The 72,089-nt window shown below is 42.9% G+C and overlaps 1 protein-coding gene and 1 pseudogene across 1 annotated transcript; both read right to left on the reverse strand.

Moving 5' to 3' along the window:
* Positions 1-8,188: 8,188 nt before the first annotated feature.
* On the reverse strand, positions 8,189-9,139 carry LOC127670358 (heterogeneous nuclear ribonucleoproteins A2/B1-like). The gene has a single exon (XM_052164669.1). It carries the CDS (start codon positions 9,116-9,118, stop codon positions 8,204-8,206), a length of 915 nt encoding a protein of 304 aa, XP_052020629.1. The 5' UTR covers positions 9,119-9,139; the 3' UTR covers positions 8,189-8,203.
* Positions 9,140-10,358: 1,219 nt separating this feature from the next.
* LOC127670360 (solute carrier family 35 member E3-like) lies at positions 10,359-31,171 on the reverse strand (annotated as a pseudogene).
* Between the last annotated feature and the right edge of the window lie 40,918 nt (positions 31,172-72,089).

Genomic DNA, 72,089 nt, shown 5'->3' on the forward strand with positions numbered 1-72,089 from the left:
TGGCATCCATGACAACAAGCAGGGCTCTGATGAGTAGAGTCCTCTCCTGATTGCCTCGAAGAAGCTGAATCCGGAAAGCAAGGCCTCTACCACGTTTCCAGCAATAAAGATGGACAGGGGCTGAAGCAGGATAACAGCAGTACTGCCTATAGCAGCTGCCAAGCACTGCAAAGGAGCAGAAGACAGGAGGTTTACCATAATGCCTGCTACATTGGTTATGATGACGCATACAGGAAACTCCAAAGACCAAGAAAACACCTTAACGCTGCAAACACCAGGGATAACTGTGTCCTCTGCAAGCAATCTTGACCAACAAAGTCAATAACAAGAAGAAATAACAAGAGGAGAGTGATAGAATGCCTTTTGATAAACTCCTGCAATAAGAGAAAATCTATGACATAGTAGTTAAGACTATGAACTCTAGTTACACATTCTAATCTGAAAGTTCCATTACTTACTTCCCAGGCCGTAGTGAGTCAGGTTCACTGCCAACTTTTCAAACCCAGCATGCATTGCGAGTCTTGAATGCAGTGACTTTCCCCCTCTGCCACTGTGTACCTCCTCTCTGGCCCCGAACAACGCTGTAGTCTCCCTCCCTTCCTAATTCCACTCTGAGCCTCTCGAGGGAACGGGGAGTTTCCTGTTTCAGTTGATTGAATTCTAGCTCTTTCTACCGCCAGGAGAAGAATGTTACATTCAAGGACATTATGCAGCGTCATGAATCATGTCACTTTTCAGGAGATTTGGATGCATGCTAAACTCAGTGCCAGCACACAGGAATAACCACCTTCCATTAAAATGTGCACTGGGAATCCAGCAAGATATCGAGAGATTTGATCACCTGTTAGACTGATCGGAACTGTCACGTGCCAGGGCGGAGGCTTTGCTTTGTTCATGTTTAGCTTCTAGATAAAGAAGAGCCTGCACTCAAGCATCTGTTACATAAGTCACTGATGCCAGGTGCCCCGCATTATCCTCCTCATCACAAAGTTCTACCACGGGCCCTGTAAGTCTCTCTTTCACCTAGTGCTCACTCATTACAACTTCTCTAGGTTTGCAACCTCGAGGCGGAGGACCTACACTTTGATGGTGAGATCCAGTGAGCAGCCGAACTCAAGTTACTAAGAGTAGAGTGCCAGCAAGGTGGACACCCTCTCTCAGTGTGCACAGCCAACATCTTGTGCAAGTTCAAAGACATTGACTGTGAAACTCACTCCAGCCCTCCACCAGCTCTCAGAAGCATCTTGGGAATCACCCCGAACTACTGTGTTCTAACCTCGCGGCTCTTTAAAGAGATGGGAGACTCTTACCCATCGCTACTGGGAACCAGTTCTGTGACACACGCAACAAAGCAAGAATTACAAAGAATTTATAATGTGGGTGAGGCACAAGGGGTAAAAGTGATGATGCTGGCCTTACAGAAGAGACATCCACTCAATGTAGGCACTCACGATGTTTACTGCTCTGATATCTGCTATATTTTAATGAGTAATAAGAGGAATAGGGCTTTCTAAATGAAAATGTTATCTTATGCATATGACCTCCGATGCATTTGGTGGATAGGCTGTTGGCCATGGTGCCACCTCCTGGTCAAACATGAGAGTGTGATTGAGGAGGTCTGTGTTAGGGAAACAAGGATCCCCAGGCTTTGCTCAAACAAGAGGCCCCAGTGACAGCAAAGAAAGGGATTACAATCCCTCTAGGGGACAATGTCACAAAACCAAGAGTTGTGAGTTATTCTAGACAATTTTTTCATATTTCCTCTTCCATTATATAAATATCGGTTTAACATTTTACTGTAAGAATACGAATGTTTTAAGAGGATCTTTGTTATCATTTATACAAATTCACAAACAGTACAATTGATAGATAAAGGTCTCTGGATTTCTCCATGGTCTTTCGTGTTGCTTTGGAGGACTCTAAAAAATTAAACAAAATATCTCACAAAAATATATACATCCTACTCAAAAGCGAATTGTTTTAAAGCCACAGTCCCAACTCCCCCACCAAAACAAAGCCACCTATTCCTCCATATAGAAACAAAAGTTGTTCAAACCCACAAGCTCCCATTTCATGCACAGAACACAGATAAGACATGAAGTTCAGTCTCCTCTCTTTCACATAGCCTCAGGCTCTTTGCCGACTCTGAGCTCCTACACAGGACAGAGAGCCTCACTATATAACCTCTAGGTGGAAAAACTTGGAAGAGGGTTGGGGTGGGGCATAATTTGCATATGTAATACTATATATATATATATATATATATATATACATATACATATACATATATACATATATATATGATTCAGTCTGCATCTCAGACAAACAAACAAAAAGGAAGTTCTGCTCTCATTTCTCCCATCTATTTGTGCTATAAATTAAATCAATATTTAGAAACATGGTTGGGTCATCAAAGCCCAATAGATGAGAGGGAAAAGTCATAGTGAGGATGTGGAAGTGGAGCACCCTGAGTAGAAGGAGGTTTCTAGACAAATTCTTATTTCATGATGTTTCTGAGATTTTATCGACAGCTATGTTCTGTTCGTCTAATCCAGTGGCTCTCAAAATACGTTCCTGAGACCGACCAGATTATTCAGAAGTTCATTAGGAATTCACAGATATCTATTGTTTTCTATGCCTGAGGTTGTCAACTTTCAGTAACAATTTTAGCCACTCTAATCAACAATTCCTATTATCATCTAGATTTTATTTGGGTCTGTATAATCTGATAGCCCCCGAGAGTAATCACTTACAAAGTTAGTATTTTCCCTTACACGGTGATATTTCTCCCTATTTATTAGTGATGCAGATGATGTAAAAAATCACATTTCCAGGCCATTAAGTATGAAGTTAACAATCAGACTAGCCAACCTTAAACAGCCTCCTCAAATAGGAAGGTGTGGATCTGATGGGAAATGTACCAAGCTTGGCATTTACAAAGAACTGGTTTCATCACACGACTGTGGTAGCTCGATTTTGCTTGGATTCCCGCTGTGACCATCCAGCCCCAGAGTCCTCCCAGGCAAACTTCCAGAAGAACACTGCGGAAAGATCGGCCATTCCTTCTCAGAATGCTTCTGCCTTACCCTGATTCTACTAAGCTCTGTGTGTGTGTGCGTGTGTGTGTGTGTGTGTGTGTGTGTGTGTGTGTGTGAACTTGACACAGGCTGGAGTTATCACAGAGAAAGGAGCCTCCCTTGAGTAAATGCCTCCCCATGAGATCCAGCTGTAAGGCATTTCCTCAATTACTGATAAAATGGGGAAGCCACTTGTGGGTGGTGCCATCCCTGGGCTCGTAGTCTTGGGTTCTATAAGAAAGAAAACTGAGTAAGCCAGGGGAAGCAAGCCAGTAAGGAACATCCCTCCATGACCTCTGCATCAGCTCCTGCTTCCTGACCTGCTTGAGTTCCAGTCCTGACTTCCTTTGGTGATGAACAGCAGTATGGAAGTGTAAGCTGAAGAAACCCTTTCCTCCCCAGCTTGCTTTTTGGTCATGATGTTTGTGCAGGAATAGAAACCCTGACTAAGACAGTATACTAATCCCTATGGTCATTTATAGAACTAATATATCATTTCTAGTGTAACATTGAGATCCAAATACATTTGTTCTTTGTCACATCCCTTGCTCTGCAGAAACACCCACCTCCTCTCCCATGTCTTCACCTCTTGGGACCTTCACCATTCCCTTTTCTCAGAGCCAGGACACTTGTACATAGTTAGGTCCATCTCTCCTAAGTCCTGTCTGATCTTGCCTAAAGTTCTCATTTTGGAAGGCCAACATTCTGAACGGGACACAGTCTTCATGGACTTCAAAACTCACCATTCTTTTAAAGATGAGTACGATGCATTCTAGATAGTGGGAATGCAGGAAGAACGTCACTAGGTTGAGACAGCATGGCAAGTTCTTGGAGCCATCGGCATTGGCTGTGTAACCCTCCTCATTCACTGCTTCACCTCCCAGAGAAGCAACCTCTGAAGATGGCACTGCTCTCACGCACGGAGTGATGACAACTGTTTATTACTTTAGTGTGTTTTATAACATCAAGTGTGAGTCTTCATGAACCCTTCTGCTGCCTCATGCTGTCTCAAGATGGCAGCTGCCTATCTTGAGCTTACAAACCTTTATGAGCAGAGTTGGTCCAAGAGATAGCTATGAAATCTTCATTTCTCAGCTCTCCACTTCATTCTTACGATTACTTTTTCAGACCCTTGAGAGCTGACCCTTGCAGAAGTGGAGATTACTCGGCCTCCATATTCACATGTGACCCCTTCATATGAATTTGAGGCTGTCCTTAAAATCTCCACAGGCATCTATGAGTCATGTAATACAAGTTCCATCATATTGTGACTTTTCAGAAAGTTTGAGACTGGTAATAACTTCCCAATACCCCAGGCAATACTCCTTTGGTATTCTGAGCCTCCCTTGAGAAGATTAAATTTTCCCCAAATCTCTATGATCCTGGGCGTCTATTAATAGGTTAATCTCTGAGCTGGATCTGGCAGATATAAATGTGAGAGTTCCCAAGGAACTGTGAGTGACTGCATGCGTAGTCCAATGTCTGTCTCATAGCTAGAAGGAAAGAACCAAACTTCCCAATATTGTGGGCTGTTGATTCTACTGAAATATCAGATTCTTCAAATGACTTAATCAATAAGATAAATGCACAGGAAGGTCATATGCATCTCAACATTGTTGTGGTTCAGCATTGTGGCTTCAAGGGTATTCTGGGAGTAGACTGTAGAAGCAAACGCTCTCAATTTTCTGATGCTTAAAATAGACCCGTCAATGACATGATGTTTTCTTTCTGTATTGTTGCAGCAGAAATGAAACTGGTTCTAAAGGATTTCTTCCCCATAGGTTAAAGAAAAATAATTTGACTCTTTTTGCCCCCAATGGAGTCTGTCTTCATTAGACAGAAGGCAATGATAAATCACTTTTGGCAAGTTATACAAAAATGAAAGGAAATAGATATAAGTTATACCCTTCAGAAAGATTATATCTGAACCTTTAGTATCAAATATCCTGGAAACAGTACAAATCTCTATAGACCTCAAAAATGGAATACTAATCAAGTGAATTATATAGTTTCAGTTCTAGTAATAAAATTGTGCCCTTTATTTGTGGAAAGGATAAGCCTGTGAAACATAATAAAATATTCCTGGAAAAATGATTAAATTATCCAGACCTCAAAACTCAAATAAAGTAGTAATTGAACCATCATTACTTTTGGGGATATTATGAAAAAATTAAGATACAGAAAATAATTAATCAAAAACCATGAAAATCAACAAAGGCTATTCATACTTTGATATTTCTGTAGTAATTTCTAATTTTCTCTTCATTCTTAGAGACATTTCACACACTGGTGATTTGGAAATATGTGTCTTTAGACTCAGTACATTTATATGATTTTGTTTGTTTGTTTGTTTCTAGTTTACATAAATATTGCCCATTATGGTTAACTTTAGATGTCACCTAAATGGATTCTAAGAAGCAGCTACTTCTATTAGGCCATGGACTTTTTATTCATAATCAGGTTGGTGTCCTAAGGTAAAGAGAGAATTATGGCTTCTGAAGGAGGTGATATATAAGGTCTCAAAACTTGAAAACATTTCCAATATGTAGTAAGGTGAGTCAGCTAAATGGGTTAAGAAATGTCTGCACACCTAAGAAAGCATCATTTGGGGTATGTCTTATAAGGGCTTTTCTACCAAAGTTTAGCATGTGAATCCGAATAGACTAGCTGATCTAGACCACAAGCACTCTGCAACCACTTGGATTCCTGCAGAGACAAAATACAGAGCCTCACTGACCTCTCCTCTTCCATCCCCCAATCTGCACTAGTCAATGTTCTTTAATGCAGTGGTTCTCAACCTGTGGGACATGACCATTTTGGGGATCGAATGACCTTTTCACAGATGTCATCTAAGACTATCAGAAAGCACAGATGGCGCTGGAGAGTTGGCTCAGCGGTTAAGAGCACTGACTGCTCTTCTGAAGGAAGGTTCTGGGTTCAATTCCCACCAACATGGTGACTCACAACCACCCATAATGAGATCTGATGCCCTCTTCTGGTCCACCTCTTGACCTGTGGTTGACTTTATTTAATCCTGTTTACAGTATTCAACCAGAAAGCTCCTGGATTAAAGGTGTGTGCCAAGGCTGAGCCGCACCACAACTAAAAACAGGGTTTCCCAGGTAATAGCACAGTCTCAGGTTCCCAGTGGGATCAAATATCCTGCAACAGAGCAGTTCCCATTCCTGGAGTAGGGTGAAGTCAAAGTGTGGTAAGGCATGAAGAAAGAGAAATGAAAACCAAAGGTGTGGTATCTTCAAAGTATTCAGCCCAATTACCAGAGATGAAGATGAATGATTGTCACGTGAAATGTTCACATTAATTGAATAAACAGTTTATGAAACTGCAATAGAGCCGGGGCAGTGGTGGCACACGCCTTTAATCCCAGGACTTGGGAGGCAGAGGCAGGCGGATTTCTGAGTTCGAGACCAGCCTGGTCTACAGAGTGAGTTCCAGGACAGCCAGGGCTATACAGAGAAACCCTGTCTCGAAAAACCAAAAAAATAAAAAAACAAAACAAAACAAACAAAAAAACCATGGATATAATCTCTACTTTTATTTTTTCACTACGTAAAAAGCCAACACAAAATGTGCTGGCATGAACAATAACTATTTCTGTCAATGAGCGGCCTCCAAGTGGCTGGCTTTTGTTGGGGCCTAGGAATCACTTCACAAACCACACAAACACCGATTTCAGTCAGACAGGAATAGTTTAACGAACATATGCCCCAGGACTGGTTGACCAGGGCCATGATCCAGATTGGGGAACTGAACTATGACCCTGAGTTAAGATCCTACAGGGTTTTAAGCCCCAAACCCACAAATATCTGTGCCAAGTTTTTCCACCAATCAGGATTTAGGTATAGGGGTTTCCTTCGGGAACATGTCTTTGTTGTACAGTAATCCTGTTCCCATTGGCTGGGATAATCAACTGTGGCAGGGGGCTTGCCTTGGCTACTATTTATGTTCTAACTTGTCTACCAAGATGGGACTTGTCTAACATTCATGTATTAACTTGCAAACCAGGATGTCAGTTATCCATCCATGTACATGTCTCTTTCTGCCAAGCAGGATGTCAGTTCCCAGGGAGGTATGGGAACTTAAAAGATATAAAACAGTACTCAAAATAGAAGTCTTAGTCCAAATAGTGTCTTATATAGGTGCATGCGTCTCTCTTATGCTGGGGTGCATCCCAGGGGCAGCTTATACCATAAAGGCTTATACACAGGCACAGGAAGTCCTGTTGGGTGCTTTGGTTCAGGTCCAAGTTTATTGTGGGTAATTATACTGCTACTGACTTCTATTGCATTTGGTATCCAAGGACATAGAACATAATAACCAATCATGCAATTGTATGTATGAAATCCATCTTGGCATTAGACAGTTTCCTAGTAATAGCACAAAATCATATGAGAAAGTTTCTTTAGAATGGCAGGCTAGGCAGGTAACTGTTACCTAGGCCTGAACATTCCATTAGGCCTTAATATTTTACCCACATCCCAACAGCTTTTGTTTTATTTATATTTGAGACAGGGTCTCCCTAAGTAGCAGAAGGTGCCCAGTCATTAGAACTCTATAGACCAGACTTGCCTCTAACTCAGATATCTGCCTGCCTCTGCCTCCCATGTTCTGGGATTAAAGGCCTGTGCCATTAAATGTGCCTGACCCATTAGAATCTTCTTGACTCTCCCTCCTAAATGCTGGGATTACAGTGCACCCTATCACACAGAGTGCTAAATGAATTGTGGGAATCCTCTCATTAGCTCTCTCCTTCTGCTCCTGTATATCTCCTTACTTTTCTGACAGACATGTATTCATCTTTTTGCTTTAGAATTATTTTATTAAATCATAAACATACAACAACTTCTTAACTCTACACACGCAGTTAAATTTTTAGAGGAAAAACATTTTATCTTATTACACCATTGACTCTAATAGCTTTTCAACATTTTGGACAAAAATCTTATAATAGGTTTCACATATCACCTGAAACTTACAAAACTTACAAAGAAGGAAAGCCTCTCTACTCTTAAGAGACCACTAGGAAGAAACAACAATTAAAAAGCTAAGAAACTGTCTCAAAGGCATTTTTTTTTTTGCAATCCTTCCTCCACAGTAAGGTAATCTTATGGTCCTCCCATGTTCCTGCTACCAAAGTTTCCACTCTTCCTTGGACCATAGCTGGAAGGTTGCTGGTTATAATTCCCAAAATCATTGTAATTTCCACTTCCATAATACCCCCTAGGTCTACCTCCATACCCATTATAGCCACCCCTAAATCCACGTCCACTTTTGTATCCATCAGATCCCCCTCTAAAGTTGCTTCCCGGTCCTGGTCTAAAATTGCCACGGCCACGAAAATCCCCAAAACCAAAGTTTCCTCCTCTTCCGCTCCTACAACTTTGGACTACCTGCATTTCTTGTCTAGACAATGCCTTTCTAACTTCTGCATTGTGACCATTTATGGTGTGATATTTTTGCAAGACAATTTTATCCACGGGATCATGGTCCTCAAAAGTAACAAAGCCAAAGCCTCTTTTCTTTCCAGACTGCCTATCGGTAATTATTTCAATAGTCTCAATGTTTCCATATTTTTCAAAGTAATCTCTAAGGTGGTGTTCCTCAGTATCGTCCTTAATTCTACCAACAAACAGCTTCCTCACAGTCACGTGGGCTCCTGGGTTTCCAGAATCCTCCCTGGCTACAGCACGTTTTGCCTCAACTGCCCTGCCATCGACGGAGTGAGGCCTTGCAGCCATGGCAGCATCCGCCTCGGCCGTGGATGAGAACGTTACAAACCCAAATCCTCTTGGTCTTTGGCTTGCGGGATCCTTCATAACCACGCAGTCTGTGAGCTTTCCCCATTGCTCGTAGTACTTTCTCAAACTTTCTTCTGTGGTTTCAAAGCTCAAGCCACCAATAAAGAGCTTACGGAACTGTTCCTTTTCTCTCTCCATCGCGGACTCCGTGGATTCAGCCTGATTTCCCTCAGCTGAGCCAGATGAGGAAGAACTTCTCTGATGGCCACGCCCGGGATTCATCCTGATGCTGTGGTGAGAGCAGGCGACAGCCAAGAAACTGCACCCCACCACAAGGGAGGACCTGCACACAGGACCAGTGCCGCTGGTAATCACATGAATTCACCTTAGGAAAACCATGTGGTGACTGGAGGAATGGCTCAACGGTTAAGAACTTAATACAGTTCTTCCAGAGGACCCCACTTGGTCTCCCAGCACCCACATGGGTTAGTCAGGGTTCTCTAGAGTCACAGAACTTATGGGTAGTCTCTATATAGGAAGGGAATTTGTTAATGACTTACAGTCTGTAGTCCAATTCTCTAACAATGGTCCACAGCAGTTGTGAATGGAAGTCCAAGAATCTAGCAGTCGCTCAGTCACACAAGGCAAGCAGGCAAAGAAGAGAATGAGTAAATCTTCCTTCTTGCAGTGTCCTTATGTAGGTCTCCAGCAAAAGGTGTGACCCAGATTAGAGGTGTGTAGCACCATGCCTGGATCTGGGACTTGCTTTGTCCCAGATGACCTTGAACTCAGAGATCTGTCTTAATCTTCTGAGATTCATAGCCACTGTGCTTCAAGATCTCTATGCCGTGATCCAGATATAGTCAAGTTGACAAGCAGGAACAGCCACTACACCGCATCAGATGTCTCACAACCTCCTGTAACTCCAGCTGCCGGGGATTGGAGGCCCCTTGGCCTCCACACCTGTGGTAAACACAGACTCACACAGGTAATGAGCAGTGGCGCACGTTTTTACTCTCAGTACTCAGGAGGCAGAGGTAGACAGATCTCTGTGAATTTGAGGCCAGCCTGATCTACATAGCAAGTTCCAGGACAGACAGAGCTACATAGACTCAAAATAAAAACAACACATAACAAAAGTACATAAATATATAAATTCATATGTATAAATAAACTCACTCTGGCATATATACATATGCATCAATAAAAATAAATGAATCATTTAAATGGAAAACCAGACCGGGCTGTGGTGGCACACACCTTTAATCCCAACACTTGGGAGGCAGAGGCAGCCAGATTTCTGAGTTCGAGGCCAGCCTGGTCTACAGAGTGAGTTCCAGGATAGCCAGGGCTACACAGAGAAACCCTGTCTTGAAAAAACCAAATCCAAAAAGCCAAAAAAAACTTTCTGTTGTTTTCCAATAATTATTTCGGAAGATGTCCCAGAACATTGACTGATTGGATGTAAGCATACAGATGTCAGACCAGATGATGCGGATGCCAAGGCTTCAAGGGGCTTTGGAATTCACGACAGGTGTGACCCGAAGTCTCCGGACTGCACTGTCTGCCCCAAGATCTGTGGTGTGAGCCTGGCTTGAGAGAGAGAAAGGCCTGGGAGGAAGAATTGATAAAGCTTTTATCACAACATTATAGAAAAGTCAAATGAATGAATGGAGATGGATCAGTGAATCACTGAATGAGTGAGTGGGATTAATAGATATGGAATTGGAAGCACAGATCAACGGGAGAGGGTGTATCTACTGCCTGTGAGGCTCTGGGTTCCAGCGTTGTACTGAAAAAAAAAATCAGAGATTCATAAACATGAGCTGATATGGTGACAGGAGCCTGTAATCCCAACACTTGGGAGGCAGATGCAGGAGGATGGATGTATTAATTACTTTGTTTTCGGATTTTTTCTGGGATAAAATAACTCAACCAAAAGCAATGTAAAGACCAGTATATTTTAGCTTAACATTTCCAGAGGGCTGAGTGTCCAGAGCGGTGGGCTTCCCCCAGCAAGGCTGCACCTCCTAAAGGTCCCATCATTTCCCATGGGGATGTGAGCCAACGAGGGACGTTTCTCATTTCAATCGCTGCTTCCGATTCTCATTGCTGAAGGTTCGAGGCTAGCCTGCTCTGTGTAGGAGGGTCTACAGTGCGACCCTACCTATAAATAAATATGTGATTAAGGGTTGCGAAGAGCCACAGAGAGGCACCAAAAGGCATCGGAGTCACTTCTCCTGCTGCGCTTTCTAATGTAGGTGCCTGGACATCCGACTGTGCTAGTTATCATTTATTTTGCCTAGTTAATCTTTTTATTTGAATTTGTTCTTGTTCAAGGCCAACAAAATGGCTCAGGAGGTAAAGGGACTTGTTGCCAAACCTGATGACCCAAGTTTGACCCCTAGAACTTGCATTGTGGAAGGGCGACTGACTCTTGCAAGTTTTCCTCTGACCAACACATGTTTGCTTTGAGCATGCACATACACACAGATGTATATATACACAAACACATACACACATACATACACATACACATACAAACACATATAGACATATACATACATACACATACACATACATACAAAAACACATACACACATACATACACACACACATATATACAGAGACATATATACACATACACATACAAACACATATAGACATATACATACATACACATACATACAAAAACACATACACACATATATACACACACACATATATACAGACACATACATACACATACATACACATATACATACAGAAATATACATACACACAAACACATATACATATATACAGAAATACATATAGACACACATACATAAACACACATATACAAACACATACAGACATATACATACATACATGCACATACATATTCATACACATATACATACAAAAATATATACATACATATACACATATGCACACATACACATACACATGCAAAATAAAAGTAAATAAAAAATTGTCCTAATTTTTAAAAAGACATGTAATTTTTAGCCTTATGGTTATATTAAAGATTTAGCAAAGTTCTATATGTTATTTTGAAAGCCTTACTTCTTTCCTAACTTGAGTAATTTCCTCCACTACATTCCTAAGGCTACAGGAATGTAGTTTGTTAGCCTGTGAAAAGAAGGCTTGTCTTCTCCAACATCTGCTTCTTAACAGAGCACTGATTCACAGGGCCAGGACTTGGCTGGTGTGGTGTGAAGACAGAGGGAGGAGACACTGTGGGTACAGTGAAAGTCATTAGGGAAAGTTTGCCTTGAATTTTTTATTTTTTGGATTTATTTATTTTATGTTATGTAAGCACACTGTTGCTCTCCTCAGACACACCAGAAGGGGGCATCAGATCCCACTACAGATCTGTGAGCCACCATGTGGTTGCTGGGAATTGAACCCAGGTCCTCTGGAAGAGCAGCCAGTGCTCTTAACCACTGAGCCATCTCTCCAGCCCTATCATTAGGCTCTTCTTTCATGTTTTCTAGGTAGGTTCTGGAAGTTTAGAAGAGTTGGCTAACTTTCCTGCCAGATTAGAAAAGGCAAGAGAAAGCGGTGTCAATAATGACTCCATGAGACCCTTCCCGTGAGCACGTGGAAACGCCGTGTGGGGCCGGGCGTCTGGGGGAAGGTCGGTTGGTTGTTGGACATGGGGAGCTCACAGTATCCTCTGATGAGTGAGCTATATGTAGTGACCCAGTCTTTTTTGTTCTCTTGACTCTGTGTTCTTTCAGTGAACTCCGAGGTAGCTAAGAAGCCCAGGGATTCAAATCCCCCAAGGTAAAGACCCAATTCAAACCGAGCAAATGAGGCCAGGCCTCGTCAGTGAAGAGGCCCCTGCACCCACTCAGCTTGTGCTCAGATCTTAGGCTGTCCCTCCACGTGGGTGGCCCAGGCCCCCTGAAGTGTGGGAGAAGGACCAGTGTTTCCACTTCTAACCTTTTTGTATACTTGTAAAAAGAAGACTCCTTTACATCAGATGTGGCCTATGTCTGGAATCCCAACAACTCAGGAAACCAGAGAAGGATTCTAACATGGCTAGTCCAGCGATCTTGGGTAGACCCTGTGTCAAACAAAAATCACAAAAAGGAGGGACTAAGGATATAGCTTAATGGTAAAGAAAGCACTGACGCCCCTTTCCCTTCCCCTTCCTCTCAAAAAACTTTTGTAAAATATGAAATCAGGGATTGCGACTTGGCTTGATTCACCAACTCCTTGGGTAGGAAAATCACCATAGAGAGAGGTTTGGCGATGCAGATGGCCATGTACATTTCCAGCCAGGGAAGTCAGTGTAGGGCAGGGATGGAGGGTATGATGACACTGGAGGACCTCATGGTGGCGACCTTGTAGGGCTTCTCCAGAGCCACACAGGCAGAGGCAGGGGAGGAGTGGAGCCAGGCTCAGGGAGGCCTGGGCCAGTTTCAGTGCAGGAAGCAAAGGAAGCCCTGAGTGTGTAAACCCTGAGTGTGTGAACCCTGAGTGTGAGATCCGATCCGTGATAGTGAGAGGCCCTGAGTGTGTGAACTCTGAGTGTGTGAACCCTGAGTGTGTGAACACTCAGTGTGTGAACCCTGAGTGTGAGAACCCCGAGTGTGTGAACCCTGAGTGTGAGAACCCTGAGAGTGAGAACCCTGAGTGTATGAATCCTCAGTGTGTGAACCCCGAGTATATGAACCCTGAGTATGGGAACCCCGAGTGTTAGAACCCTGAGCGTGTGAACTCACTGTGTGAACTGTGATTGTGAGAGGCCCCGAGTGTGAGAACCTTGAGTGTGAGAACCCTGAGTGTATGAACCCTGAGTGTGTGAACCCCGAGTGTGAGCCCCCTCAGTGTGTGAACCCTGAGTGTGTGAACTGTGATTGTGAGAGGCTCTGAGTGTATGAACACTGAGTGTATGAACCCTGAGTATGTGAACCCTAAGTATGTGAACCCTGAGTATGTGAACCCTGAGTGTGTGAACCCTGAGTGTATGAGCCCTGAGTGTGTGAACCCTGAGTGTGTGAACCCTGAGTGTATGAACCCTGAGTGTGTGAACCCTGAGTGTATGAACCCTGAGAGAGGTCCAGCATGAACTCTGTTGTTGACTTGGTCACGACAAACTCAAGACTCTAAGGCTCAGTTCCAAGCCCTTTCCTACGTGGTCCACACTCAAGGGAGCGCACAAAGCTTTTCTCAGGAGTCCTTGAGTGCTTACGAATGATTGACCACTGTGTGTAAAGACCAGCAGCAACTATGGCTCCCTCCTCCTGGATGTTCGCGGTCTGAGACTGCACACCTAGAGATGTAATAAACATGCAGGGTCTGAGTTGTGCAGTTTTAGAAAACTTCTACCTGATTCTGCCTTTACTGTATGGCGTTGGCCTTTCTCCAGGCCCTAGGGACCCAAGCTGCTGGGGCCTCAGCATTCCAGGAAGCTACCACACTGCTGCTGAAGAGTCTCAGGGTTCAGTCCCTGAGAGGAGTACTAGGCACAAGCACTGGATGTCCTCCTCATGATGTTCTTTATGAATTCAAAGAATGGCTTTGAATGTGGCTGAAGCATTCTCTATTCGGTCACCCTGTGATGAAATAGGACCGCAGGAATCCAGTCCCTTAAAGTTCCTGACCCAGGCCCGCAGATGTGTGGTGTGCATGTGGATTCTCAAAGAACACGGGCCTTATGCCTGAGGACAGGTCCCAAGGCACCATGGGAGGTGAGGGGCAGATGGAGACATGATCGCACAGATTGTATTGTATGTATTTGACCAGAAGTATGGTCAAAACCAGTCTCTGTGAATCTGGTTAGAGGAAGGGGCCTCTGTATTAGTCAGGACAAGTTGATTTTTATCAAAGCAGAGTATACACAGCTTATCTGGAGTCAACATCAAAGAGGCCACACACATTCCTGGTGCTGACTGAACTTGGGTCTGCTCATGAAGATCCACATTCCAGTCTGATGGCGGTCTGTGTACAGTATGCTAGGAATCGTGGAGTGGGAGGGGCAGACCAGGATTACTTGGTGAAGGTCAGAGAAGTTGTGCCTCAAGATGGCTTTGGTCAGGCCTGGCAGGAACCTTTGGTCTCCTCACGTAGCTCTGTCCCCCTGTTGTCACAAGAGTCCGGAGCTCCACTACAGTAGGTTTTCCCTAACCTGGTGGTTCTCAACCTTGCTCATGCTGCAGCCCTTTAATATGGTTCCTCATGTTGTGGGGTGTTGTAGTCTGTAGCTGCCTGCAGCTACTACGAACTGAGTTCCTGGAACAGAAGCTGAGGGATAGATGGGAAGGGGTGAAAAGAATGAGGCCAGGAGGATAGTTTACCAATCGAGGCCCCAACTTTAATAGAGGTCAGACCTTTTAACAGTTTGGGCAAGCCCCTCCCCCCAGACTCCAGGTTGAGTTCAGGGAAAGTCTTCTGGAGGTCCTTGGTTCTACTGCTCAGGTAGCTGCTTAATTCAGGAATTCGTAGATCTGGACAAACAATGAACTTAACCTTTACTCTGAGCTTCTCTACCCTAGGATAAAAATTCCTGCTGTAACCTACTTCCCTATTGTCCTTGGCCAACGTCAAGTTCATACCTTGTGGCATGACGCCCCAGTATGGCCCTGTACAGTGGGGGCCTCCAACCATAACATTATTTTCATTGCTATTTCATAACTGTCCTTTTGCGACTGTTATGAATTGTAATGTAAATATCTAACATGCAGGGAGAGCTGGCGGGCTGATCAACCAAGTTACCACCCTGGTCCAGATTGAGGGCTTTGAGTTGGCCCACACCAACATCCACTTTACCTATGAACTGCTGGAGCTCATGAAGGGGCCGGCCCCGCAGACCTCCACGTCACAGGTCAACAACAGGATATCCGAGAAAAGCCCCAGTGAAGATCCAGTATTGAGAGTGAAGCAGAAGCCAGAGGCCTCGACACAGACCAGGGAGTCACCGGAATGAACATTCGCAAGTAAAGACGCGTGGACCAAAGGATAGTGTGTGACATACTGTGACAGGATACGCTGCAGCTTCCACGGTGAGATTTTCTATTTTCTGTTTCCTTTTGTGGGGAGGTTCCAAGGGCAGGGGTTAAATATGGAGGGATGGGGAGATTTCATGGTGTGAAATTAACTATCAAAAGTTTAAAAATGTTTATGGAAAAGTTAAAAAAAATTACTAAAGGCAAAACAAAGAAAACTGAACACAACACCCAGGTGCTCGGGGAGCTGCCCAAAGCTGCCAGTGACAGCTACAGGCCCCCTCAGCCAATAGGGCTTCCTTCCTAACCTTGGACAAGCACAGGCAGCGGGCAGCCTGGTAACCGGATGCTGCTTCTGCTGCCGCACGCCTGCCTGGGCTCTGTTCACAGCTCCAGTGATTCTGGACCTCTCCATCCTGTCTGGGATGTTTAGGAGCTGGAATGAGGCACAACCAGCCACCTCTGTCCCTTGGATCAAAAGATTCAAGTCTTCAACTTTGCTTGTATTCCACAGAAGAGATGGTACCACTAGCCCTGAGTATAAGACAAGAATGAAAGAAAGACTTGGGCTTGGAGAGATGGCTCAGTAGTCAAGAGCACTGACTGTTCTTACAGAGGTCCCGAGTTCAATTCCTAGCAACCACATGGTGGATCACAACCATAAATGTTTAAAGACAGACAGAGTGACAGAGAGAGACAGAGAGACTGGCTCACTTAAACTTTAGAAGTGAGGAAATATGAATATTTCACACAAAAACCCAGTGTTTGTATTTGTTTTCTCCCTCCCACATTTTTGTTATATATTCTGAGGGCTGGAGATAAATGGTTCAGCAATTAAGCCCTTGCTGCTCTTGAAGAGGACCTGGTTCTTCCCCCAGTATCCACATGGTGGCTCACAAACCCTCTGTAACTCTGGTTCCTGGGTGTGGGGCGCCCTCTTCTGGCCTCTGTGAGAACCAGCAGTGGTTGTGGTACGGTCGGAAGTGCAAGCAAAACACTATCCTCACGGACTTTTATTTTCCGACTCTTACAATTGTGGTCAACAAGCCTCTCCGTAACGTAATCTCTAAGATGTACAGGAGGCTGGGAGGCTTGGTCTTGCTCTTCAGCTCCAGTCAGAGTTAGATCCGGGGCCGCCATCGCCATAGGGAGTCCTAGTAGATCTCGGGCTGATTCTGTGTCTCCCAGACTGACAAGACCCACCCATTCCTGTTCGGCAATGAATGCAGACCTGATTTCTAACTGAACAAACAGGGAACCAGGGAACTGAGAACGCACGCTTGGTACAGAATATTAGCTTGGAAAAGGGAAACCTTAAAAGCTAAACGTTTATCTGGGTGTTGTACCTCACACCTGGTCAGGCACTCTGGAGGTAAAGGCAGAAAGACTGAATCAGTCTCAGTTACACACCAAGGCCAACCTGGATGCTTGAGACCCGTCTCTAAACAAGCGAATTTACTGTGCTTTGGGTGATTAATGTTGTTCTGAGACAAATTTTAAGGCACGTAGTGATTTTAACACAGCAAGTCTTAAGAGGCATTTTAAAGAATGAAGCCCAGGAAAGTTCTTCCCTTTCCAACCCAGAACAGGTAGTCTACAGCCTGGTAACAACAGCCTCACTAGGCAGCCTTGACTAGGTCTAGAATCTGTAGATCAGGCTAGCTCAACTCAAAGATTCGGATTCCTCTGCCTCTGAGTGTGGTGATTAAAGGTGTGCACAGCCACGCCTGACTCCTTCACATTATCTTATTGCTTTCTGTTTTCCATGGGCGTGTATATGTATATATACCACTGCATGCAGAATTCGAGGAAGCCAGCAGGTGTCCTCTGTCATGCTGCCTTGTTCCTGAGAGAGCTCTCACAGAAAGTGAAGCTAGGCTGGACCCATCAAGCCCTGGGATCCTCCAGCCTCTCCTTCCCACACAGTACTGGGTTTAAGGGTTTCCATACAGTTGCACCTAGCTTCTATTTTAAAATTTTTATGTGTATGGCCAGACTGGATGGTGCATGCCTTTAAGGAGGCAGAGTTCAAGGCCAGCCTGGTCTACATGGCTGTTCTACCTGTATGTCTGTCTGTCTGTGTACCACTTGTATAACTGGTACCTGGGAGGCAAGGAAAGGACATCCATTTCCTGGAACTGGAGTTTTTTTTTTTTTTTTTTTTGGATTTGTTTTCTTTCTTTTTCTTTCTTTCTCTTTTATTTTTATTTTATTTATTCATTTATTCATTTATTTATTTATTTATTTATTTATTTATTTTTGAGACAGGGTTTCTCTGTATAGCCCTGGCTGTCCTGGAACTCTGTAGACCAGGCTGGCCTTGAACTCAGAAATCTGCCACCTCTACCTCCCAAGTGCTGGGATTAAAGGTGTGTGCTACCACTGCCCAGAGTTACAGATAATTAACAGTTGTCCCGTGGGCGCTGGGTATCAAAGCAGGTTCTTAGGAAGAGCAGCCAGGGCTCTTACCCATGAGCCATCTCTCCAGTCCCCTGAGCTGTGGGTTTGCAAGCAGAACAGACCAGCACTTCCACATGCACAGATGCCCACTTTCTTCACGGGCTCTAGTATGCAGGACAGAAGTGAGAACAAGGGGGTCCTTATCGTTTTTTTTAGCAAGAGTTGAAGATTAGTCATTTGACATAGGATAAAAACTACATCCAGTTCCACTGAGAACAAAAAAGACAGGACTGTCTAGGGTCTGTCACTGTGCTTGCTCTGGGGAATTGGTCTGTTTTCCTCAGGAATTTTCTTTTCAAATAGACGATAGTCTTCAGGGTGCAAAAAATGCTTATCAGCCTGTATGAACTAATAGAGTTTATTGTGTCTATGAACACACCTCACTCATCTTGCTCCTAGCCCCATCCCCGATGACACCAGCCATTTGTTCTATCCCCACACCTACCTGTTCAAACCACCTGTCCCCAGGGCTTATTTACAGCTAAGATTGGTGCCCAGTACTAGTCAACTCCATTGTTCCTAATGCACAGGAACCTGCGGGTCTCTGTGCTGGAATACTCTTCATTCGCTTCTGGGACATTGTTAACCATTAATTTAAACACACACAGAAAATGTTTCTTGAGCATAGGACCACAATGGTTAGGACGACATGTTCTGCCGTTCTTCGCATAATGACACAACTCTAAACTGAGGACAATTTTTAAAACAAAAAGCCACAAAAGCACACAGACAAAGCCATTCTCCAAAATACACATTTTAATGAGGCTTTGTTCTTTAAACGCACTAGGAAAAACAATCCCAAACAGGCACATTTCCTTCCTCTTTAATAGAATCTCAGTGTGTAATCAGTCAGCCCTTGGAGTCTGTGTGGTCTACACGGCCACAGAGCTCTTAGCCCCGACTCACCTGCCCAGATCCTGGGATCCAGGAGCATGTCCCCCGCCAGCCTGTCTCCTGATTGCTTGACAAGGTTTTGTTTGGCAGTGCTGGGGGTACAACCCAGGCTTTATCTGGTTAAAAAAAAAAAAAACAAAAAACCCCAAAACTACCACTATCAACAAAAAAACCTAATACATTAAAAGTTAGTTACCTCTCTCTGTGAAAAAGAAAGAAAATACAAGATAAAAGTTATCATCACAAGACATGGCTCTTTGTCTTAAGCTGTTTCCTCACAGAAAGTGTATGTTTAGAAGAAGTTATTATTTCAAGAGATCTGACTCTTCTGAGGTCATCAATGGCTGCTTTTAATGGCGAGATGTCAAGATACTTGAAGGCAGACACATACTTTTGTAATTAAATACCCAGCACTCTATTTGCTGGACCCCCCATGCATTCTGTCTGAATCTCAATTAAAAATATTTCTCAATTCCTCTGAATATCACACATCTAGCTAAATATTAGCTAGTTTTCTACCTCTCTTTCATATCTTTCCTATTTTTCACCAAGTTTCCGTCCAGAATTTGGACAGCTTTTGCTCTAATTTGCCACATTATGCAAGACACAATTCAGTCCGGTTCCCAATACCATAAAACACTCCCTACCTGCAGCTTCAGTATGTGGAGGGCAGGGCGTGTTGGGAGGGAGGCCATATTAGAAATCACTAACAGGAAATGATTAAGCAAGTCAGAACGCAGTAACCAGAACCAAAAGACCCACCTGAGTGCTGGGCAGGTCCTCTGCCACGGGCTATACCCGCTGGCCCCACAAGACTTTTCTTTGAGCAGTTTAATAACGAGGTTTTGTTTAACTCCATATATAGTATCTAGAACTCACTGAAAGCCAGGAGAAGACCAATGAGAAGGTCATTCCCAGCAACACTGTTACAATCTCAGCCATCCCCTCTAGCACAGGCAGCGCACACATGCTGTTGAGCTGGCTTTGGGCTCAAGCAGTCCTGCCTGTCTAACAGGGAAGAAGGTCTTGTGTCAGTTTTCTACTGAAAAAGTGATCCTTTCAGAGTTGTAATTTCTTTCATGATCACGTCTACGACAACTTGCTCTCTGTAACTATTTCAGTTCTACAGTGCAGTAATAAAGAAGAAAGGGCTAGATGGAGCGGCAGAGTTAAAAGCTAGTTCGGTCTATGTAGAGAATTCCAGATCAGTCAGGGCTACACAGTGAGATCCAGTCTCAAAACAGCTATGACCGCCACCCTGTCCAGATGACAAAGAGCTTGCCGATGGGAAGGCCTGGGTGAGCCAGCAGTTTGGCGTGCCCTTCCCTGGGAGAGCATGGACGGCCACAGCACAGCTGCAGTGCCCGAGCGCTCTCCTGTTCCGATGGACCTGAGCTTTCCCGTACTCTAGTTGGCAACCATCTTTTGTGCAGTTCCTAGAATTTCTTTGACGGTGCTGGCGTTTGAGGCCAGGGTCTAACATGTGTGAGGCAAACACTCTACCACCGAGGGCCAGCTCCCGGTTCATCAAGTCTTTGAAAAGAAGCCTGAATCATTTTGGTTTAAAAAAATTAAATCGATAAAAGGTACTAAAAACTGTCATTATCTGTGAGGAAGATACTTCTTGCGCGTCACTGACTGGATTCCGCAGGGAGCTTTCCCAGAGACGTACACATTTGCCATTTCTCATCCTTAGGACCCGACCTTCCCTTCCCTGCAGACTCAGAGCCGCTGGACCAGCTTGCTCTTACCGCCTTCCTGCTCGCTGAGTTTAAAGTGGGTGTAGGTGAGGATGCCAAAGAGCGTGCACAGGATGCCCAGTCCTTGGTTTACCGACAGTGGATCCTGAAACAAAATGTACCCTCCGCACAGGGTGATGCAGAACTTGAAGTGTCTGAACATGTTGTAGCTGAGGTGTTCAGGTAAGGAGACAAAGGGGCAGCGAGCTAGACACTAGGGTCACACGGGTACACACGACAGTGGGTACACACGACAGTGGGTACACACGACAGTGCGCACGCAGCGGACAGCTGCCTGTGGCTGGAAAGAACCTCAGACAACACAGAGTCAGCGGCTGCCATGCACTTAAAGAACAAACACTGTGGCACATGCTGGACAGATCACACTCTCCTCAGGCATGGTCTTTCTTAGTAATCTACTGATGTGAAGATGGTGACTGTCCAGACCGGCGAGACCTAGTAATTCAGGGTGTCGAGGAGAACCCAAGCATGAAAGAGAGAAACGGGCGAGAAAGAAGAGGGAGGCCAAGCAATCGGGGTGTCTTTGTCAAGGCCTCGTTAATGAAACGTAAAACACCTGGTTATGAACCCTCAGTAAGAGGAAGTGGGGGGGGGGGGTTGAGGTGGATACTAGAAGCACAGAAGGAAGAAAGGTCATCTGGGAGGGATGCTGGCTGTGGCTCGAGGCATCTGCACCTTTCCTGGAATGCTTATTCTGCCCAGACCATCCCAGGTGTTTGGCCAGGATGAGAACAGATTAATCAGCCTTGTGTGAAGAAGGGGCGGGGCGCGGGGGGGGGGGGGGGAGGGGTTCCAGCTGTAAACCACAAGGTCGGTGAACTTTCCAGCTGTAAACCACAAGGTCGGTGAACTTTCAAGGTGAGGGCTGTTGAGACATATTGGTTGGTTTCCAACATATCCCCCTTTTTTCTCTCTTAAGTTGGGGGGTTGCTATGGAAAGAGGGTCAGTGGAGAGCCTGTTTTAGGCTATGTGGTTTTGCCCCCACCTCCAGCACTGCAGTAACTAGGCCTTTTTAGATCCTAGTAGGGCAGGGCCTCTGCCTTAGGCTATGTAAGTTGCACCCACTCCTGGCATCACATCCCACTCCAATGGCTTCATCAGGCCCTTGGTGGTCGTGATGGGCATCCAGGTAGCAGACTCACAATAATCCCGTCATGGAGTCACCTTGCAGCCAATAGGAGGTGTGCAACTGGCTCGTGGCACCACAATATTTCCTGTCATTGGCCACTCCACAGCTTAAGACCCTCAGCCACTATTAGGAGCTGGAGGTCACCCTCCCTGGCATTGACATTTCTACAGCCTACAGAACCAAGAAAGCTCTGTGCCTGCAGCAAGGGTGGAGAACTGAAGGCTGATGGTTGTTACCTCCTAGTAAGCAGAAGAAAGGTTTTCCGGCTGAGTCTCGGATGTCCAGCGGATGGTAGTGGACTGCAACTGGTTTGTTTAAGGCAGAATTGATTTGTGATTAAAGGAAACTGGTTAATCTGTGAAAGGCCCAGGGGCCAACTGACAAAAGCAACAAAAGACCCATGAGGGGCCCCAAAAGGCTGGGGAGCAAGGTAGAGAGCAAGGTAGAGATCAGCATACTCTGGCAGCTAGCATGTTCCTTCAGCATCCTGCAGAAAGAACACAAACTTGCCTCTTCTCTATACTTAGAGTTCCCTGGCATTAAAGTTTTTAAATTTTGGGGGCATATAGAGATATGATTCTCCCTTCTTTTATTATAAAATTATTGTTGTAAAGTTCTATGGGCCTGTTCCATAACTCTTGCCTCTGCGAATTATGAGGAATCTCAGTAAATGACTAATATCAAATTGTTAATAAAACATCTCAAATGACTGACTATAATAATCAGCTACAATATTTGTCTTAATCTGATTTGGAACATTCAGTATAAAAATATATGTAAAAGCAGTTATAACTAGAAAGCTTGAAAATCTGTCAATGGTCATATGTATATTTTGATTAATTTTTTGAATTGCATTTGTATAAATAATTGTAAAAGTTAAGAATTAGTAGCATTAAAAAGAAACAATTTCAAGCAACTGTAAGCCATGATATATATATATAATTAATATATAAATCAAAAGTTTGATTTTTAACATTTTAAAAAGAACAGTTACAGCACCCAATTCAATTATCTGTGCTGAAGCAAGGGGACACTCAAAAGAATAAACATGTGATCTAATTATATGAGCTTTACTCCCATAGTAGACATTTTTATAGGATGCATGTATAAATTTATAACAATATAAAAACATGTATAGAGGCGAATTTTTAACAATTTATCTTTTAGACAACAATTATTAATTTTGCCTAAAAAAAGGCTTGCCATGTAATAAATCAACCATCAATGTTTTGTGATAACCAATTTGATTGCTGTTTGAAACGAGGAACAAACTTTTTTTTACCTTGAAAACAGAGGTTTAGGTCTTCCCAGGGCAAGCTTAAGATGAGGTTAATATAAGATAAAGCCAAATAATATATCCTAACAACCTTTAGAAATTCTTTACGTAAAAATTCTAAAAATCCATAGTTAGGAGAAAGGCCTGTAACAAACATTCCATGAACATTATACACTGAAAAATTTAAGATCCTAGCTTCTTGTATTGACAGAGACAAAACATCTTTTCTCACTTAGCCATTCCTTGAGGAAAAAGCCTTCTAATGAAATTGCTTTATTGCTTCTTTAAAGTTAGAAGCAAATGCTTTTATAATTATGAGAATGTAAAGCAAAAAAAAAAAAAAAAACCCTTTACATCTATAATAATTTTGTATGGAGTAGGCAGGCCAAATGTTAATGCCCTTATAGCCTTATTGACCTTTCATAGATTTGAACTGCATTTTAAACCACACCTGGATAAGTATTTCAAGAATGTTCTTTTAGCCAAATACTCCCTAGTTGAGGCCTGCAAGGCAAAACCACAAGCTTCCTCACTAGCTTTCACTGAGGCAGCTCCAAACCTTGCATTAATTCAAATGTAAATTTTTTTAAATTTTTTTATTTTTTTTTGGTTGCCCAAGGACCCACTTTGAGTCCTTGGCAAGGACATTTCATGCGGTTCCTCAAAGTTACTATCTTCTAATCTGAGCCTTTTATCTAAGACCGGACCCAAACCTGCCTGTCCAGTCCAGCAAGGACATTTTGTAAAGAAACCTGTAATTCCAGGATTCCGGAAAAGATCCTACTTGTTTCTTAGTAGTCAATTAGCCTGTTTGATATCAAATAAATTTCCACTGAGATCTCCTTTTTAATTTTGGAGGGTTAAATTTTGCTCCTACCATTGTAGCCTATAAACTTGTGGAAAAGTGGCAATAGGCCTATAATGGCCACAGCTCTATTACTCTTAAAATTATCTTAATTACAAAATATGTTAAGAATTGTGAGCCTTTAACCAGGACGCAAACTGCAGCCAATGGCACACTGGCAATTTTTATTGTAACTCAATTTTTCCTTGCAATATTAGAGCACAACTGCAACTTTGGAAGCAAATCCCAATTTTAAACAATCTATTTTCTTTAAAATCAATGGCAAATGCATCATTTTTATAGCACAAGGTTTGTCTGCCTGTTCTTATGTTCAAGTGTATGACAGTGTAACTTATTAAAGAGACATTATTTTAAATCATATTTTTTATAAGTCCAATCTCCAGGCCAAGATTCACACAAAACACCATGCCAAATTAGAAGCATCTTAGAGGCCTGTATTTCCTGGGTTGCATCATGCCACGTGTAGCTAGTTAAGATGGCTCTGACACTGAATCACCAGTTTTAAACTAACCTTTTCTTAATAACACTATACCTTTTAAATCACAACCAATTAATTTATAACTCTATAGTCAAGATATGTAAAACCTTATACCATTAAGACCAATTAAAAACAAGAATAAAGCAATTACACGAACTTCATAAGTTAAACCAAACTTTTCCAAAATCTTGAGGCTTCCTTCTCTAAAGAGGCTTTTTTTTTCCCAGCTGTGTTTTGACTCCTACTTAAGAAAGAGAGACACCTTGAATTAGCTTCCTCTGTGTAAATTGCAGAATGGCAGGACTGCCGGCAGATAAAGCTTTTTTACCATTTTTTTCTTTTTAACATAAAACATAAAAACAACCAATCATTCAGCCAAACAAAACAATGGACAACACAAATTGACACACATATGAACAAGTTTTGGTGCCCCAAGGACAAACAACAGACAGAGAAGGAACTTGATGTCCCAAAGAGATCCAAATATCTTAACCTGAACTAAGGAGATCTCTAGTAGGTTTCAGAGAGAAAACAGGACGTCTTCCGTTTTCCTCTCCTCACCAGGAGAGTTTTGAAATAGCTTCCAGCCATTTTTTGCTTTTTTTGATACCACGTTCTACACATGGAAAAACTGCTTTTCTGAAACCTGCTTTTTCTCTTGTTTAAGATTTAACAAGGGGGAAGGGGGGTGCCTAGGCAAACACACACACCTGTGGAGAGAGGTGGGAGGGGAGGAGAGCCCAGGAATTTCTCTGCAGTCCAGGTCTTACATGCTGCCCATGAGTGGTTTTTCTCTGGCCACCTCAGCAGCAGTCTCTGACTTCCAAAGAACATTTTCTCCCTCAGAGAGCTCAGCTTGAGCCAGCTGTTCCTGCACTAACTCCATGGCTGCGAACAATTTTTTAGCAGGGAGGGATCTTATCCGCCTGGCGTGCAGGGGGAGCAATGGCCCTTATGAAAAATGGGCATTGTAACCTAGGCCTGCGAGATCTATCTTGGGAGTGGTAGCTACGAGCATGGGTCTCCCCTGTCCATTTTTGCCTAGTCCCTGTCCAGGGAGATAGCCCTGGGAGAGCATTTGTTGAGCAATAACCTCATTGGGACCACACATAAGGACTTTCATTTGAGAGAGAATGTCTCTTCCCCAGAGGTTAACAGGCAGACCAGGGACCACGAAGGGCTGAGTAGAGCAAGTATTTCCCTCACTGTCCCCCAAGTCAGCAACTGTGAGCTCTGGAGAGTATTTTTTTGATTGTCCAATCCCCTGCAGATGGGTCAGAGAGGCTTGCAAAGGCCAAGCGGGGGACCAAGCACTTTGCAAGATCACAGTAGAATCGGCACCTGAGTCTAAGATACCCTCAAAGCTTTTACCATTTATTTTAAGGCTGAGTATAGGACGATCTCTAATAATTGCCTGGACCCAGTAAAGGTCTGAGGAACCTGGCTGAGAGGGGCCGCGCTGCGTGCCTATTGCGGGGTATAGGGTGACAGGCCACGTGGAGGGTCTGGAGCAAGTGGCAGTCGATCAGAATTATGGTAATGAGCTGCCTCCTCCTCCATGGTGGCTGTATTCTCAAGACCTAAAGGCTCCTTATCATGGGGTCTCTTAAAGACTGGATTAATTAATGGCATATCAGATGGGGATGGATCCCTCAGGAGCAGAGGATAAAGAGAAGTCACAGGAGCGGATGGCGGGAACTCAGACCTGTCTATAATGACCGAGGAAGGTTTTGAAGAATTCTTTTTAGGGGAAAGCGAGGTCACCGAGGCTGCCCCAGAGAAAGGGCAGAGTCAATATTCAGTGACCGACAAAAGCTGCTGTCTACCAGGGTCCTCATTCGCACTCTCTATTACGTCAAGAATGAGCCCCCAGTAAGAAAAGGCGGTGGCAGGAACTGCGTCAGGGCCCTGCCTGGTCAATTATTCATTTAGTTCTCGATCCACTTTTGCCATTTTTTTTATAGTGAATCTCTGGTCCATCTATGATGAACCATCTATGATCTATAAAAAATGTTATCAAATCCTTCTTTTTAACTCAACTCCCCTTTCCCTGAGAGAAGCTTTCAGGTCTCTAATGAAGACCGCTTCTTTAGAAAATGGCCCATTTCTTATGGGACGGAAATGAAAACTTACCCAAGGAAACTTCTCCCATGAGCGGTGAGAATACCGCCTCCCAGTGGCAGCCTTCTCCTTTGGGATTTCCATCCGACGAAGATCCGTACCTCGAGCACCACGTAGGGCACCACTTGTCCCGACCGAGGAGAACCCAAGCCTGAAATAGAGAAACAGGCGAGAAAGAAGAGGGAGGCCAAGCAATCGGGGTGTCTTTGTCAAGGCCTCGTTAATGAAACGTAAAACACCTGGTTATGAACCCTCAGTGAGAGGAAGTAGGGAGGGGTTGAGGGGGATACTAGAAGCAAAGAAGGAGGAAAGGTCATCAGGAGGGGGCTGGCTGTGGCTTGAGGCATCTGCACCTTTCCTGGAATGCTGGTTCTGCCCAGACCATCCCAGGTGTTCAGCCAGGATGAGAACCAGTTGATCAGCCTTGTGTGAAGAAGGGGGGGAAGGGGTCCAGCTGTAAACCACAAGGTCGGTGAACTTTCAAGGTGAGGGCTGTTGAAACTCTGGTTTTCTAGGGTTTGGTCTCCGGCAGGTGACACTGTATTAAAACTGTGTGTGTGCATGAGTGTGACACCACGGAAGCCAGAAGAGGTGCTGAATCCCCTGGAGTAGGAGTTACAGGCAGCTGTGGCCATCTGAAGCAGGTGTTTGGAACCGAACTCAGGTCCTCTGCAGGAGCAGGGTGCACTAGACACTGCTGAGTCCTCTCTCTAGCCCCACACTGTAATGATTCTTTCCAGTTGGACCTACGCTACATATGCACACTCCAAAGTGACAAGAGACTGTTTCAAGCGTTCCTGGTGACCTCTCCAAAGGCGCAGCACAGGGGGAGAAAGGCGTGCACAGCAGGCAGAGGAGACACTTAGCACAGGAGTTCATGGCTATCCTACGGAATGCCTGCCTAATAAACTGTCACTGGCTGTGAGCCGATGTGCCAGGTGCCAGGGAGCTGATGTGATGTGTGGGCAAGGGAGAGAGGAGCCAGAGGGAGCACCACGAGCACCAGCCGCTGTCAGGTGCTCCTCCATGAGCACCCGTCTCCCTCCACTGCTTCCCAACTTCCCCATTTCTCGACGGTGGAGGCTCAGATCCTTTAATGAATTTTAAAAACACTGATTTTATGTGGTTGTGTATGGGTGCAGTGTGTGTGTGTGCACAAGTATGGAGATCAGAGGTCGGCTTATGGAGCCTCGGTGTGGGTCCCCGGGCCTGAACTCAGGTCAGGCTTGGTGGAAGGCACGCCTGCTGAGTCACCTCACCACAGCAGCTGCAGTAGCCAAACGGCGCTGCCAAGGCCAGGAGTCCAACACAGGTGAACTCAGTTAACTCCAGAGTGCAGGCTGTAACCTAAGACGGCCAGCAATTCACTACTGGGCTAAAGTGTTTCCCCAAGTCATTCAGACCAAAAAATAAAAAATCAAACCACACATTAGACCTCAGAAATTATTCTCTTGCCTTATGTTACGCATAAACTAATACTGTTTTACTCTTCAGATGTATGCTACAAACCTACGCATTCTCCCTAGCAACTTAGAAGCAGCTAACACTACACCTCGGATTCTCTGCCTCTGCCTAGTAAAGATGATCTGTGTCTACCTTGTACAGTTGATGTGAATCAAGAAGTAATACTGCAAAGACTCTAGAAAACAGCAAGCACCATCATGCTAACTGTAAGGTATAGAGCTACAGAGTATAATAAGCTATAGAGTATAATAAGCTATAGAGTATAATAAGCTATAGATTATAAGCATCCGTGCACGGCAGGACCGCCCAGCACTGTATAGTTACTGTCCCTAGTTTCTTAGCCGCCTCCCTGTCACTCTCTTTGCAGTGATGGGGACAGTGAGCTGACTGACCCCGACCTTAGGTCCCTGAGTTCATAAGCGACCTCAGAGAATTCACAAGAGCTCCCATAACATACTCAGGCTCACAGGAAGTGAAGGCCCTGGGCGGGGCCTGGATGCCTATGACCTCTGTGCACAGGCTCTTCACTTGGTTACTGGGCATGGCAATGCAGGCTTGTGACCCCAGCTCTGAGGAGGCTGAAGCAGGAGATTGGCAGTCAAAGTCACCTCAGCTACACAGTGAGTGAGATCAGCCAGGGCCTGAGACTTGCGGTCCAGGAAATAAAAGCACTGAAGTTGGTCGCTGGCTGGGTGAGTTTTAGCTCAGTATACAGAGCTTGCTTAGAATGTCAGTGCGCCCAGTCCTCAGCCCTTGGAGCCCTGATCCAAAATATAGTAACAATGTTTCTGGGACAACCCAGCCAGCAAACAGTAAGGTGCTGGGGCCCAGTACTGAGGGAACATTCCTAACTAGAATGTCTTCCTTTATCACTGTGCAGATTTGTGTGGCAGAGGTAACACTGGTTCCACATTGGCTCTGACGCCTCACCTAGGCATGCCCAGCATTTCCAGACCAAGGTTGCCAACATAGAGATGCGACTGTTTCACTGCACCTTATACCCCGTGGTTTCTCCCCACTACACAGGTCACAAAACCCAGCTTGTTGGCAACTTATGGTAATGAAGTGAATCCATGGTGGGGAAAAAAAACTTAATACTAGTGACAGGCAAGGCACTGTGCTTGCCCAAGAAGTCAAAAACCTCGAAAACACTCTACTGACACAGACAGAGTATCAGAAGCCAATAAACAAGTTGCGACACCAACACTTCTTCTGGGTTTAAAAATATGTACATCTGAATTTTTTTCACATTCAAAGGTTTGGAGGTGTGTACGTTTCATCTGAGTGACTTTATAATCAAAGGGTAAATGACAAATATGACCAATGAACTAAGGAGGCAAAACATTAACACTCATTTTGGAAAGACTTCCGAGAAGAAAAATCCAAACCCAGGTTTGTCCCAAACTACGCTTACACACGGGCTCTGTGCACTTACAAACGGGCATTTGGTGAGCTTCCACACCTGAACGTCTGTCTCTGATCGCTTCACTTTCCCAGTTATGCTTTCTTCCCATGTCTATTGTCTCTAGACTGTATGCTCTAAACCTTGGGTTACAGCTTCAAAATTTATGAAATCTGCTAAAAAGGCACATAAAGGAAAGAAAAAGTTACCCACCACTTGATAAAGGGACGTGACTACCACACCAAGTGCAGCAAACACCATTACAAGGGAATGAAACTGCACATCGTAATAAGAATGACACCTAGGGTAATAGGAATCTGCAAAGAAAAAGAGGCAAACTCGGTGAGATTAAATTCAAGAATGATGTCTTACAACAACACTAAGGAAACACATCACTGGTGGGGGGGGGGTCGAGGGAACACTGAATTGCATGTTTTCTTCCTTTGGGGAAAACTGCCAATTCTTCTCTACAGACATTCACATTCAACTCTACATCTGGAAGAAAATAATGAATCCATAAATCACGCTTTCTAAGGAAACACTTTTTAAGGAAACACGTTATTTACATACAGGTAGGTAAATGGACCCCTAAACCAGTATTTATAAACACATGAGCATAAACATGGAAGGAGGAAAGCATTATGATCTGAACAACTAAAAACTACCAAGTGCTAATGTTATTTTAATGAATTTCTTTTTATTTAAACGCAAGGCACCCCAGCAGTATGCCACTGAAGGCGTATTTGGAGATATTTTACGCTAAAGCATTTCATGTTTATCACATATGGTTCGAATATCCGGGGGTAGGAGGAGGATTTTTTTTTCTGTCCAGGTTGAGCTTTTGCAGATATCCTGACACACTGAACTGTTCCAACTAAGGCAGCCCTCCCCACTCATCAATCAGAGCATCTAAACACTTTAAGAACCTGCGGAGTGTCAAGATGGCTTTTTCCACGCCTTCCCAAATAAGTCACTTACAGAGCCTGGCTCGTGTGTGATGTAAAGATGATGGGAAAGGGCTTCCGGCGTGCCAGGCTATAAGCAAGGTGCATTCAATTTTCCCGGGGGTGTGGGAGGTGTGGGGGGGAAGGCAGTCAGGGACAGGCTCACGCAGCGGCAGCTACTCACCAGCATGAGCTGTATTCTGACAGAGAATCTCTTCTGGTACCAGAAGGTCTGGATGGCTATGATCACCGGCGTGGTCATGGCCTTGGCCAGCTGATAGGTGCCTATGGTGTTGTTCTGCAGAGAAAGGTTGGTGAAGACCACAATGCCACAGAAACTGAGGGCCAGGAGGAAGAAGCTGGAGAGCGGCAGACTTTTGGGGGCAAAGATGTCCAGTTTCTGGCAGATGTACAAGCCCAGCCAGGTGACCACGAAGTGCACCAGGGTCAGGCTCATGTTGGGGAAGCCGTGGTGTACATAGATCCATTTGTTGAGGAACACGATGCAGATGGACACCAGCAGGTTGAATAGGAGCCCGGCGGCGATGCGCCCGTTGCCCCGACCTGGTCCGCCAGCGATGCCATGATGCCTGCCGGCGGCGGCGGAACAGCGCCCTCGACCGAGCTCGGGCTGTCCAGCCTCCCCGCGGGGCGCCCGGACGCCCTCCCGCTGCCCCGGCTCTCCGCCGCTGCGCACACACAGCCTCCCGCCTCACGGCCCGGACGGAGACCGGCACGCGCCAGCCGGGGTCCCGCGGGTCGCCCCAGCTCCTCCCAGCCCCGCCCCCCGTGTGGCCACGTGACCCCGCCTGCACTTCCGCCGCGCAGGCGCGCTGGGCGCCCCTCCCGGTTGCTTAACTCAGCCCTTGGCGCCCAGGGAAAATTCATTTCTGTGGCCGGATTTACTGGGCGGCGCAGATTCCCCGCCAGTTTTACCCTCCACGGTGCTGAACTGTTTTAATCCTCTGCAGGCGGGCGGGGGGGTAGTGTATTACTTACTGAAAGCATATTTTAAAATATCTTTAAAAGTCTAAACAGGTAAGAGCGGATGGACAACTGTCCTATAGTGTAGATTTAAACAGTTTGGCGTATTTGCCTCGAAAAACTTTAAACCACACCACGAATTTTTTGGTAAAACCTAAGAAGCAAGTAAATTTTTTCTGTATGGCCAAGATATTAATTGCAGTCCTAAGAGGCTTATTATAGTAGCTTCAAAGTTATGGAGCTGGAGAGGACTTCTAAGTTTTGTATTATTATTTGGAAGTGAAAATTTATATCTTTTTTGTTTTTGTTTTCAAGGCCGAGAACTCATTCTGTGGACCAGGCTAAACTCGAACTCAATATTCATTTATATTCACAGTTACAACATGAGAGTGACTTTTCTCATCTGCAAACTACCGTATTATCTTCCACACTGAAAACAGGGAGCCGGCTTTAGTTTGTTTGTTTGCTTGTTGTTTGAGACAGGGTTTCTCAGTTTAGCCCTGGCTGTCCTGGAACTTACTCTGTAGACCAGGCTGGCCTCGAACTCAGAAATCCACCTGCCTCTGCCTCACAAGTGCTGGGATTAAAGGCGTGTGCCACCACTGCCCGCTGGACCCGGGTTTTACTATTTACAGGGATTAGGTAAGCAGGCTTGGAACTCTCTCCAGAGCTAAGGATGACACTGAACGGTCCTCCTGCTCCCACTCGTTAAACTGTCACAAGCCTTGCAACTAATGTGTAGTTTTTAATTTTGGACACTTTCATAGGTTTTTATGAGGTTTGCTTATTTCTCTGCCCATTTTCTCCAGGGAACCTGTTATTTCTAATTGGCACTGAAAAGAAGCTCCTTGCTTCAGAGGCACAGTAGATTTTTTTGATGACTTTTCCATGGTTAATTAAGAAATTACATGTGTGTGTATGGGTGCCCGTGTGGCGGTCAGAGGATAATCCGCAGGAGTCTGTTCTCTCCTTCCACCGTGAGGACTGAATCACACACTGTCGGGTTTGGGAGCAAGCGTCTTTACCAGATGAGTCATATCAGCTACCTTCCTCTTGTGAATCGTATTTTCTTAGAGAATTGCCCATTTACTTAGATGTCTTAGTTGGGGAGGAAAGGGTTTATTTAGCTTACACTTCCACATTGCTGTTTATCACTAAAGGGAGGTAGGATTGGAACTCAAACAGGGCAGGAACCTGGAGGCAGGAGCTGGGGGAGGCCAGGGAGGGGTGCTGCTTACTGGCTAGCTCTGCCTGTTTCCTTAGAGAACCCAGAACCACCAGCTCAGGGATGGCCCCTCCCCCACCAATCACTAATTAAGAAAACGCCTTATAGCTGGATCTTGGGGAACCGTGTTCTCAGTTGAGCCCAGCCCCCTTTCAGGTAACTCTAGCATTGTCATAAGACCAGGAGCACACACTCAACTCTTCATCCATTTCATCTATGGTTACTTGGATTTATTTTAAACATTAGCTTTTCGATTTTCTGTTGCTTGTGCTGGTTGGGTTTATATCAACTCGACACAAGCTAGAGACAATATGTTAAGAGAGAGCCTCAATTAAGAAACTGCTGCCAGCACGTCAGTCAGAAGATACGCCTGTGGTACACATTTTCAATTGATAACCGATATAATCGATGTGGGAGGGCTCAGCTTACTGGGAAGTGTCATCCTTGGGTCGATGGTTCTGGGTTAGATAAAACAGGCTGACCAACAGGAAGCCAGCTGCCAGTAAGCAGAGTTACAAAAGGGCCCCTCTGCTTCAGTTCCTGCCCTGCCTTCCCTCAGCGATGGGCTGTACAGAGTTGCATAGTGAGACCCTGCCTCAGACGTGGAGGGGCGAGCAGAGGGGGAGGGCTGTGAGCGCCTGGGAAGTTGACGCCCCTTAGTTGAGTCTCTGCGCTTATGACTATGGGTTCTGGCTGAGAGTCTTAGCGCGATGACAAGTGACATTTTCCTCTCAGGCCCTCCAACTTGACACATGCTAGGTAAATGTTCTAACTTGCTACATCTCGGCTTTTTGAGTGGTGGGGTTACAAGCACCTGACAGCATGCCTGGCTTCTGTTTTTCTGGGAAGCACATTCGATATTGTATGTAGGGATGCCCTCCATCTCTGGTGACTTTTGTCCAGGACAAAGTCAGAGCCAAAGTTCCTTTATTACCTACATGCATACTCAGTTCTGCTAGTTTTTTGAACACTATGTAACTCTTTTATCTTGAAAAAAAAAAAAGAAATATAACAGGAAGGTCAAAGGTTAGTACTCCTCTGCCCTTTAGACTTCCTATTTTACCATGTGGCTTTGTGTAGACTTTAATTTTTAAGCTAAACTATTCTAACAAAGTGCAGATTTTATGACTTTGAACTATTCCGGCTTGCATCTCCTAAGAATAAGGGGGGTGCAGTCCCCACACTGACAGAACTCCAATGATCGCCCCTGAGGAAACTAATATTAATTAAACAAAGGTAATACATAATCTCCTTCTAGGATGAAAGGCTTACACCTCACGTGTGTTACATGCGTGCACATGAGTGCAGGCACTCTTGCTTGAGAGCTCAGATCCTCTCTTCAAATTGGGTTGTAAGAAATCGGGCTTGCTAGGCTGATTTTTACTTTTATGTGGATGTAACTATAGAACAAAAATTTCATTTTGTTTTGTATAATTTCTTTAAAAAAATATAAGGAAATACTGATATAATACAAAATCCAAATACCCAAATTTTACATTCCCCCTCCAAGAATTCCAAAGAAAATACCAAACAAACAGTCTATAATGGTTTCTTACATGGAGACCATTGTTTCTTACATGGCGACCATGGTTTCTTACATGGAGATCTACAATGAAACCATTACAGACTTTGTAATGCTCAAAAAATGAAACCTTTGATAATTCGGGAAGACATCCAAAAGAATGTTTATTTTGCTGGTCTCACAGAAGTGGTTTATACAGCAGAAATGGCTTTGAACTGGCTCGCAACACTAGAAAAGAACAGACATTATGGAATAACCAAAATTAAATAAGCAGTCATTCTTATACCATTTTTAGGATGATTTTGGAAAGCAGAGAAAAGGGTGAATCTTCCAATTTTGATGGTTCTATCAAGGTGTCTCATCTGAATTTGGTTGATCTTGTCCCGGGTATAACTCCTAGACAATCTTCAGAACCCATCATTGTATGTATTTGTCAGGTACTAGCAGAGCCTCTTAGAAGACAGCTTTATCAAGCTCCTGTCAGCAAGCACTTGTTAGCATCCACATTAGTGTCTGGATTTGGTGACAGTGTATGGAGTGAATCCCCAGGTGGAGCAGTCTCTGAATGGCCTTTCCTTCAGTCTCTGCTCCACACTTTGTCTCTATCTCCTCCCATGGGTATTTTGTTCTCCCTTCTAAGAAGGACCCAAATATCCTTACTTTGGTACAGAAATGAGGGAGAAAACATTCAGAACTTACTTGTAACCATGTGTTCGTACTGTGATATAGTTTTGCAAATATTATCTATTATATAGTTGAATCCCTGCCCATACATGGTCTTTGGTCCAGATGCTTGGGATGTGTATTGGTCAGAGCTTTGATAGCAGACAGTGATGCTTGCCTGCTATGCTTGCCGCTTTCTTTCCTGCCTTCATTTTGAAGGCAGAATCCCAGTCTAACTCAGATCCATAGTTTTCCAATGCAGTGCTGAAGTCAATCCTGGCGGTGTTGGTGGCGGTCTCCTCCTCCTCTTCCTCCTCCTCCTCCCTTGTCCTTCCTCCCATTACCCCATTTTCCTGTCCGGCAATTGCTTTTTACATGCTAGGCATTGTAAATCCTATTTTGCCGGAAGCTACATATTTTTATATACTTATAACAATCTTGAGCCTCTTTATAGGATGCAGCTAAGGTGTTTGGGAGAACTTTTACCTATTTGAGTCTCATTCTTTTTAGATGTATTAGGCAGCAGTATAATCACCATTAGTCTGAGACTAGCTATTCCTCGTGGAAACAAGCCCTCCTGAATGCTCTCTGTGGCTTACAGAAAGTTCCCCATTCTGCTTAGTCAGATGCCAGCATCCCAGTCATGGGCACGGCTACTTCCAGTTCTTCTGAATGGTTCTTCCTTCAGCCTCAGGCAGTGAACATGTGCTGGTCTGTATTCTGTGGGATGTCTGGGGAAATCACTGTAGACATGGCCAGTTCAGTGTCTGGGCTGGTCTCCTCCCAGGGACTCTGTTTTAGGAACACTAGATGTCTTGATTCTCCCAAATCCTTGCCGATGTTAGCCCATCCTATTTCTTGAGATGGTTTCCCTTGAACTGCATTTTGCAAATTCTCTCCTGGGAGTGACAAGTGGGTCACTGTAACCACAGCAGTGGCAGGTTTTCATGGGTCACCATCCTTAACTGACTGCTGTCTAGTTTTTAATATGTGACTTTTGTGTGTATTTTATCCATTCTTTGTATTATGTTTACAGAAAACGATAGTTCATGGTGTTACACTGCATTCTCTCAGCTCCAAACTTTAATTTTTTAATTAAAAATTTTCAACTAAACAAATTTCTCCGTAGTGTCATTGATCTTAAGAGGTCTTTGCTTTCCTCATTTTTCATAAAACATTTGTAAAATATTCATGTTACCATTTAAAACCTTGAGTATCAGGACTCAAACTAGTCCTAATCGGACTCTAACTAGTCCTAATCTGGTTTGTAGTATTTTTGCAGATCTCTACTATCCTGTAGGTTTCTTTTGCTGGGCCACATAGCCTTGTAGTTAGGCATAGCCAAGTGACTGTCTCCAGTGGATAGGCTGTGAATGGAAGCAGCTTATTTTACTTTTAGGTCACAGCTTTCAAAGGAAGAATGAATTCTCTATTATGCTCTTGCTTGTTATAGAATACTCCCAGTGCTAGCCGAGATAACAGGCTCAAGCAAGTGTCAACACTCCATTAATCCACTGGTTCTCATCCTTCCTAACACTGACTCTTTAATATAGTTCCTTACGCTGTGGTGATCCCCAACAACAAACCATTTTTATTGCTGATTCATAACTAATTTTGCTACTGTTATGAATAATAATGTAATTATCTGATATGCAATCCTTGTGAAAGGATTGTTTGGCCCACAGGTTGAGAACCACTGCATTAACCTGAATCCTGGGAAGACTTTCTACCAAACTACATTAAATACTTATTAATGAGAACAAAAATGAACATGTGTGGTTATGTAAAATGTAAAACCATTAAGCTCTTGGAGTGAACTTCTTAATGCAGTTCACCCTGTCCACCACAGCTAATACCTTCTGAAACAACTACAGTTTTTCTTTCATTTTTTTTAAATGCAAGCTCTTGACACCTAAATTGTAGTAGCAGAATTTAAAGTGGATCTTCACTGCTCGGGAATAACTAGTAACTTTAGAACCTCTCCAAAATAATTATGGGAAAAGAAAATAACATCATTACTGAAAATAATGAGAACACTTTATGTTAAAACACATGGGGTGCTGCAAGATCTGTATGCAAAGGGTTATCTGATTGAATTCAATACTAGAAAATGCATCAAGACCAAATCAAGCTTACTGCAAATGTAATTTAATGTTGAGAAATCTACTAACACAAAATATCCACATTGAAAGGTTACAGAATGAAAATAATCTCCACGAATGTTAAAAAGAACTTTGATTTAAGACAAAAATAACATCTTAGCAAATGTGACCAGGACATCTCCTGCTTAAAATCACAACATGAACCAACTACCAATTTTAGTAACTGCTCAACAGAGCTTTCCCTTTTAAAGTAGTCAAAAGGCAAAGACAGTTGTGCTGGTGAGCTGGGATGTCAACCTGTCTCCAGCTCCAGTCATTCAGGAAGAGGGAAACTCAATTGAAAATATTCCCCAGCAGTTTGAGCATGTGGGTAGAACTGTGGGCTATTTTTGTGTGTGTGTGTATGGTTTTTCAAGACAGGGTTTCTCTGTGTAACCCTAGCTGTCCTGGAACTCACTCTGTAGACTAGGCTGGCTTCGAACTCAGAAATCTGCCTGCCTCTGCCTCCCAGAGTGCTGGGATTAAAGACGTTGCCACCGCCAGACTGTGGGCCATTTTTTATTAATGGCTCTAATTAATGATAAAAAGGATGAGCAGAACTCAGAGCTGGACTGGACCACTCCTGGGCAGGTGGTCCTGAATTGTATATGAAAGCAGGGTGTGCAAACCAGTAAGTGTTCTCCATAGCTTCTGCTTCAGTTCCTGCCTCTGTGTTCCTGCCTTGAGTTTGTGCCTTGACTCTCCTCCATGATGGATTGTGATAGAGACATGCAAGTTGAAACAAACCCTTCCCTCCACATGTTGCATTTAGTCATGGTATTTAATTACAGCGACACAAACCCTAATATATACTTTATCATCCTCATTGGACTGGCTGGCTTTGTATCAATTTAACACAAGTTAGAGTCATCAGAGAGGAAGGGGCCTCAGTTGAGGAAATGCCTCCACCAGCAGTAAGGCATTTACTTAATTAGCAATCAAAGGGGGAGGGCCCAGCCCCCTGTGGGTGGTGCCATTCCTGGGATGGTAGTCAGCCTTGGTTGTATAAGAAAGCAGGGTGAGCAAGACATGGGGAACAAATCAGTAAGCAGCACCCCTCCACAACCTCTGCATCAGCTCCTGCCTCCAGGTTCCTGCCCTGTTTAAGTTCCTGTCCTGACTTTATTTAGATACTGTCTCTTTGCCAGAACTCCTGTCCAAAATAATCTGGTAAGGAAGTGACACTGGAAAATCCATCATTGTGAACATGGCCCAGCCACTCTGAAGCTGGGGGAAATAGGGCGTAATGTGAATGCAAGGAGGCTGCACGTTTACAGAATCTCAGAAATACTTCACGTTCAGTTGTTGTTGAACTCAAGAGAGTCCTGAGAAGTGTGCAAACAATGAGATTGTTGCCATCCTGAGATAGACTGACAGCACCTGCGCTGCCACGGTACCAAATATCAGGCGTAGGCCTGGGGGATTAATAAACACAGACACGGGTCATTTTGTAAGGAGAATGCCAAAGCTTTACTGAGAGACCAGCAATATAATTCACTAGAGGCCAGGGAAGGGAACAGGAAAAAACAATTATAATCATTGGTGAGGCACCTGGGAGGTCCCTACCACACCAGGTGGAAAAGCAGGAATCAAGCTAAGCCTGGGGATGTTTTGCTCTCAAGAAACCTGTGCAAACAGCTCAGCTGGGGGGTGTTGAGCTAAGCTCCTGGTTCCCAACAGCCTCCTTTTTTTATTTTTAAAAAGGAATAGCGTCTGTCTTAGGACACCTTCCATCCAACTCCCATTACCTGTCTCTGGGAATCTCTGCTGGTCCCAGAGCCCCTGTCTTAGGTTGGTGTGGACTGGAAAGGAGATACCCGTCATAGACTAACTATTCTTGATGCAGGCTGAGCCAAATTTGAGCAGATGTATTATCCTGTGCCATAAGCACTTGTTCAGTTACTGCTCTGGACTGTTGTTTGCACATACATTTTAGAAGAACTAATCCCAATGGGGCAGCTCCACAAGCCAAAAGCCCCAGTGCCATAGACCCAGACCTTTTTAAATCAGGGGTGGCGATAATGCCAAAGTCTCTCTGATGCTGATACAGGTGACAGGGAATCTCCCTTCATTATTTGGAGGCATAGGCACAATCCCAGGAATTCTTCAACCACAGCAGAATCTTCGTACTCAGTAGTTTTGTCAATACACACAATCTGCTAGAACAATTCAATTTCTTCTTGTCTTCTTCCTGTTCATTAGAGACTTTTCAGAGAAGAATGGGACTAAAACACATGGTTTAGTATTCAAGGAAACATAGAACAATCATTCAAACAATGAAACAAGGACAGACACATGTAGACAAATTGGTGCAACAAAGACAATACACAGAGAGGAAAGAGCATTTGTAACCAGTACTAAGAATATCTCCATTGGGGTCCATAGAGGAAACAGGACGTCTCCAGGTTTCCCCTTGTCCCTAGGAAAGTTTGAAATCCATTTTTCTTTTCTCTTTCTCATTCTCATGTTTCTAAAATCGGTTTGTCTTTTACTTATTTTATTTTATGCCCCTTTCCTCTTGCCTGATGCAGTTTTAGACTGCTGACAATTTGCCTAGTAAAATTCACCATCCCAATTTGCTATCTGATCTCAGCGTCAGGCCTACACTGATTCAGTCTAGCCGGTACGCTTTTTACACCCCTGCAACAACAGCCTTAATGCTGTATGTTGCTTACCATGCAGGATACATAACTTTTTTCATTCTGATGGATCTCCGCCCAAGACAACATCCTTCAGTTGTTCTCTCCATTTCCAAATTTCAGGCTTCACTTTTTCCTGGTGAAACGGTGGTCACAATTTCCCAATACGTTCCTCTTCCTTGTAGGCCGGCCTTTTTTGGAACGATCCTGTCAGGTGCTCCTCTCTTTCCTGATCTCAGTGGAACCTCCATTTGACCACGCCCGTGCTGCCAAGGTACCAAGTATCGGGCATAGGCCTGGGGGATTAATAAAAAACACAGACACGGGTCATTCTGTAAGCTTTACTGAGAGACCAGCAATATATCCACTAGAGGCCAGGGAAAAGAACAGAACAAAACAATTATAGTCATAGGTCAGGCATCTGGGTAGTCCGGACCACACCGGGCGGGAAGGCAGGAATCAAGCTAAGCCAAGGGGTGTTTTGTTCTCAAGAAACCTGTGGAAACAGCTCAGCTGGGGGTGTTGAGCTAAGCTCCCCAGTTCCCAACAATAGACAGGCAGCAATATTATCCCCGGTGTTCTTGCAAACAGTATACATCTGTCTTACCTACTACCACATCTCTGCATGGGCAAGCCTTATATTCATGTTTATCTAGCGTTTTATAACCCCAGTCTGTATACAAGAGGCAAAATCGTGTGCTACAGATGTGAGAGACATGCTTTTCACAAAGTGTTTCATGCTTTCCCAAGGGGATCCCCAGGAGTGTACCTTCTCTATGTCTCCAGTTTGTCATACAATTTGCCTTAAGAAAATGATCAGTGATGTATACAAAGTTCTGTGTAATGTGTGCCTACCATAGAACTGTTAATATGTTTTTTCTATTTTCTTTGTCTACATTTCAAATGTTATCCCCTTTCCTGGTTTCCCCCTCTGAAAAAATAACCCTATTCCATCACCCCTTCCCCCTGCTCACCAACCAACCCACTCCGGCTTCCCTGTCCCGGTGTTCCCCTATGCTGGGCCATCAAGCCATCTCGGACCAAGGGCCTCTCCTTCCTTTGATGTCTAACAAGGCCATCCTCTGCTGCATATGCATCTGGAGCCATGGGTCCCTCCATGTGTACTCTTTAGTTGGTAGTTTTACTGGCTGGTTTTGTGCGTCAACTTGACCCAGGCTGAAGTTATCAGAGAAAGTGGCTTCAGTTGGGGAAGTGCCTCCATGAGATCCGGCTGTGAGACATTTTCTCAATTAGTGATCAAGTGGGAAGGGCCCCTTGTAGGTGGTATCATCTCTGGGTCTTGGGTTCTATAAGAGTGCAGGCTGAGCAAGCCAGGGGAAGCAAGCCAGGAAGGAACATCTCTCCATGGTCTCTGCATCAGCGCCTGCTTCCTGACCTGCTTGAGTTCCAGTCCCAACTTCCTTTCATGATGAACGGCAATGTGGAAGTGTAAGTTGAATATCCCTTTTCCTCCAACTTGCTTCTTGATGATGTTTGTGCAAGAATGGAAACCCTGACTAAGACAGTAGTTTGGTTCCTGGGAGCTCTGGGGATACTGGTTGGTTTGTATTGTTGTTCCCCCTATGGTGATGCAAGCTCCTTCAGCTTCTTGGGTTTTTTCCTCTAGCTCCTCCATTGGGAACCTTGTCCAATTGTTGGCTGAGAGCACTCCCCTCTGAATGATTGTTCTGTATTTCATGTTGAAAAGAAAAAATGGTAAAAAATTTTTCTGCTGGAGGTGCATCTCTTTATCCAGTCTCAGTTTACACAGCAGAGGCTGATTTAAGCTGCCCTGCATTTAGCTAGGAGTCAAGCACAGCTGGAGAAAAGCTGCTTTTAAAGGGGCCAGCAGCTTCTCAAGTTCTAGGGCAAGTAGGCTGATGGTTATTCCTCCTAGAGAAATCTCTGCAATTGTGATTATTGGGTCCAAAGTGCTTTTTCTCTTGAAACTAAAGCTAGAAAAAAAAATTATTTGGTTTAAACTTATAAGATTTGTGTAGTCACTTCACTTTTGTTTGATTGGTTTTAAAGGTATAAGTATGTTTTACATGTCTTGACTATTGGCTTATAAGTTATTGGACATTCTCCTTACAGAATGACCCATGTCTGTGTCTTCTGTTAATACCACAGGCCTACGCCCGATACTCGGTACTGTGGCGGGTGCTGTCAAATTGAAGTTCCACCCAGATTGGGAAAGAGAGGAGATCCTGACGCTCCTGACTGCATCGTTCAAAGAAAAGCCAGCTGGCAAGGAAGACGAACGTGTTGGGGAATATATGGTGCAAGAAACAAAGTAAGAGTAAGGCCTGCATCAGGCCAAGTATGTCAGGATGGCACGATGGAGACGGCAGGTTCCACCTTACAATTAGTAAGTAGATCAATTGGTAGACTTGCTTAAGCAAGAGGGTACTGGAATTAAGGTTAAAACAGCTAGGGTGTGACAGCAAATTGGGATGGTGAATTTTATTAGGCAAATTGTCCGCAGCCTAGAAATGCATCAGGAAGAGGAATAGGGAATAAAATAAAAAGAATAAAAAACAACCAACCAAAGACGATGTTAGAAAGATGAGAGAGAAAGAGAAGAGAAGGAAAATGGATTTCAAAACTCTCCTAGGGACAAGGGGAAACCTGGAGACGTCCTGTTTCCTCTATGGACCCTACTGGAGGTATTTTTAGTCCTGGTTACAAGTGTTGTTCCCTCTCTATGTATTGTCTTTGGTGCATCAGTTTGTCCACGTGTATCTGTCTTTGGTTTCTTGGTTCTCTTTCAGATTCATGTGAGCAATGTTTAGTTCTTGTTTGTAGGTCAGCAGCTTCGATTTCTTTTGCATATTCTTTAAGTTGCTTTTTCTCTATTTCAAATGACTCCAGTAATTCTTTCAGATCGTTTATTTGATTATAGATTTCATCTGCTCATAATTTTCATGAAGTTTCTGAGCTAACGCCAGTCTGTTTCCACACCCTCCAATGCCAATCCTTGGCACCTGAATTCATTCTCTAAGCTCTCCACTTCGGTCGCCTCTGCCCGTATCTTATTCATAGCTTCTTGTGTACTAAGAAGTTGCTGCTGTGTCTCTTGGGAGTTTCTGGTCCTTGTCCTTTAGCTTCTATTTCTACTTGTGCCAGTCTCTCCTGCGCCCTGGAGAGCTCTTCTCTCTTCTCCGTGGCACGATCTTTTTCCTGTGCAGCTATCTCTTGTTGCCTTTTAAGTTCATCTCTAAGAATTCTTAACTCTTCCTGGTTTTCAATACTCATTTCAATATTTTCCTTTAGGTCCATCTTCAGTTGTTCCTTTTCTGCTCTAATAGTTTCCAGTGTCTGTTGGAGTCCACTACTCTCCTGCATTAGAGAGTCTATTTTTCTGTTCCTCAGTTTCTCCATTGTCCTTACCACCAAGGACCAATGTGTGGGCACTTTCAGCCAGCAGATTCTGTTCATCTATGCCTTCCAGCTGAGCTTCATCTCCAGCTCCTCCCCCTTTTGTATGCAAATTACCGGGCATTTCCTCAGCAGTTTCCATTTCAGCATGTTAATTGTTTCCTGGTGTTTCAAAGACTGGAGAGCATTCAGTAACTGTTCTTGAGTATCTATATTCATGTTCACCGAGTCCTGGATGTCACTTTTGAGTTGGTCCCTCAGTCTGCAGCTACTTCTTAAGGGGCCAGCAGCCTCAACCTCAATGGTTAATTCTACTAGAAAAATTTCTACCATGGTGATTGGGTTCAAAGTGCTTTATTCCCCTGAAATTACACCTGGAAAAAAATGTTTGGTTTAAATTAATGAGATTTGTGTAATTGCTTCATCTTTATTTCTAATTGGTCTTAAAGGTATAAATGTTTTACATGCCTTGACTATAGAGTATTGGCTCATAAGTTATTGGACATGATTTAAAAACTATAATGATGGTAACAAAAGGTAAGTTTAAAGCTGACAAGTTAGGGTTAAAGCTATCTTAAGCAACACGTGGCATGACAGAAGCCAAGAAAAACAGGTCTCTAAGATATTTCTAAATTGACATATTGTTTTATGTGATTCTTATCCTAGAACTCAGACTTAAAGATTTAAAATAATGTCTCTTCAATAAGTTACACTGTCATACACTCAAACATACAAGCTGATAGACAAACTTTGCAATATGAAAGTAATGTGTTTGCCATTATTTTTAAGGAGAAAAGATTGCTTAAAACTGGGTTTTGCTTTCAAAAAATTGTAGTTATGCTTTGATATTACAGGTTCTTTTGTTATTTGACCTTCATACAATGGGCTACTCTTTGCAAGACTGATGGGTGTAGGTCTACCTTATCTTGCAGGCCTCACCTAGAGAGTTCTAGCCAAAAGAACATTTTTAACAGATTCATATAGATGTGGTTCAAAATAAAGTTCAAACTTATATCTGTGAAAGGTTAAACATAAGCTCACTTAAAAAAAAAAACACAGTAAAAAATATTTCATTAGAAAGTTCTTCCTCAAGAAATGGCTTGCTCTTAACAATGGGCTTTTAAATTTTTTAAGTAAATAATTTAAAAAAAATGTTAAGATAAATTATTTGGCTAAGACACTGCTTTAAGTTTACGATAAGAGGATTTAAGCCTCTGATGTTCTCAAGGTAAATGCAAAATAAATATTGACAGACATAACTTGGAGAAAGCTACCGTAAGTATTTGTTAACAATTTATGATATATGTTTACTTCCATTCCTTGACAAAGAGAACATTAATGTAAAATCTCTCCAAATAAGGTTTTGACATCCTCCAGTGAAGATTTGGTGTAATAATAAAGTGTTACAAAATAAAATCATAGAAATAATTTTAAAGAATGTTTTAAGAGCATGATAAAATGTTTGTTCCTTATTTTAAACAGCAATCAAATAAATTATTAGTGATAGTCAATGTATTACATGGCAAGCCTTTTTTTGACAAAATTAATAATTGGTATTCAAAAGATAAACTGTTAAAAAATTTGCCTCCATACATGATTTTATATTTTTAGATTTATACATGCATCCTATAAAAATGCATCTACTGTGGGAGTAAAGCTCATATAATTAAATAAAATGTTTATTCTTTTGAGTGTCCCTTGTTTCAGCACAGATAATTGAATTGGGTGCTGTAGCTCCTCCTTTTAAAATGTTAAAAATCAAACTTTTGATTTTTATATTAATAATATATATGGCTCATGCCTTACAATTGCTTAAAATTGTTTCTTCTTTAATACTACCAATTCTTAACTTTTACAATTATCTATACAAATACAACATTTAAAAAAAGGTTGATTAAAAATATACATATGATTATTAACAGCTTCTCAAGCTTTCTAGTTATAAATGTTTTAACAGAAGAAACAACAACAAATAAAATTAGTCATCACACATGTTATTTTTCTATATTGGATGTTCCAAATTAGATTAAGACAAATAATATAACTGATTATTATAGCCAGTTACTTGAGATGTTTTAACAATTTGATGTTGGTCATATTACTGAGATTCCTCATAATTCTCAAAGACAAAATATTATGGAACAGGCCCATAAAACTTTACAATATTTTTATAACAAAAGAGGGGAAAATCACATCTCTATATACCACAAAAAATTTAAAATGTTAATGCCAGGGAACTCTCTGAGTGTAGAGAGAGGGCATGTTTGTGTTTTTTCTGCAGGATGCTGAAGGAACATGCTAGCTGCCAAAGTATGCTAATGCTGAGACAAAGAATGATGCTGATTATAATCATTGAAAATGGCCACAGTCCTCAACACCTTTGGATGCCTCTTGCTAGTGCTGACACCACGGACATCTACGGACTCAACATCCCTCTTTGCATGGCAAATTTATTTAGCTAAAAATTGGACAAATTATAAACAGATTAAAGGGGAGATATTGGCTACTGCTGATTGTCCCCCTTCAGAGTGTCAAAAGGCCATATATTTAAATTTTACAGATTTCAAGTGTAGACCAGATAGAATGTGGCCTGACATTTATTTTCTTTAAGACATCCACAGGATTTACTTTGGTTGTTTGGGGCCTTGGGAGAGCCTCTGGACTTCTCCTGTGGGGTTACATCTAAGTAAAACACAATGTTACACCCTCAGCTAGTTTTCTAACAGATGATGAGTCCACAAGGCCTCTAATCCTCCTACAAGGGGATGGTGCACACTTTTACAAATTAAGTTTACCACCTATGCAAAATCTCCCAATCTACATTGGCAAATAGGCTATGAATGGGATCTTAGCCTCTATGTACTTGGCTTTGATGCAGGTAATATTTTCCCCATTAAGCTCCTTAAAGAGCCTTTATATCATGCCCAGCCAGTCCCAATGGGACCTAATTCTGTGTTGGTACCTCATCCTGTTCCTCCTAAAGGAATTGATCAGGACAGCACCCGTACTCCTTCTATTAAAGACACTTCCCTACCTTCTGTATTTCCCCTCCAGCCACCAGCTAAGCCATCAGCTACTACACTGCCTGTACAGCCAGCTCCCACTAAAAATCTTGTACTTTTAGTTAATCAGACTTTTCTCACCTTAAATGAAACTTCCCCTGAACTTGTTGAAGATTGCTGGCTGTGCTACCATTCCCAACCACCCTTTTATGAAGGAATTGCTGTTCTTGGTGATTCCCTCCCCCCCCCATGCTGATGATCCACGGCGCTGCCGTTGGCAAAAGGGTGCTTGGCCAGGTCTTTCATTAACCCAGATATCTGGCCTGGGACTTTGTGAGATCCCTAGTGGAACAAATGTCCCCTCACTTTATGATCAATTGTGCAATGAAACCTATTTTCCCCCTCCTGGCAATTATTTTATTCTCCCCCCAGAGGGAACTTGGTGGGCATGCCTCGATGGCCTTACACCTTGCCTCTCTGCCTCAGTTTTTCAAAATCGAAAGAAGGGGGAGAAACCTGAGTTTTGCATTCTTATTAAGATGTTCCCTCGTTTAGTTTATTATCCCTCTGAAGAATTTTTTCACTTGTGGGATCAATCCACATCTACTGGAGGCTCCACTTCTTTGAGCCGCCCTCACAGAGAACCTATCTCTGCTGTTACTCTCTCTGTCCTACTTGGCCTTGGAGCTGTAGGAGCAGGGATCGGTATTTCTTCCCTTGTTCTTTCCAACTCTAGGTACATGGAGCTAAGTGCTACCATCGATCAAGACGTCCAACACCTTCAGCAGGGGATTATTGATCTCTCCAACTCCGTTGACTCCCTAGCTGAGATTGTCCTCCAAAATAGGAGAGGACTTGACCTCCTGTTCCTCCAACAGGGTGGACTTTGTGCAGCTTTAAAAGAAGAGTGTTGTTTGTATGTTAATAAGACAGGAGTTGTAAAAGACAGCATGAAAAGTCAGACAAGGCCTAGAAAAGCGTAAGAGAGAAAGAACAGAAAGAAAGTTGGTATGAAAATTGGTTTTCCACCTCTCCATGGCTCACTACACTTTTACCCAGTGTCCTAGGACCCTTTGTAGGTCTGTTGTCATTTTCTTTTGGACCATGGGCTTTTAAACGCCTTACAGCCCTAATTAAGAAGCAGATAGATGACTTGGCAGCCAAGCCTATTCAGGTACATTACCATCATTTGGCTATGGAAGATTGAGAGATGGCTACCTAAACCCCCAGGGCAAAACAGCCCAAACAGCACACTCTAGTGCCTTAACAGAAAGAGCATCCTTGTCACAGCCATTCCAGCCGGGACTCCAGAAGGAGCCCCACAAGCTAAAGGCATCAATAACAATTAACTTGCTGGGCAGTTAGCCAATGACGGGCAACTTCCCAGGGCCACTCCCACCTAAGACAGGTGTTTCTGGAGGCTGGCAGAGACGACCGAACGGGAACGGGATGATGGATGACCGGGTCGATTCCTAAGACAGGCGCTGTCCCATTATTTTGATGCCTTATCTGCTTGCCATCAATGGCTGTCTGACCTCTGCTCTCTATACAGAGAAGGGGGAATTGCCGGGAGCCATCCTCAGAATTCAGTGCCAAGAACTCTCCATACCAGGAGCCATCCCCATCTGGCTCCCAATGCCAGGAGACTTCGATACCAGGAGTCATTCTCACTTAGATCTCCATGCCAAGAACTGTTCCTACATAAATCTCAAAACCCCCTACCTTTGAAATTCATCTGTAGATGCCAAGAACTGTTCCTACATAAATCTCAAAACCCCCTCCCTTTGAAGTCCATCTGTAGATACATTACTATAGCAACCCCTTTCCACTTCACCGCCTCATGACCCCTCTTTATCATGCCAACATTCCAACAGCAATAACTAGCTTTACCAGAAATTAAGAGAAACTATTTCTTAGAAATGATGCCAACCCCCTGGGATTGTTCCCCACTTTACCCCTCCAAAACCTTGTATGCTTCCCTTTTATTGACTTGTCTGAAAATTAAAGTTTGACAGCTTGATCAGAACTAGACAGGCTGTCCGGCCTCTCTCTCGTGTCTTGTTGCCCCATCGCCTTTCCTCTAGGTGGCTTAAAAAAACCCTGTTGACTGTCCTGCGGGTCGGGACATTAATCTGGTCCTCTTTTTTCTTTAAGAAGCTCTACTTTTGAACTTAGTTCATTCTCTAGACCTTGATTATATTCTTCTGCATGTTTAATTCTTTAAGTTGGAAACTTCATGCATTAGTTGCATCTCTTGATCTTTTTCTTCTTTCTGTTCTGGAAACTCAAATTCCTCTAACTCATTTTTTTCCTTTTAATTTCAATTTCAAGTCTTCATTTTCTCAGCTGTTCATAGTCTACACAAGATCATTATATTGGCATTGAGTTCAACTCACATGTATGGTTTCCTCGCTTAGGAGCATGGAGGCTGAGCTCCATTCCTCCTCAGGCAATGGCTCCAGAGTGCTACCGAACACTGCAGACTCCCAAGAGTGCACTCTCTCCCGACTACATGATAGAATTCTCTCTCAAAAAGTCACAGAAGTTTTACATTTTCTTGTATGTTTGTTGGGATTTTAAATTCCTTTTCATAATTTGAATCCTTCATTTTGCCGTAGCACCAAGTAACTCTTCATTTCTTTTTAATCTCTAGCTCCTGTTGCATTGCAAGAGAAGATGACGTCACCAGCATCCACTTCAGGTTCTGAATTTTCTCATCCTGAACTTTCTGAAGCAAGTCTTTTACATCCAGAAGCTGGGACAGTTGGTTCTTTGCCATTTCCTGTGCCTGAGTCTTTGTATTTACCTCCTCCAACTGTTTTTTAAGATCCGCTATTTCTCTTTATCTTTTCAAGAGAGCTTCATCATTTGACGCATCATTAACATAAGGACTATTCATATGCTTAGCCATACTAGCAAACTGGAGGGTGGTCAGAGTTTCATCATATGATACTGGAGTAATTTTGCAGATACGTGTCTTTGCACTTCCTCCCAAGGAATTTTGAAGAATTCGTGTCAATTTGCTGTCTCGGTAACTTATAAACCCACCAACCTGTCTGTCACCAACGTGTCCATCACTGAGTTTCTTAATCACTTGTCCCAAAATCAAGTTGTAATTTCTAGAACAGCCTCCTTCAGTTGAACACCTTCAGCTCCTGTTTGAGCAGCTCTTTCACGGACTGCAAGATCCACCAAATTCAGATGAGACACCTTGATAAGAGCCATCGCAATTGTAAGATTCACCCTTTTCTCTGATTTCCAAAATCATCCTAAAAATGGTATGAGAACGACTCATATGGTGAGAAACCCATAATGAAACCATAAAAGAAACTCAGTGACGGACAGGTTGGTGACAGGTTGGTGGTTTCATAAATTACCGAGATTGCAAATTGACACGAATTCTTCAAAATCCCTTGGGAGGAAATGCGAAGACACGTATCATCTGCGCAATTACTCCAGTATCACTTGATGAAACTCTGACCACCCTCCAGTTTGCTAGCATGGCTAAGCATATGAATACTCCTTATGTTAATGCGTCAAATGATGCTCTCTTAAAGATAAAGAGAAATAGCGGATCTTAAAAAACTAAGCATATGAATACAGTCTATAATGGTTTCTACATGGAGACCATGGTTTCTTATGAAACCATTACAGTCTATAATGGCTTCTACATGGAGACCATGGTTTCTTACATGGAGATCTACAATGAAACCATTACAGACTTACTCTGTAATGCTCAAAAAATGAAACCTTTGATAATTGGGGAAGACATCCACAAGAATGTTTATGTTGCTGGTCTCACAGAAGAAGTGGTTTATACAGCAGAAATGGCTTTGAACTGGCTCGCAACACTAGAAAAGAACAGACATTATGGAATAACCAAAATCAAAGAAGCAGTCATTCTTATACCATTTTTAGGATGATTTTGGAAAGCAGAGAAAAGGGTGAATCTTCCAATTTTGATGGTTCTATCAAGGTGCCTCATCTGAATTTGGTTGATCTTGCCCTAGACAATCTTTAGAACCAATCATTGTATGTGAAGGACCAAGTATCCTTACTTTGGTACAGAAATGAGGGAGAAAACGTTCAGAACATAATAGCACACTTACTTGTAACCATGTGTTCGTACTGTGATATAGTTTTGCAAATATCTATTGTATAGTTGAATCCCTGCCCATACATGGTCTTTGGTCCAGATGCTTGGGATGTGTATTGGTCAGAGCTTTGATAGCAGACAGTGATGCTTGCCTGCTATGCTTGCAGCTTTCTTTCCTGCCATCATTTTGAAGACAGAGTCCCAGTCTAACTCAGATCCATAGTTTTCCAATGCAGTGCTGCAGTCAATCCTGGCGGTGTTGGTGGCGGTCTCCTCCTCCTCTTCCTCCTCCTCTTCCTCCTCCCCGCCCCTTGTCCTTCCATTACCCCATTTTCATGTCTGGCAATTGCTTTTTCCATGCTAGGCATTGCAAATCCTATTTTATCGGAAGCTACATATTTTATATACTTATAACAATCTTGAGCCTCTTTATAGGATGCAGCTAAGATGTTTGGGAGAACTTTTACCTATTTGAGTCTCATTCTTTTTAGATGTATTAGGCAGCAGTATAATCTCCGTTAGTCTGAGGCTAGCTATTCCTCATGGAAACAAGCCCTTCTGAGTGCTTGCTCTCTGTGGCTTACAGAAAGTTCCCCCATTCTGCTTAGTCAGATGCCAGCATCCCAGTCATGGGCACGGCTACTTCCAGTTCTTCTGAATGGTTCTTCCTTCAGCCTCAGGCAGTGAACATGTGCTGGTCTGTATTCTGGGGGATGTCTGGGGAAATCACTGTAGACATGGCCAGTTCAGTGTCTGGGCTGGTCTCTCCTCCCAGGGACTCTGTTTTAGGAACACTGGATGTCTTGATTCTCCCAAATCCTTGCCAGTGTTAGCCCAGCCTATTTCTTGAGATGGTTTCCCTTGAACTGCATTCTCTCCAGATAATGACAAGTGGGTCACTGTAACCACAGCAGTGGCAGGTTTTCATGGGTCACCATCCTTAACTGACTGCTGACTAGTTTTTAATATGTGACTTTTGTGTGTATTTTATCCATTCTTTGTATTATGTTTACAGAAAACGATAGTTCATGGTGTTACACTGCATTCTCTCAGCTTCATACTTTAATTTTTTAATTAAAAAATTTCAACTAAACAAATTTCTCCACAGTGTCATTGATTTTCTTAGAGGTCTTTGCTTCCCTCAGTTTTCATAAAACATTGATAAAATATTCATGTTACCATTTAAAACTTAAGCTCATTAGAGTATCTGGATTCAGACTAGTCCTAATCAGGTTTGTAGTATTTTTGCAGATCTCTACTATCCTGTGGGTTTCCTTTGCTGGGCCACATAGCCTTGTAGTTAGGCATAGCCACGTGACTGTCTCCAGTGGATAGGCTGTGAATAGAAGCAGCGTGTTTTACTTTGGTCACAGCTTTCAAAGGAAGAATGAATTCTCTATTCATGCTCGTGCTTGTTACAGAATACTCCCAGTGCTAGCCGAGATAACAGGATCAAGCAAGTGTCAACACTCCATTAATCAAGTGGTTTTCATCCTTCCTAACACTGACTCTTTAATATAGTTCCTTACGCTGTGGTGATCCCCAACAACAAACCATTTTTATTGCTGATTCATAACTGTAATTTTGCTACTGTTATGAATAATGGAATTATCTGATATGCAATCCTTGTGAAAGGATTGTTTGGCCCACAGGTTGAGAACCACTGCATTAACCTGAATCCTGGGAAGACTTTCTACCAAACTACATTAAATACTTATTAATTAGTGAGAGCAAAAATGAACATGTGTGGTTATGTAAAATGTAAAATCATTAAGCTCTTGGGGTGAACTTCCTAATGCAGTTCACCCTGTCCACCACAGCTAATACCTTCTGAAACAACTAGTTTTTCTTTCTTGCATTTTTTTTTAAATGCATGCTCTTGACACCTAAATTGTAGCAGAATTTAAAGTGGATCTTCACTGCTTGGGAATAACATAACTTTAGAACCTCTCAAATAATTTTGGGAAAAGAAAACATTACCAAAAATAATGAGAACACTTCATGTTAAAACACATGGGGTGCTGCAAGATCTGTATGCAAAGGGTTATCTGATTGAATTCAATACTAGAAAATGCATCAAGACCAACTCAAGCTTACTGCAAATGTAATTTAATGTTGAGAAATCTAACACAAAATATCCACATTGAAAGGTTACAGAATGAAAATAATCTCCACAAATGCTAAAAACTTTGATTTGATTTAAGACAAAAATAACATCTTAGCAAATGTGGCCAGGACATCTCGTGTTTAAAATCACAACATGAACCAACTACCAATTTCAGTAACTGCTCAATGGCGCTTTCCCTTTTAAAGTAGGTGCTTTCTTTTTTAAAGTAGTCAAAAGACAAAGACCTTTGTGCTAGTGAGCTGGGATGCCAACCTGTTTCCAGCTCCAGTCATTCAGGAAGAGGGAAACTCAATTGAGAAAATGCTCCCACCAATTTGAGCATGTGGGTAGAACTGTGGGCTCTTGTGTGTGTATGTGGTTTTTCAAGACAGGGTTTCTCTGTGTAGCCCTGGCTGTCCTGGAACTCACTCTGTAGACCAGGCTAGCTTCGAACTCAGAAATCTGCCTGCCTCTGCCTCCCAAGTGTTGGGATTAAAGATGTGCACCACTGACACCACCACCACCAGACTGTGGGCCATTTTTTATTAATGGCTCTAATTAATGATAAAAAGGATGAGCAGAACTCAGAGCTGGACTGGACCACTCCTGGGCAGGTGGTCCTGAATTGTATATGAAAGCAGGGTGTGCAAACCAGTAAGTGTTCTCCATAGCTTCTGCTTCAGTTCCTGCCTCTGTGTTCCTGCCTTGAGTTTGTGCCTTGACTCTCCTCCATGATGGTTTGTGATAGAGACATGCAAGTTGAAACAAACCCTTCCCTCCACATGTTGCATTTAGTCATGGTATTTAATTACAGCGACACAAACCCTAATATATACTTTATCATCCTCATTGGACTGGCTGGCTTTGTATCAATTTAACACAAGTTAGAGTCATCAGAGAGGAAGGGGCCTCAGTTGAGGAAATGCCTCCACCAGCAGTAAGGCATTTTCTTAATTAGCAATCAAAGGGGGAGGGCCCAGCCCACTGTGGGTGGTGCCATTCCTGGGATGGTAGCCCTCCTTGGTTGTATAAGAAAGCAGGGTGAGCAAGACATGGGGAACAAATCAGTAAGCAGCACCCCTCCACAACCTCTGCATCAGCTACTGCCTCCAGGTTCCTGCCCTGTTTAAGTTCCTGTCCTTTCTTTGGTGATAGATTGCTTCTGATAAGATGGCCATTTTCACTATATGAATTCTACTGATTCATGAGTATAGAAGATCTTTCCATCTTCTAATATCAATTCCTCAATTTCTTTTCTCAGTTATTTGAGGTTCTTGTCATACAGAACTTTCACTTGCTTGGTTAGCATTACACCAAGATATTTTATATTATTTGTCGCTAGTTTAAAGGGTGTTGTTTCCCTAATTTCTTTATTGTCCCATTTATCAATAATATAAAGGAGGGCTATTGATGTTTTTGAGGTAATTCTGTGTCTGGCCACAGTGCTAAAGGTGTTTTCTCAGCTGTAGGAGTTTCCTGGTAGAATTTTTGGGTCACTTAGTTATAGTATCATGTCATCTGTGAATACTGACAATTTGACTTCCCCCTTTCCAATTTATATCCCTTTGCTCTCCTTTTGTTGTCTAATTGCTGTGGCTAGAACTTTGAGTGCTGTGTTGAATAGATAGGGGAAGAGTTGGCAGCCTTGTCTTGTACCTGATTTTAGAGGGATTGCTTCAAGTTTCTCTCCGTTTAGTTTGTTGTTGGCTACTGGTTTGCTTCAAATTGCGTTTTATTGTGTTTATGTATGTACCTTGTATCCATGATCTCTCTTAGACTTTTAACATAAAGGGGTCTTGGATTTTGTCAAAGGCTTTTTCAGTATCTAAAGAGATGATCATGTGGTTCTTTTTCTTTCAGTTTGTTTATATGGTGGATTACATTGATGGATTTTTATATGGAGCCATCCCTGCATCCCAGGCATAAAGTTTAGCTGATCATGGTGGATGATGTTTTGATGAATTATTGGATTTTGTTTGTGAGTATTTTATTAAGTATTTTTGCATCACTGATCATAAGGGAAATTAGTCTGAAATTCTCTTTTTTTTTGTCGAGAATTTGTGTGGCTTAGGTGGCGGGGTGACTGTGGCCTCATAGAATGAGTTTGACAGTGTTCCTTCTATATTTTGTGCAATAATTTGAGGAGTATTGGTATTCATTCTTCTTTGAAAGTCTGGTAAAATTCTGCACTAAAACCATCTGGCTCTCTGCTTTTTTTGGTTGGGAGACAATATAGACTGCTTCTATATCCTTAGTGGTTATAGGACTGTTTATTTACCTGATCTGATTTAGCTTTGGTTAGTGGTATCTATCTAGAAAATCATTTAGATTTTCCAATTTTGTGGAGAACAGACTTTTGAAGTAAGAACTAATGATTCTTTGGATTTCCTCAGTATCTGTTGCTATGTCTTCCTTTCCATTTCTGATGTTGTTTATTTAGATACTGTCTCTTTGCCTTTTAATTAGTTTGACTATGGGTTTGTCTCTCTTGCTGATTTTCTCATAGAACCAGCTCTTGGTTTTGTTGATTGTTTGTATTGTTCTCTTTGTTTCTAATTGGTTGATTTCACCTCTGCCTTTGATTGGTTTTTGATTACTCCTTCTTAGTGTGTTTGCTTATTTTCGTTCCAGAGCTTTCAGGTTGCTGTTAAGTTACTAGAATGAGATCCCTCCAATTTCTCTGTGAAGGCACTTACTACTATGAACTTTCTCTTAGCACTGCTTTAATTGCGTCCCATAAGAGAGCAATTTTTTTAATTGCTTAAGAGCCTTGACACACCCCAAAAATACATAGTGTATTCCCTCCCTTCTTGAAGAAAGGTATACTCTTGAACTCTTAAATCACTAAAATACAGAAGAGGTGATTTTATTTGACTTTCAAAGCTAATTATAAATTGAATAGTTTCATCTGGCTTTGCTGGGCATAGAATTTCGTTGGAAAATCAGTAACCCTTGAGGAAACTTAAATCAACCAACACCAAGAGACTAGCTGTAGAGGAAAATACAGGCAAAAAGAGAGAGTGCCAGCCAGAGCCAAATACGCACTTCCAAACGTAAATGATGGGCTTTTTTGGATGACCCCAGGCTGTGAACTTTGAGCCTTTCAGTTGAACCCAAACCCCAGGAAGTGGAGCAATGCCGTGTCTTTCCCAAAGGTCTGACCCATAAATGAGATGAGTTATGACCCCCGATGTCATTGTCATCATTTGCTATGCAGTCATAGTCACTAGAACAAAGACAAGAATTTATGTCTTACACCCAGTGGCTGGCTCCTGCATCTCAATATTGGGACAGAAATGGTTTCTTTAACATTTGGATTTACCCAGGTTCTGTAAACTTCATTAAAAGGCCAGTTCTCTGTACCTAAATGGATATAGCATCCTTTTCTTTTGAATCAGAAAGTGCTACGGAAGGAAGTATCATTCATAACAGTGGTCAGAGAACCAGCTAAGCATTGACAAGATATCGGCAGTGCCTATATGAAGAAAAATGATCATTTTTTTTCTCTCAAAGAACACAAAGGTTCTAATGAAATTACAAAGGTTGTAATGAAATGTGTAGGATTAGTGTGATTCTAAGAAAAAAACCTAAAAAAATATTTTCTCTTGGCATTTACAAATTCTAAAATTTATTTGGAAAGGTAAATAGAAGCTTTTATGAAATTTTTGAAAACATTGTGTCATCCAGGCCAGGGTTCAATCAGAAGGCAAAATAGTAACTTCAACAAGAACCTTTTAATGTCAAGACTTATTAACCATAAACAGATTAGAAAAGAAAGAAAGTTGTTACTCAGTAAGGAGTAGTAAGAAAGAGAGGATGAAAAAGTTACACATTCCAGACGACCCAACAAGCAGCTGAAAGAGTCAGATGCAGATATTTGCACCCAACCAAGGGACAGAAGCAGCTGACCTCTGCTGTTGAATTAGGAAAGGCTGAAAGAAGCTGAGGGTGACCCTGTAGGACGACCAGCAGACTCAAATAATCTGGACCCCTGGGATCTCTCAAACACTGGACCACCAAACAGGCAGCATACACCAGCTGATATGAGGCCCCCAACACACCTACAGTAGAGGACTGCTGGGTCTGTGTTCATTCAGAGATGATGCACCTAACCCTCAAGAGACTGGAGACCCCAGGGAATTTAGAGGTCAGGTGGGATGGGAAGTCATGACGTTCACGTGGAGACAAGGGGTATGGAGGAGGTATGGGATATGGAACAGTCAGAGGGTGGACAGGGGTGGTGGGGTGGGGAATGAAATATGGAGTATATAAAAAATAATTAAAATATTTACAAAAAAATTACACACAATAATCTACAGATCAGGTCTCCTAGCAGAAAGAGCTCACTGTTACCTTTTCCAAGGTAGATCACAGACGCCATTGAAACATAAGTATGGTTCACTTCGGAGCAATCACTGTGGTGGAGCACCAGTAGAAAGTACTTGAAATCAGAATTCTAGACTGCTGGGTAAATCCCTGTGCTCTTGAGCTGCTGTCTGCTCAGTGTAGCACAAATGAGATGCTGGAGAATCTTTACAATGTTTATGTCGCATCTCCACCCACAAAATGGCAGGGAGCTGGGTGGTGGTGGCTCATGCCTTTATCTGAGCACTCAGGAGGCAGAGTCAGGTGGATTTCTGAGTTCAAGGCCAGTCTGGTCTACAGAGCAAGTTCCAGGAGAGTCAGAGCAAGACAGAGAAACCCTGTCTCAAAAAAACCAAAAAACAAACACACCCCCCCCAAACAAACAAACATCAACAATCAAACTCCACACAGAAATGGTAAGGAAAATATTCAAAAGATGCAAGTTTTCCCCAAGCACTCAATAAGGAGTGAATTTGGAGATGAGAAGTAATGAATTCCTTTCACCCATGTGGTTTGAAACACTATGACCTTCTAATAAAATGTCTCTCAAAGGTATAATATTGAAAACAGCCAGACAGTGAGCAGCACAAGTCTGATCAGTGGAGAGGACTGATGGTAGAATGTTCAGAAATATATTCTACATGTATGTGCATGACTATGTGCATGTGTATGTTTGTGCGTGTGTGTGTGTGTACATGTGTATGTATGTGCATGTATGAACATGTGTGTACACATGTATGTGTGTTATTGTGTGTGCAAGTGTGTACATGCATGTGTGCATGTGCATGTGTTCATTGTGTATACTTATGTGTGCATGTGCATATGTGCACATGTATGTGAGTACATGCATGTGTACATGTACATAACATAATCAAATATGGATGATCATAAGCACAAAATTTAACCTATGAAGAGATACCATCTAAAATAATTGGATAAATAAGTTATTACTTATACAGAACATTAATACCAAGTCAGATTCTAAATTCCAATTCTATAGTAAAGCAAAGCTCAGATGGATTTTAAACTGGGAATTCCTAAAAGCTCAAACTTCTAGTTAGTAATTGGGTCCCCCAAGTCCCTCACAGCTATGAGTCCCAGATCACTTGTTGGCATCCATGACAACAAGCAGGGCTCTGATGAGTAGAGTCTTCTCCTGATTGCCTCGAAGAAGCTGAATCCGGAAAGCAAGGCCTCTACCACGTTTCCAGCAATAAAGATGGACAGGGGCTGAAGCAGGATAACAGCAGTACTGCCTATAGCAGCTGCCAAGCACTGCAAAGGAGCAGAAGACAGGAAGTTTACCATAATGCTAGCTACATTGGTTATGATGACGCATACTGGAAACTCCAAAGACCAAGAAAACACCTTAACGCTGCAAACACCAGGGATAACTGTGTCCTCTGCAAGCAATCTTGACCAACAAAGTCAATAACAAGAAGAAATAACAAGAGGAGAGTGATAGAATGCCTTTTGATAAACTCCTGCAATAAGAGAAAATCTATGACATAGTAGTTAAGACTATGAACTCTAGTTACACATTCTAATCTGAAAGTTCCATTACTTACTTCCCAGGCCGTAGTGAGTCCTAAGAGAATACCATATGGACCTTGTTTTGAGCTTTATCTACAGTGCTACAATAATGTACTGAGTCTGTACTGTCTGGCACACAGTGCTGATGAAAATTAACTACTAGTATTTTCATTTAATAGAGTATCATGTGTACATTAAATTGTGCCTCGACAGTTCATCTGGTAAGACAAGAACATGCTTGCGGTGTGTCATCAATGGAGGAGGAAAGGATATCAAATTTTATGTAAATTTTATGAGACAAATTAAGAAGAGAATTGTAACACACACATAAAAACCAGGAAGATGTACGCCAACGTGTTAGTCGTGTTATCTCTAGATTATTTTCTGTACTCCCCTACAGCGAATGACTGTTTTGAACAGTTTTTCAATATCATATATAACAATGTAATCATGGCTGGAAATGTGTTTGACTTTCTCCTCCCTGAGCACCTCCTATGCTCACTCTTGTCATCAAGAAAGCACTACACATCATTTTATTTGGCTAAAGCTGTAGCTTATCTTATATTTCCAACACATCCTTGCCCGTAGCTTCTCGAGGATCTTTTCTCCTTCACCCGTTTCCTTGCCTTTTGGCATACAGAATTATCAGGAGGGCTTGGGAAGAATGTGCTTTTGTGGTGCAGATGATTCAATGCTAGTCTCACATGGCATTTGATTAGATTCACAACCCTGATAGGACTGACAATTAAAGCTAATTTTGAAGGGTTTATTCATAGTCAGAAGACATTTTTCTTCTATTAGAAATTATAATTTGGCATCCGTTGTGTGTCTAAGTATTCAGCATTCTCATCACCTAAAGGAAAAATATCCAACGATAATGATGGTCAGATGGTGGAATCTAAAGCCAAGAGCAGAGAAGATGATCAACAAATACCCAATAGAACAGAGCTGAGGGAAATGCAAACTTCCCACACTGAATGTAAGTTGTTCTTTATGGTTAAAATACCAATATTTCACTGTATGCAAAGGAAGGGCTACCATAAAACTCTGCCTAGGCAACTGGGGTGGGGGTATCTTTAATGTTACTAAGATAGTTTTCTACAGAGTACCTTTGACAATAGCAGCTGGAGAATCTGCTTTATAATGGAGACACTTTATCATGGAGACTCTCTTCTGTCTCACGAACATTCCGACATACATTGCTCATCCTGAGAGTCCCACTCTCAACGATCCGCTCCCTTGACAACTGATTCAGACTCATCACCGTCAGAGTCTCTGGTCCTTCACCATCTACCTGTCCCAGTTTGGTTTAATACACTAGCATAAAGAACATAAGTTGTAGTTATTTTTTCAGGAAAGTAGAAGTTAGGTACTGAGAGCCAAAAAGCCATAACCAAGAAAAGAAGATGATCAACAAATACCCAATAAAACAGAACTGAGGGAATGAAAAGTTACCACACTGAATATAAGTGCCCAAGATCCCCCCACTCGCATCAACAAGCATCCTTACCTCGCAATCCAGGCTGTCTGGTGAATATCTACCCAGCACAGCTACGTTCTAGGTAGTATGGGGGCATAGCTATGTTGCCTTCTTTAGTAAACAGCAGACCTTCTAGAGGTGCCTTGTGGAAAGTCTTTTGTATTTGTGTGAGTCGCCTTTTGTCATATCACAAATTATACCAAAACATAGTAGATTAAAACAACAAACATTTATCATCTCACCGGTTCTTATGAGTCAGCAAACCGCATAAAATTTGGTTGGATACTCATAGTTCAAGGTTTCTCTCACTGCTGCTAGTAGAGTTTACACAGTCTCTCGTCATTCAAAGGCTCACCTTCCCAGGCTTGGAACTCCTTTACAGAGTTGTGGACAAGTTTCTGTTCCTTGCTGGCTGCTGGTCAAAGAGAAGCATCTTCCTGCAACATAGATCTCTCCATGGAGTTGATCACATCATGACTTCTCTCTAAGCATCAAGTGGAAGAAAGAAAATCTCTTCACAACCCATTGTTGGGAGTGCTATTCTCTCATTCTTGTCTATAGTATTCAGTGGAAATGAATTACTAAGTTCAGCCCAGGCTCAAGAAGAAGACATATCCTGGAAGATGAAGACCAAAAGGGAGTATCCACCGGGGACCAACCTGCCAATCCCACGATCTCATTACCCAAAGCATAGCTTCATATAGTGCCGGTGGGTCAGAGTGCTGGGTAGTGTTCTCCTCCAAGACAAAGAGCTCCTTCTTGGAGGAGAGCTTGTAACACTATATGATCCTCTAAAAACTTGGCCTTCAACCTGTGCATCATGACCCATTTGGGGGGGTCAAATAATTATTTTCACAAAAGTCACATATCATATAGCCTGCATAGTAGATGTTTACGTATAATTCATAACAGTAGCAAAATTGCAGTTATGAAGTAGCAATGAAAATAACTTTATGGTTGGGGAGGGGGATCATGCAGTGTTACAAAGCTTGAGAGCCACTGTAGAGGGAGATGAAGCCCAGCCCAGCCCAGCCCAGCCCAGCCCAGCCCAGCCCAGCCCAGCCATCATGGCTTCTCTCTGAGCAGAAAGTGAAAGAAAGAAAACCAAGATGAAAGACAAAATCCCTTCCCAACCCATCGCTGGGAGGCTACAGGGAGGCTTCTCAGGCTCGTGGTGTAAACAACACAAAGGCTCCATGAAGTCTCCCAAACTGGCCAGATTCACTAGGCCCATGCTCCTGCAGGTGAATATGAGCACTAAGGACTGTTTAGAAACACTCTCTCAGACAAGCTGGTCTACCTAGGAAAGGATCAGACAAGCAAGCCACCTGGAAGAGGCAGCTATCAGGCAAACTGCCTGGAAGAGGCTCAGATTATCAGAGCTGCCTAGTAGAGACACTCTCTAACCTGCTGTGATGGTTTGTATATGCTCATCCGGGGAGTGGCTATATTAGAAGGTGTGGCCTTGTTGGAGGAAGTGTGTCACTGTGGGGGTGGGCTTGGAGATCTTCCTCCTAGCTGCCCGATGATGCCCAGTCTGTTCCTGGCTTCCTTCGGATAAAGATGTAGAACTCTCAGCTCCTCCTGCACCATGCCTGCCTAGATGCTGCCATGTTTCTGCCTTGTTGACAATGGACTGAACCTCTGAACCTGTAAGCCAGTGCCAATTAAACATTGTCCTTTATAAGAGTTGCCTTATTGGTGTCTGTTCTCAGCAGTAAACCCCTAACTAAGACAGCTGCCAAGCCTTCAAACTGTGCCGTGTGCTTTAGGTTCCAGAATTCATGAGCTGTTGCCCATGTTGGGGTGGGCTTCGGTGATACTGCTGTCTTTAAGTTTTTTCTCTTCTTAGACGCAGCACCCATACTTTAGTATATAACCACAATAAACTCATTTTTCCCACCAAGTTGTGCTTTGGTGGTAAACTTATGGTAGTCTCTCATTGGTTCCTTATCTAGGGTGAGCACATGGTTGTTCAAGTCTTCCGAGGAATAGCATCACACAACACTGGGGAATGTAGTTCTTAGTTATGTAAGAATGTGCCTGGCTGAAACTCAGAATTCTACAGCTAAGTAAGAACAGTTAAATACCTATCTGGACTCAGCTAACAAACCCTCTCTGCCTCTCTCGCTGGCACTTCAACACACTCTGCAATCTCCTGCTCTATCTCCCACTCTTCTTTGTCTTCAAGTAGAGTTTTCAGTTTATAGCTCTGGTTGAATACAAATCAATGCAAATGTCCACAGCTGTCATCGTTGGTTAAGAGCATTGGGCTAAGCAGTACTCATCTTGACTCAGACTTACAAGGACATGCAAGAGTGAGAAGCTTCTCTTAGTCTCTGGAGCCTGTCTTCTGAGTGTAAAGCAGTGTGGGAACAATTGTTCCTTATGAAATCCCTCAAAGCCATCGCCTCGTTGTTTTTGTTTATGTGGTAACTGCATTTACAGGAACCCTCAACAAACCACTCCTGGAGATAATACTGTCCAGGCTTGACAGATCTTCTTCCTGCATATGTCCTTAAAAATAATCCCAAGAAAAGAATCTTCCTAAAGAATTACATGAAGGCACGCTAAGTAGAGCCCTCGGATAGACATGTGGGGATTTGGGATGTGTTATCTGTTTGCTTTATATAGACTCATGAAAACCCAACACTCCTCTGGCATTCGGTATCCTTACTGGTGATCTTAAGATAATGAAGTTTCTCAAGTAGGAGGATTGGAGGAGTGTAGCTGGTGGCTTTCTCTTGCCCCTTTAAATTTCACAGTCACTTAAAAGAAAAGCACAAAAACAAGGACCTTGGGTCCAGGCAGGGCATCATTCTGCCCAACACCTGTTAACGTTACAGGGAAAGAAGGGTTTAGATCCTATCGTTAGGGTGCTCTATACTTCCTGACATGTGATGGTTCTAAGTCACCTGCTTTCTCAAATCAGAGACCAGCAGTGGCCTCCCAATAGCCATTGATTCAACTCATTTCTTTACTAGATTTATTGAGTGCCCTCAGTAGCCAGAGCCTTTAATATGAATCCTTTTTTTTAATCAAAGATTTATTTGTGTGTGTGTGTGTGTGTGTGTGTGTGTGTGTGTTTGTGTGTGTGTGCCCCCAGAAAATGTGGTGCATTTTTACACAATGGAGTACTACTCAGCTATTAAAAATGATGACTTCATGAAATTCAAAGGCAAATGGATGGAACTTGGAATATCATCCTGAGTGAGGTAACCCAGGCACAAAAGAACACACAAGGCATGCACTCATTGATATGTGGATATTAGTCCCAAAACTCGGAATACCCAAGATACAATTCACAGGCCATATGAAGCCTAAGAAGAAGGAAGACCAAAATGTGGGTGCTTCAGTGCTTTTTAGAAGGGGAAACAAAATACTCACAGGAGGAAATATGGAGACAAAATGTGGAGCAGAGGCTGAAGGAGGTCATCTAGAGACTGCCCCACCTGGGAATCCATTCTATATATAGTCACCAAACCCAGACACAATTGTAGATGCTTGAAAGTGTTTGTTGACTGGAGCCTGATACAGCTGTCTCCTGAATGGCTCTGCCAGAGCTTGACAAATACTGGTATCCTCGCAGCCAACCATCGGATGGGGTCCCCAATGGAGGAAGGGCTGAAGGAGCTGAAGGGGTTTGCAGTCCCATAGGAGGAAAAACAATATGAACCAACCAGACCCCCCAGAGCTCCCAGGGACTAAACCACCAACCAAAGAGTACACATGGAGGGACCCATGGCTCCAGCTGCATATGTGACAGAGGATAGCCTTGTTGGACATCAATGAGAGGAGAGGCCTGAAGGGGTTCATTGCCCCAGTGTAGGGGAATGCCAGGGCGGTAAGGCAGGAGTCTGTGGGTGGGGAGCACCCTCATAGAGCCAGGGGGGATGGGGGATGCAATAGGGGACTTCTGAAGGGGATACCTAGAAAAGGGATAACAATTTGAAAGGTAGGGCTGGGGAGATGGCTCAGCGGTTAAAAGCACTGACTGCTCTTCCGAAGGTTCTGAGTTCAAATCCCAGCAACCACATGGTGACTCACCATAATGTGATCCAACGCCCTCTTCTTGGGTGTCTGAAGACTTCTTGGGTGTCTACACTGTACTTACACATAATAAATAAATAAATCTTTGCGCTAACCAGAGTGAGCAGGGCTGAGCTAATGAGCAGAGGTCCTGAATTCAAATTTCCAGCAACCACATGATAGCATCACCACCATTAGTAAAGCTACAGTGTACTCATATGCATAAAATAAATAAATAAATCTTTAAAAACAATTTGATATGTAAATAAAGAAAATATCTCATAAAAATTAAAAAAGAAATGTGAATAAAGAAAATACCCAATAAAAGAAAAAAAAGGCACATGTTTTTATGAATGAGAAGAGTTTGTTGGAACCAGAAAGAGCCCAAAGATTCCAGTGCCCAACGAAGATCCCAGAGGACTTTCTGGAAGAGAGGACCAGATATAAACAAAGGAGGTAGGTCCTCCTGAAAGCCAACACAAGGTATAAGTAAGGAACTCTCACGATCTCCCCCAAATACCAGGCTTGCCAACGCTGTCCTAGTGGAATCTCACCGTACTGTGGTCCCGTGTCTGTTGTGTGCTTCCTGTTCTTTCATTATCCTGATAAAACGCTCCTTGTGTACATCCTGTCTTTGACCAATCATTCCATCTTCTCTTTCTCAGTGTACTGTTCCCAGACCATAAGAAGAGCCTGCAGACCTGGTGCACAGGGCAATACATTCCCAAGAAATGGTGTTGTTTGCGCTTGTTGCAGAACATGATTGACACTTATACTTGATTCTACAAGGCAGCACCTTGGGGCATTGAATGACCCTTCCATGAGGGTTGTCTAAGACCACTGGAAACATCATATATTTACATTATGGTTCACAACAGTAGCAAAATTACAGTTATGAAATACCAAGAAAAATAATGTTATGGTTGGGGGTTACCACAGAATGAAGAGCTGTGTTAAAGGGTCGCAACGTTAGGAAGGTTGAGAAACACTGCTGTGTCATGTGTGTGAAGAAGAGATAAACAGATAGTGCTTGTGCAACAGACAACAACTTACACTCCTCCATCTTCTTGTGGTCAAGGGAATGCTTGTAAACACCACATTTGCCATTTCCAGGCTGGGGCTTTACGGGGGAAAGCGGGTCTTCTTTTCCATGCCTAGATGTAGATGGTTAAAGACTTGGAGCTGGGCGGTGGTGGCGGCACACGCCTGTAATCCCAGCACTCTGGGAGACAGAGGCAGGTGGATTTCTGAGTTTGAGGCCAGGCTGGTCTACAGAGTGAGTTCCAGGACAGCCAGGGCTACACAGAGAAACCCTGCCTAAAAAAAAAAAAAAAAGAAGAAGAAGACTTGGAGATTGGGCAGGAGAGATGGCTAGTGGGCAAGAGCACTGACTGCTCTTCTGAAGGTCCTGAGTTCAAATCCCAACAACCACATGGTGGCCCAAAACCATCCATAAAGAGATTTGATGCCCTCTTCTGGTGTCTGAAGTCAGCTACAGTGTACTTACACATAATAAATAAATCTTAAAAAAAATAAAAATAAAGACTTGGAGATTGTTGGGACAAGGGGTAAGAAGTACAGCCTGTTGATCAGGAACCACATGTAGGATTTATACATGAGTGAGAAAACACAACAATGACAACAACTTCTATTGTGTTTAAGTCACTTTTCCTTTTAGCATGTGGGAAGGGGTCTATAGGATGAGACAAGGTTTTACCCTGTAGCTCAGGCTGCCTTGAAACTGTCTTAGGGTTTTACTGCTGTGAACAGACACCGTGACCAAGGCAACTCTTATAAGGACAGCACCTAATTGGGGCCAGCTTACAGTTTCAAGTTCAGTCCATTATCATCAAGGTGGGAGCATGGCAGCATCCAGGCAGGCATGGTGCAGGAGGAGCTGAAAATTCTACATCTTCCTCTGAAGGTTGCTAGCAGAATACTGGCTTCCAGGCAGCTAGGATGAGGGTCTTAAAGCCCACACTAACACTACTCCAACAAGGCCACACCTCCCCCAACAAGGTTACACCTCCTAATAGTGCCACTCCTTGGACCAAGCATGCACAAACCATCACACTGACTGTATAGTCTAGGCTGGCCTTAAGTTAGCAGTCTTCCAGGCTTGGACTCCTGAGTGCAACAGTTAAGGTAAGTACCCTGCAACACACACACATCCACTCATTTATATATAGTCACACTAAGCTTCTATGTTGCTGTGAGGGCCAAACAAGCTAATGCAACACGCAATCTAGGCACATAAATGGTCAATAAATGCACTGCCATTCAGCTTCTCAAGACAACAGCTGGCCACCACTGTCTTTTCTGTAACTTCTCGGTTTCATGCCTAGCCATAGTTAGAGAAGTTTTTCTTCATTCTGTCTTCTTTGCAGGTATATTAGCTCCTCCAGCAAGAATGTTCTAAAAGCTTATAACATTGACTGTGGCTGCTTTGCCTTTGGAGTCCATCCAGAGCACAGCCTGGTATCCCCAGTCTCCTCCTCACACACAAATCTGTGTTTAGCCGTGTCCCCTTTGCTGCTTCCTTTGGCTTCTCCCGGTCTCCACTCTCGGTTTTTCAGGTTCACCTCCAACTTTTCAAACCCAGCATGCATTGCGAGTCTTGAATGCAGTGACTTTCCCCCTCTGCCACTGTGTACCTCCTCTCTGGCTCCGAACAATGCTGTCTTCTCCCTCCCTCCCTAATTCCACTCTGAGTCTCTCGAGGGAACGGGGAGTTTCCTGTTTCAGTTGATTCAATTCTAGCTCTTTCTACCGCCAGGAGAAGAATGTTACATTCAAGGACGTTATGCAGCATCATGAATCATGTCACTTTTCAGGGGATTTGGATGCATGCTAAACTCAGTGCCAGCACACAGGAATAACCATCTTCCATTAAAATGTGCACTGGGAATACAGCAAGATATCGAGAGATTTGATCACCTGTTAGACTGATCGGAACTGTCACGTGCCAGGGCGGAGGCTCTGCTTTGTTCATGTTTAGGTTCTGGATAAAGAGCCTGCACTCAAGCATCTGTCACATAAGTCACTGATGCCAGGTGCCCCGCATTATCCTCCTCATCACAAAGTTCTACCACGGGCCCTGTAAGTCTCTCTTTCACCTAGTGCTCACTCATTACAACTTCTCTAGGTTTGCAACCTCGAGGCGGAGGACCTACACTTTGATGGTGAGATCCAGTGAGCAGCCGAACTCAAGTTACTAAGAGCAGAGTGCCAGCAAGGTGGACACCCTCTCTCACTGTGCACAGCCGACATCTTGTGCAAGTTCAAAGACATTGACTGTGAAACTCACTCCAGCCCTCCACCAGCTCTCAGAAGCATCTTGGGAATCACCCCGAACTACTGTGTTCTAACCTCGCGGCTCTTTAAAGAGATGGGAGACTCTTACCCATCGCTACTGGGAACCAGTTCTGTGACACACGCAACAAAGCAAGAATTACAAAGAATTTATAATGTGGGTGAGGCACAAGGGGTAAAAGTGATGATGCTGGCCTTACAGAGGAGACATCCACTCAGTGTAGGCACTCACGATGTTTACTGGTCCGATATCTGCTATATTTTAATGAGTCATAAGTGGTATAGGGCATTCTAAATGAAAATGTTATCTTATGCATATGACCTCCGATGCATTTGGTGGATAGGCTGTTGGCCATGGTGCCACCTCCTGGTCAAATATGAGAGTGTGATTGAGGAGGTCTGTGTGAGGGAAACAAGGATCCTCAGGCTTTGCTCAAACAAGAGGCCCAGTGACAGCAAAGAAAGGGATTACAATCCCTCTAGGGGAGAATGTCACTAAATCAAGAGTTGTGAGTTATTCTAGACAAGTTTTTCATATTTCCTCTTCTATTATATAAATATCAGTTTAACATTTTACTTTAAGAATACGAATGTTTTAAGAGGATCTTTGTTATCATTTATACAAATTCACAAACAGTACAATTAATTGATAAAGGTCTCTGGATTTCTCCATGGTCTCTCATGTTGCTTTGGAGGACTCTAAAAAATTAAACAAAATATCTCACAAAAATATATACTTCCTACTCAAAAGCGAATTGTTTTAAAGCCACAGTCCCAACTCCCCCACCAAAACAAAGCCACCTATTCCTCCATATAGAAACAAAAGTTGTTCAAACCCACAAGCTCTCATTTCATGCACAGAACACAGATAAGACATGAAGTTCAGTCTCCTCCCTTTCACATAGCCTCAGGCTCTTTGCCGACTCTTTGCCTACACAGGACAGAGAGCCTCACTATATAACCTCTAGGTGGAAAAACTTGGAAGAGGGTTGGGGTGGGGCATAATTTGCATATGTAATACTATATATATATATATATATATATGTATATATGATTCAGTCTGCATCTCAGACAAACAAACAAAAAGGAAGTTCTGCTCTCATTTCTCCCATATATTTGTGCTATAAATTAAATCAATATTTAGAAACATGGTTGGGTCATCAAAGCCCAATAGATGAGAGGGAAAAGTCATAGTGAGGATGTGGAAGTGGAGCACCCTGAGTTGAGGGAGGTTTCTAGACAAATTCTTATTTCATGATGTTTCTGAGATTTTATTTACAGCTATCTTCTGTTTGTCTAATCCAGTGGCTCTCAAAATACCTTCCTGAGATCGACCAGATTATTCAGAAGTTGATTAGAAATTCACAAAAATCTATTGTTTTCTATGCCTGAGGTTGTAAACTTCCAGTAACGATTTTAGCCATTCTAGTCAACAATTCCTTTTATCATCTAGATTTTATTTGGGTCTGTATAATCTGATAGCCCCCGAGAGTAATCACTTACAAAGTTAGTATTTTCCCTTACACAGTGATTTTCCCCCTATTTATTAGTGATGCAGATGATGTAAAAATCACATTTCCAGGCCATTAAGTATGAAGTTAATGATCAGACTAGGCAACCTTAAACAGCCTCCTCAAATAGGAATGTGTGGATCTGATGGGAAATGTACTAAGCTTGGCATTTACAAAGAACTGGTTTCATCACACGACTGTGGTGGTTTGATTTTGCTTGGATTCCTGCTGTGACCATCCAGCCAGAGAGTCTTCCCAGGCAAACTTCCATAAGAACACTGCGGAAAGATCGGCCATTCCATCTCAGAATGGTTCTGCCTTACCCTGATTCTACTGAGCTCTCTCTCTCTCTCTCTCTCTCTCTCTCTCTCTCTCTCTCCCTCTCTCTCTCTCTGTCTGTGTGTGTGTGTGTGTGTGTGAACTTGACACAGGCTGGAGTTATCACAGAGAAAGGAGCCTCCCTTGAGTAAATGCCTCCCCATGAGATCCAGCTGTAAGGCATTTCCTCAATTACTGATAAAATGGGGAAGCCCCTTGTGGGTGGTGCCATCCCTGGGCTCATAGTCTTGGGTTCTATAAGAAAGAAAACTGAGTAAGCCAGGGGGAGCAAGCCAGTAAGGAACATCCCTCCATGACCTTTGCATCAGCTCCTGCTTCCTGACCTGCTTGAGTTCCAGTCCTGACTTCCTTTGGTGATGAACAGCAGTGTGGAAGTGTAAGCTGAATAAACCCTTTCCTCCCCAACTTGCTTCTTGGTCATGAAGTTTGTGCAGGAATAGAAACCCTGCCTAAGACAGTATACTAATCCCTATGGTCATTTATAGAACTAATATATTATTTCTAGTGTAACATTGAGATCCAAATACATTTGTTCTTTGTCACATCCCTTGCTCTGCAGAACCACCCACCTCCTCTCCCATGTCTTCACCTCTTGGGACCTTCACCATTCCCTTTTCTCAGAGCCAGGACACTTGTACATAGTTAGGTCCATCTCTCCTAAGTGCTGTCTGATCTTGCCTAAAGTTCTCATTATGGAAGTCCAACATTCTGAACGGGACACAGTCTTCATGGACTTCAAAACTCACCATTCTTTTAAAGATGAGTATGATGCATTCTAGATAGTGGGAATGCAGGAAGAACGTCACTAGGTTGAGACAGCACGTCAAGTTCTTGGAGCCATCGGCATTGGCTGTGTAACCCTCCTCATTCACCCCTTCACCTCCCAGAGAAGCAATCTCTGAAGATGGCACTGGTCTCACGCACGGAGTGATGACAACTGTTTATTACTTTAGTGTATTTTATAACATCAAGGGTGAGTCTTCATGAAACCTTCTGCTGCCTCATGCTGTCTCAAGATGGCAGCTGCCTATCTTGAGCTTACAAACCTTTATGAGCAGAGTTGGTCCAAGAGATAGCTATGAAATCTTCATTTCTCAGCTCTCCACTTCATTCTTACGATTACTTTTTCAGACCCTTGAGAGCTGACCCCTGCAGAAGTGGAGATTACTCGGCCTCCATATTCACATGTGACCCCTTCATATGAATTTGAGGCTGTCCTTAAAATCTCCCCACGTATCTATGAGTCAGGTAATACAAGTTCAATCATATTGTGACTTCTTTTCAGAAAGTTTGAGACCGGTAATAACTTCCCAATACCCCAGGCAATACTCCTTTGGTATTCTGAGCCTCCCTTGAGAAGATTAAATTTTCCCCAAATCTCTATGATCCTGGGCATCTATTAATAGGTTAATCTCTGAGCTGGATCTGGCAGATATAAATGTGAGAGTTCCCAAGGAACTGTGAGCAACTGCATGCATAGTCCAATGTCTGTCTCATAGCTAGAAGGAAAGATCCAAACTTCCCAATATTGTGGGCGGTTGATTCTACTGAAATATCAGATTCTTCAAACGACTTAATCAATAAGATAAATGCACAGGAAGGTCATATGCATCGCAACATTGTTGCGGTTCAGCATTGTGGCTTCAAGGGTATTCTGGAAGTAGACTGTAGAAGCAAACGCTCTCAATTTTCTGATGCTTAAAATAGACCCGTCAATGACATGATGTTTTCTTTCTGTATTGTTGCAGCAGAAATGAAACTGGTTCTAAAGGATTTCTTCTCCATAGGTTAAAGAAAAATAATTTGACTCTTTTTGCCCCCAAATGGAGTCTGTCTTCATTAGACAGAAGGCAATGATAAATCACTTTTGGCAAGTTATACAAAAATGAAAGGAGATAGATGTAAGTTATACCCTTCAGAAAGCTTATATCTGAACCTTTAGTACCAAATATCCTGGAAAAAGTACAAATCTCTATAGACCTCAAAAATGGAATACTAATCAAGTGAATTATATAGCTTCAGTTCTAGTAATAAAATTGTGCCCTTTATTTGTGGAAAGGATAAGCCTGTGAAACATAATAAAATATTCCTGGAAAAATGATTAAATTATCCAGACCTCAAAACTCAAATAACGTAGTAATTGAGCCATCATTGCTTTTGGGGATATTATGAAAAAATTAAGATACAGAAAATAATTAACCAAAAACCATGAAAATCAACAAAGGCTATTCATACTTTGATATTTCTGTAGTAATTTCTAATTTTTCTTCATTCTTAGAGACATCTCACACACTGGTGATTTGGAAATATGTGTTTTTAGACTCAGTACATTTATATGATTTTGTTTGTTTGTTTGTTTCTAGTTTACATAAATATTGCCCATTATGGTTAACTTTAGATGTCACCTAAATGGATTCCAAGAAGCAGCTACTTCTATTAGGCCATGGGCTTTTTATTCATAATTGGGTTGGTGTCCTAAGGTAAAGAGAAAATTATGGCTTCTGAAGGAGGTGATATATAAGGTCTCAAAACTTGAAAACATTTCCAATATGTAGTAAGGTAAGTCAGCTAAATGGGTTAAGAAATGTCTGCATACCTAAGAAAGCATCATTTGGGGTATGTCTTATAAGGGCTTTTCTACCAAAGTTTAGCATGTGAATACGAATAGACTAGCTGATCTAGACCACAAGCACTCTGCAACCACTTGGATTCCTGCAGAGACAAAATACAGAGCCTCACTGACCTCTCCTCTTCCATGCCCCAATCCTTGGGAGCTGGGTCTCTTTCCTTGTCTGTCAGTCGTCTGTACTTTCCCATTTCTTGGTAATTCTTTTTATTCCATTTTAATTTAATTATGGGGGTTGCACACTGTGGTGAATGTGTGGAGGTCAGAGGACAACTTGTGGGAGCCAGCTCTCTCCTTCTACCATGTGGGTACCCAGGATCAAACCTAAGTTGTCAAGCTTGGTAGCTGGCACCAATACCCACTAAATCATCCCTTTAATCCCCATTTATGGATTCTCAAGAGATATCAGAAAATAAATAAGAATTAAAAAAACAAAAAATAAAACACAAACCAGGGAAGTGTGGAAAAGCCGTACCAGTTGCCAGAACTCTAAACTGCCGGATCATTTTCGTCTGTGGCATTTGCTGGTACGGCAACCACGTGTCACCCTT

The sequence above is a fragment of the Apodemus sylvaticus genome, chromosome 20 (assembly GCF_947179515.1).
Source record: "Apodemus sylvaticus chromosome 20, mApoSyl1.1, whole genome shotgun sequence".
Classification (NCBI taxonomy): domain Eukaryota; kingdom Metazoa; phylum Chordata; class Mammalia; order Rodentia; family Muridae; genus Apodemus; species Apodemus sylvaticus.

What these genes read in the sequence shown, in the direction of transcription:
- LOC127670358 (XM_052164669.1), bottom strand. Translation starts at nt 9,118, where the DNA reads ATGAATCCCGGGCGTGGCCATCAGAGAAGTTCTTCCTCATCTGGCTCA.